This window comes from Antechinus flavipes, chromosome 3 (assembly GCF_016432865.1).
Source record: "Antechinus flavipes isolate AdamAnt ecotype Samford, QLD, Australia chromosome 3, AdamAnt_v2, whole genome shotgun sequence".
In the NCBI taxonomy this organism is placed as follows: domain Eukaryota; kingdom Metazoa; phylum Chordata; class Mammalia; order Dasyuromorphia; family Dasyuridae; genus Antechinus; species Antechinus flavipes.
In genome coordinates this window covers 618,577,441-618,638,388 of record NC_067400.1, presented here as the reverse complement: position 1 = coordinate 618,638,388, position 60,948 = coordinate 618,577,441, and the positions used below count along the sequence as shown (strand labels likewise).

Below are 60,948 nucleotides of genomic sequence, written 5' to 3'. Positions count from 1 at the left end.
CTTTGCCCCTTCAGGACTCTCCTGGGGTCTGGCCTGGGCGTCAGGAGACCCGCCTCAGATCTCGCGCCTCTCCCCTTTCCTACGAACACCTTAGTGCGCTCCATCACCAGCCATTATCTCCCTCAGTTTCCCTTCGATCTTCCCTAATGGCGAGGGCTGTTTTGGGGGGCTCTGCCATGGCTCCACCCACTTTGTGCATCCTTCCGCAGGCTGCCCACTTGCAAGCTCTCTCACCTTGGGGCCCAGGGACTCAGGAGGAGCCCCGGGGCTCGCTCTCCTTCCTGCTCCTCTGCTCAGGACACGGCGGGATCCCAACTCCTGCCCCGAGGCTTTCCTGTGGCCTGGCTCCAGCCGCCCCCGCCCAATAAGTAGCCCCGTAAAGCCAGGGGCCCCAGGCTAGCGCCAGCCAGCCCGGGCACATCCCGAGGATCCAGGAGTGCAGGTTTCTGCTGCCAGCCTGGGAGCCTCGGCCGGGGCCTAGTACAGTGTCGGCACCGGGGGACCCTCCCTCCGGGGTTCAGTCACAGAGAAGGGCTGGGGTGAATTTCACACACAGTTTATTTACAAAACGGGGAGCAGAGCAGCAGCAACGGAGAAGGCAGTGGCTGGGGCTGGGGGGGATGTGCAGCTCCCTCCCATTCAGGGCTCACAGGGAGTGGGGAAAGCATGGGGGGGGGGCGCACAGGACACCACAATTAGCTCCCTCCCTCTCTCCTCCCTTCCCAGTGAGCCTAAGGCACTCCCCCCTCCCCCAGTGGCAACGCCAACCATTAACGTGGGGAGAGAGAGACCCAGAGGCGGGTCTGGGGACCTCGGGTGGCCCCTCCTCTTCTGCCCCACTTCCTCATCTGTACAATGGACTCTCACAACCTTTGGTTCCGGGGACCCCTGGCAAGACTGGGGCGGAGCTGGACTTCCTGAGGAGCAAGGCTGGGGACCCCGCGGTCCCAACGCTCGCCTTTTCCCTGGGGGCCCAGTCCTGGCCCCTCCCTCCCCGCCCCAACTCTCTCAATTTACCGAGGGGGAAACCGAAGCCCATGGGGGACGGGACTTGTGCAAGGTCCCACAGGCGGCCAGTCCACCTGCAACGCCACTGGTTTCCCACCTCCTAGGATGAGCGTGTGGGATCTCGAAGCACCTTTCTGCGCGACCGGCGGGACCGAGTGCCCGGCGGTGGCGCGGCCGTGGGGCCCCCCAGCTCCCGGCTCATGAGCCCCCGCGGGGGGGAGGAGTGCGAGCGCGGAGGGGGCGGCAGGGGTCCCCCGCCCCACGGGGTCACCCCGAGGCTAGAGTGCAAAACAAAATGGACCGAGAAAGAGCGCGAGGCCTTTAGTCAGGAGCGGGCGGGGCCGAGGCCCGAGTGGCGCGAGGGCTGGGGCTGGCTCAGGCCCGGGCTCCGCAGCCCCGGGACCGAGCCGGCGGTGGAGCCGGGCGGGGAGTGCTTGGGCCGGGACCGCTCGGGCCAGCGAGTCTTGCTGGGCGCCGGCGCCGTCTGCATGTCGGAGCCCGGCGTGAGGATGAGGCGGATGCGCTCCACGCACAGCGCCGTGGCCTGCCGGGTCTCGCGGCACAGGGCCGCCAGGCTCAGGAAGCCGTGGGGCAGGTCCTCCACCACGCGCAGGCTCACGGGCCGCCCGAGCCCCCGGAGGCGGCGGGCGAACATCACCGAGTCATCCAGCATGGGGTCCAGGGCACAGGCCTGGCGGGGGCGGGAGAGGAGGGGTGGGAAGCGGGGGAGATAAGCATGGCGAGGGTGGGGCGAGGTAGGGCGGGGGATGGGGAGGTGGAAGGAGAGATGGGGATGCGGGGAAGGGTGAGGGCGTGGGGTGCGGTGGGAGGCACCGGAGACAAGAGCGATGCGGAAACCCCCAAAGGAGGGGAAGTGGAGAGGCCGAGGGGAACAGAGCGACGGATGGACCCAGGAAGGAGAGGCGAGGGGGAAGGCGGAGGAGGGGGGTGGGGTGGGGGTCAGACATAGGTGGAGAAAAACAGCAGGCCAGAAGAGGAAGGAGAGACCGAGGGAGGGGGGAGAGACAGAGCCGGCCGTTAGCAGAGGCTCCTGCCCCTTCCCTCTCAAACCCTCTTACTTCCCCATTAATGCTTCTCCACCCCGGACCTAAGCTTCCTTCCCGGCGTCTTTCTTCTTCCCACCTGGGCCGCTCCTCCCTGGCTCAGCCCCGCCTCTCCCAATCGCGATCTGTCCCTCCCCGTCCCCACCTCGCCTCAGCCCCGCCTCCCCCAATCGCGATCTGTCCCTCCCCGTCCCCACCCGGCTTCCCCCAATCGCGATCTGTCCCTCCTCACGTCAGCCCCACCCCGCCGCTCACCACGATGTGCACCGGGGGCAGGGTCTGCAGCATGGAGTCGTGGGCCAGCAGCGGGGACATGAAGGGATTCTTGACTATGGGGGACGTCTGCAGGGACAGGTTGGCCCTGCCTTGGCTGGAGCGCCGGGGCTGGAAGCCTTCGGGGAAGGTGGAGGCCAGGTGGTCCTGATTGTCCCGGCCCTCCTCCTCATCGTCCTCCTCCGTGCCCTCTTCGTCGGGGGACGAGGGCAGGAAGAAGCTCACCTCCGGGGGGGAGTTCAGGGTGTCGTCCGAGGAGGACAGGCCCGGGGGGGTGGGCCCCCCCACCAGGCTCAGGTCTTGGAGGGTCAAGCTTTTGGCGGATTCCTTGGAGAAGTCGGAGGTCTCCTGCAGGGCGGCCTCGGACACGCTCCGGCGCATGGTCTCTGGAAGGAAGGAGGGAGGGAGTGAGCTCCTGCTCCCCATCCTCCACCTCCTCCTGCACCGCCGGCAGACTCCCACGCAATGGCGGGCCTGATGGTGCCGCCCAAAGCTGCAGCTCAGGCCTGGGCTCAGCCACGGCCACCGCACAGGACTCCCGGCTCGGGGGCTGCCGGCCGCCGGGTTTGCTGTGTGACTTCAGCCCAGCGGCTTCCCCTCTGTTCTCTCATCTCCGACCGAGGGGTTGGCCTCTAGGCCATGGGGTCCTCTGAGTGCCGGGGTGCAGCCCCCGGGTTGGGCCAGCCCCTCCTTTTGCTTTGCTGGGTGCCGTCCTCCTCTCTCCAGCACCAGTGGCCACTGGTCCCACTGTCCTCTCCATCGGACCCCCAGGCTCGGACCCGGGACCTCTCCTTCCCCATCCCATCCACTCCTTCTCTCTCCACCACCAGTCCAAGTCCTTCCCTCCCCGTCTCTGACTTCTTGCTCATCACCTCCCACCTTCTGGGGCTGCTAGTTCCCCAACTCCTCACAGCTGGCTCTGAAGACCTGAGTTCACATTCAGGCTCTGACGACTTTCTAGTTTTAGGTTCCTGTGCATGTCATTTAGCCACAAACCTCGAAATACTAGAAACTAGAACTTTGGACACCCCCTTCCCCCAACTCCAGGGTTTCCCACTGCCATCTTGGAGGAAGGATAGGTTTGAGACCTTGAGACCTTCCTCCCCATCCTGGGCCACAGGGAATCCCAAAATCGAAGAAAGAGGCAGTGGAAAGGCTCCTCCTGGTCATCAGGCCCAGAATCCTCTGGGGTTCCCCACGTGTCATCCAGCCAGTGCATGGGAAGCTCACTCCTGCTGCCCCCTGCCCCCATTCCACTTTGGGACAGCTTTCTCTTCACACCACATCGAACGTGACTAGTTCTACCCCACTGCCCAGCCGCGAACCATTCTCATCCCACTTCCACTGGGCGGGCGGTCCTGCAAATATGGGGATTCTGCCAGAGCATTCCCCAAGCGCCCTGGGAAGTTTACGCGCTGCCCCATTTTCCAGGTGAGGAAACTGAGCCTGATGTGTATGTTTGGGAAAGGGGTCACTTTCTGGGTGACCAGAACCCAGGCTTACTTGGCCTGACACTCAAGGACTCGGGCTCCCCGGGGGAGCTTATACCCTCTCCCTTCATCGGGCCCCCTCCCCATCCTGGCCTGAGAAACATGAAGGTCAGAACTCCTAGTGCCCAGTGTCCCAGCAGGGGATGCCCACGTTCTCTCGGGAGGACGAGACAGGGCGCCCACTGTGGCCTCGCAAATCCGGAGCGGATCCCAGGGTCCTGCCCCGGGCACCGGGGACCCCGGCCCGCGAGCGCCGGTCTCACCTGTCACTGACGGGGGGCCGTCGATGCCCCGCCGGCCCCCGAGCTCCAGGAAGGTGTTGAGCCAGGAGGAGGCCCCCAGGCGCAGGTCGCGGAGCAGCAAGGCCGTGTCCCTCTTCACTAGCCCCATCACGCCCAGGGCCTGCTGCTCTTGGTCTTCCTGGACCTCGGGCTCTACGCCTGCGGTTGGTGGGGAGGAAGAAGGGTCCCTTCAGGCCTCCTCCTTCCCCTCTGGGTGGTCCCGCGCTCATCCCGCGGAGGTCGTGCCCTCCATCAGCCCACACCTGTGCGCTCCTCGGGGGTCCTGTCCACCAGCTCCCGCCCTCCGGGCCCCCAGCCTCACCGGCGTAAGCACTGAGGCACTTGGAGAGGACGCTGAGCGGCAGCAGGGGGTCCATGAGACTCATGAGGCGCGAAGGCGAGGCCGAGGCCTGCAGCATGGTGGCTGGGTAGGCAGCCATGATGCCGTCAGGCAGCCTCACACCGTAGGCCGCTGCCCGCAGGGATACAGTGAAGCAGAGGTTGCCGCCGGCGCTGTCCCCAGCCAGGCACACCCGCTCCCCCGTCGAGCCTGGGGGAGGCAAGAGGCAGCCATCACTGCCCTGCCCGGGGAGCCGAGGGGGGGGCCCGGGGCCTTCTGAGAGGAAGCTGAGAGTGGGGGTGCGTTCTGGGGGGGCAGAGAGTGGGGGGTGTTCTGGGGGACAGAGAGTGGGGGGATGGGGGAGTGTTTGGGGGGGCAGAGAGTGGGGGGCCCAAGGCATTCTGGGGGGGAGGAGAGTCCTTGGGAAAGCTGGATCCACACGGACCCTTCCCACTAACTTGTCAGTCGCCTGGTCACCCAACCTGTCCCATTTGTCCTCTCAACTCTACAGTGAGGGGCCTGGGCCGGGGGCAGCCAGTCTGAACCTGGGAGACCCTGGAAGAGGTGGCCACTGCCCAGAGGCTGAATTTTGGGGGTGTCAGAGTCAGGGCAGAAGGTGGATGAGGGTCAGAGGTGGCGCTTCTTCCCGAGGGAGTGGGCCGGGAGGTGGGGCGTCCTGGGGGACACTGGCTGGGCGGGGCCGGGCCGCTCCGGCAGCCTCCCGGGAGGGCAGGGTTGGGGCAGCTCACCCAGGAGGCGACAGTTTTTGAGAGCCCAGCAGTAGGCGTAGAAGCACTCCTCCAGGGCCCGGGGGAAGGGGGCTTCGGGGGCCAGGGAGTAGTCGATGGAGAGGATGGGGACCCCCAGCTCCTGGGCCCAGCTCTTGAGGTAGGGCTCGTGGGACTTGGAGGTCTGCGCCACGAAGCCGCCGCCGTGAATGTGAATGACCAGGGACTTGGAGCGCGGCGCGTGGTGGGTGCGGGGCCGCAGCTCCAGGTTCCGGGGGCCCTCGGCCCGGGCCAGGATGTTCAGTTCCTCGCTGTCCTTGGGGGAGGGGGGACAAAGCGAAGGTGGATCTCTCACCCCCGTTCCCACCGTCCCCGTTGAGAGCTCGGCCTCAGGCCTGCCCCTGCTTCCCCCAGGCACCGCCCCCCTCAATCCTGGAGGGAAGGGATGGGGGAAAGGGGCCCATAGTGGGGAACACAGGAAAGGGGGCTGAGGGATGAGGCGGAAGGACAAGGGCGAGCAGGAAGGAACACAGAAGCCCAGGGTTCCCTGGGAGAAGAGACCGAGGGGGCTGGCGGAGGACACGGGCACCGATGGGCCTGGAGCCGGGTGGGGGCCGGGTGGGGGCCGGGAGAGCGGCCGAGGGCCGGGGGGAGGGGGAGGCCCGCACCTGGCCCTCGCGGAGATCGTAGGAGATGAGCCGCACCAGCACCGGGCCCGGGCCCGTGTGGGCCACCGGCGGCGAGATGGTGACGTTGAGCTGGGGGTTGCTGGCCAAGGGTATCTCGAAGGGGTGCGGGGGCAAGCTGAGGGCCCGGCACACCCGCACCGTGGCAGACACCATGTTGGCCAGAGACTGCGGAGATGGGGGAGGGTGGGGGGGGAGTCAGGAGCAGAGCTGGCCCCGCGCCCCGCTCCCCCACCTCCCGGACTGTGACGGCGGCCCCGAGGTCCGGGTTCTAGGCTGCGCTCTGCCAGTCCCCGTCCCAGTCCCTCCTCGCAATGAAAAAGGAAGAAAAGTCCCTGAATGAGGGGGTGGGGAAGGGAAGGTCTGAGGTGGACGGTGAAAAGTCACCCAAGCTTTGGGGCAGGGGAGGGGTCCGAGACTGCCGAGGGAGAGCCCGAGGTTCCGCCCCATGGGGCTGCCCCGAGAGCTCTCGGCCGATGGTCTGAACAAAACCTCTGGGGACAGGGGTCGGAGGTTGAAGGATAAAGGGAGCAAAGGGGAGTTACTATTAGAACATCAGAGCTGGGAGGGGCCTTAGAACCCTGAACGTCAGGGCTGAAGGGACTTTGGAAGAGAGACCTTAGATTGTCCCGTTCCCGCCTCTCATGTTTCCATATTACACGTGGGGGAGAAATGCCCAAGGCCCCAGGGGCCCCTCCCCACTGCAGCCTGTCTCCCCTCCCCTCCCCACTGCGGCCTGTCTCCCCCTCCCCTCCCTTCCCCACTGCAGCCTGTCTCCCCCTCCCCTCCCCTCCCCATTGCGGCCTGTCTCCCCCTCCCCTCTCCCTCCCCCCAGCCCGGCTGCACTCACCGACAGGACCTCGATTTCCGTCACGTTCCAGAAGGCCTTCCAGAAGTGCACATCCAGATTCTGAGTGATCCGCTCAAACTCCGCCCCTCGCAGCTCCGGGTCGATGGCAAAGCGGCCCCCCGTGAAGAGGGAGCTGGCGGCCACCCCTGGGAAAGGCGGAGGGGGGGCTCAGGGAGGGCCCCGGGGGCCCAGCCCCTGCCCTCTGGTGCCCAGGACTTACCATGGGTGGGCACGGCTCCCTCAGTGCAGCTTAGGTTGGGGGGAGGGGAGGGGACAAGAGGGGAGAGAGTGGTGAGCAGAGGGAGACGAGGGGGCCTGGGTGGGGGCACGCGGGAGCTCTGGGGGCACTCACCGATCCCTGACTCGTTGCGTTTGTAGTGTTCCCCAAAGGAGACCAGGCCGATGGAGATGGTCTGCAGGAAAGGCCGGATGGCCGGAGTGAACTGGGGGAGGGAGACAAAGGGAGTTACGGCTGACCACGGGGGGAGGCGGGCGAGAAGGTGCTGGGGGCCGGAGGGAGCTGGGGGGCCCCAGGCCCTGAGAGCCAGACCTGCCCCCCGAGGCGCATCCATGGTGCCGGGGGCACAAACCTGCAGCTGCAGGCCCAGGGGAAACCGAGCCAGGGAGAAGGCGGCTCTGGGGACCCGGGGACCCGTGATGGGAGCCCCGGCTATGATCCAGTTTGGTCCCAGAGGGAATAGGGAGCCATGGAATTTAGGGAGAGTCAGAGCCGACATTTGACAACACTGAGGAAGATGTCTTGGGGGGCGGGGCAGCGGTGAGGGCCGCTGCAGTGGGGGAAGTGACCCTGACCCGGGGCGGGGAGGTGAGGGCCGGGATCCTCGAATTCGAATGCTGCCCTTGGCAGACCCTGGCTGCCCAAGTCCCCAGCTTTGAGCGTGCCGGCCTTGGGCCTCTGAGGCCAGCTGAGGTGGGGCTGCCCCCAGGCCCGAAGCTGGTGTGAGGGGCACAGGGGACTGCCCCAGAAGACCCCATGCTTGGGAGCAGGCAGCTTGGTTCAAGTCTCACCTTGGCCCTGACTGGCTGAGCCAGTCACTGACCCCTCTGTGCCTCAGTTTCTTCATCTGTAAAATGGGGACCATAATAGCGCCCAGCACCCAGGGTTGTGAGGATGAAATGCAATCCTAGTTGTAGAAAGCACCTAGCACACACCTGGCACTCAGTAGGCGCTTTACCAAGTCCCATGGCCAAGAACCCCCCTCACCCCCTCACCTCCCCCTGCCTTGGCATGGCCACCCCGGGGACCGGGCCCTTGTCCTGGCTGCGGCCCAGGAGGGCACCGACTTTAGCCGCCGCAGCCGGGAGGAGCCGGCCCTGCTTCGGGCCCTCTCGGGGGCCCCGCCGTGCGTGTCAGGGGCCGCTTTGTTCCCTGCTGAGGCCGGCAGGCCCGTGAGGAGCGCAGCTGTTGCTCAGGGGCCTCCCTGTGCCCTATAGGGGGGGTCGGCCTGGCAGTGGCTTCTCTGGCCAGGTGCCCCCCATACTCCAGAAAGCTCTTCCTCCGGGCCTCTGAGGACCCTCCATCCCCCCTCCCCCTCGGGCCCTGCCCAGCCCCCGGGCCCCTTCTCTAACTTCTCTTATTTCACAAATTGTTTCGACACTGGGTGCACGTTATCTCCCTCCTGGATGCAGGCCCCTTGAGGCCCCGGAACCAGAGTCTGCACACAGAACCCGCAGCACAGGGTGAGGGAGCCTCCTGCATTCAGGGCTGCCCCCTCTGAGAGGCCTGTTTCCTCATGGACGAGGGGGGCTCTGGGCCTGCAGGGGAGCCTGGTCCAGGGGACTCCCGCAGGAGGAAATTCCTTCTCCCAGAGCAGGTTGGCACCTCCCTGGGAGAGCCTCTGGGCTGGTGTGGGACAGGGCGGGACCTTAACCAGGGTCTTCGGGCACGGTGCCAGTTGCTGCTCTGGGTGGGGTTCTCTTATCTCTCCAGATGGGGCGGGGGAGGGCGAGAGAGCGCAGGAGGGACTTAGAGGCGGAGAGAAGGCCCAGAGCCGGTGGCTGCAGGCCCAGGGGCCAGTGGGGCCGGGGGCTCGTCTCTGCGCTGACCCTCCTCCCCCCGGCCTGCTGCAGGCCCAGGCGAGCCGCCCACTCTGAGGTTCTGGCCCAGTGGGAGAAAGGTCAGCGGGCCTGCCAGGGGATTCCTGGGGGGGAGGGCTGGCGCTCTGAAGAAAGCCCGGACCCCAAGGTCAGAGCCGGGTGTTTATGGGGCCGTTCTGTGCATGTGCCGAGTGCTCGGTAAACACCTGCTGATTTATGAGGATTCTCGTTAGTGGGGGGAGGATGGAGGACAAGGACGCGCCCCAGAGCCCTCGGAGCGGGCCGGCACCTCCTCCTCCGAAGGCTCCTCCCGGGACATCCCCGGAGGTCGTGGCCATGGGCACTGGCCCCAAGGGGCCGAGGGCGCCGGAGAGACTCCCGAGGGGCAGGCAGTGTGGGAAACAGCTTCAAGGTTTTGCCCTGCCTAGCCGTGTGCCCGTGGGGAGGCCGGGCCCCTCACCCGGCCTCCGCTGTGTGGATTCTCGCACTTCCCCTTCTGAGCCCCCCATTCTCTGGTCTAGGTCCCGGGGTCTCCCGCACTCTGAGAGTCTCCCATCGGCCCCACGGGGAGAAGGCTTCAGACAAGGGGTGTCCTGCCCAGCTCCCCCCTCCCCGCGGCCCCGGGCCCTCACCTGGAAGCCCAAGCACCGGCCATAGAAGCAGCCCTTGTGCAGCGTGCCGTACTCTCTGAGGAAGTCGGCGCTGAGTCCCCCGTCGCCCTCGAAGAAGAGGCCGCCCGGCCGGTTGGCGGCCAGCAGGCGCTGGGCATAGTAGGCCAGGGCGCGCAGCTGCGTCAGGGCCGCCAGGTAGGCCTCCAGCTCGGCCAGGTTGTGGCTGGCGCGGAAGAAGATGCTCTTGCGGCTGCCGGCCACGTAGCGGGCCTTGTGGAGCAGGTGGGCGAGGCAGCAGCGCGCCGTGTGCACCAGGCTGCGGTAGCCATTGGCCGGCGTCTCGGGGTCCAGGTCAAAGAGGTGGGCCACGCCCAGCAGCTGGCCCAGGGCCGGCTCCAGCCCCATGGCCTGCTCCCGGATCCCGGTGAAGGCGACCGCGAGGCGGCGAGCCGTCTCCCCGGGGCCCTGGCTGGCAAAGTAGGTGGCATTGTCCTCCGCGAGCACCACCAGCGACTGCGTCATGGCTCTCAGGTCCATGCCATGGGTCAGGCGGGAGGCTGCAGAGGGAGACAGGGATGGTGGCTGGGGGGAGCCGAGTCCTCAGGATGCCCTCCCTCAGGACCAGGGATCCACTCCAGGGCTCTGGCCCCCCTGCCAGCCCTCTCTTCTCCCTTCTGCATCTCTCGGTGCCTCGGGGCCCTGCCTGCAGCTCTCTAGAAGGCTCCTCTCTCCTCAATGCCCTCCATGCACATGGGCACCAGCCTCCCAGGCTTCTGGGGCCCAGCCTTCAGGGCTCCTTGTGCCCCCGGGCATCGGCCTCCCAGGCTTCTAGTACCCTGCCTACAGGGCTCCCCGTGCCCGCAGGCACCGGCCTCCCAGGTTCTGGGGCCCAGCTCTCCTCGAGGGCCAGGCCTGGCTGCCTCTCCCTGTGTGCCTCCAGCCTCCCCCTTCCCAGGGCTCAGGTGATCCAGTTTCTAGGTCTCCCTCCAAGGACTGGGCATCTGGTTTCTGTTTCCTCCCCTCCAGGTCCTAAGTGTCTGACTCCAGCTGCACCCCAGGCTCAGCCTCAGGCCCCAGCCCCTGTCCTTTCCTCTAGTGTACCCCAAACCATGGCCAAGCCCCCGCCTCTCCTTTCTCGGGTCCCCCACTCACCCATTTTCCTTTCCCTGATTATCCCCAACATCTCCCAGCCCAAACCCAGGCTCCAGAGCCGCTGCCTCTTACTGCCTGCCCACAGAGCTCCCTGACCTATAAAGTCCGGGGGGAGGGGACAGGCACCGCCCCACCCACTGGCCAGACCACGCCCCCGGCCACTCCCCCTCCTCCAGCAGCAGATTTTGACTTGGGCTAAGCACCTGATATCAACAAATCTCCAAGGCTCCCCTCCCAGGATCCAGTGGGAAATCCTCTGGGTGCCCACAGCCCCCTCTCCCCCCCCCCCCCCCCATCTCCAGCCTCTGGGCCTTTTCCTAGGAAGTCCCTCCCAGGCTCTCTCATCCCTCCCTTCTGTCCCAGCTAAAATCCCACCCCTCCTACAGGAAGCCCCTCCCTGTCCTACCCAAGTCTAGGGGACAGTGGCCAGCCTGGGCCATCTGGGCCTTGTTTGGCCCTTGCTTGGCCCTTGCTTCCCACATCAGACTGGGAGCTCCTCGGCAGCAGGCACTGAATTTTGCCTTTGGTGACCCTGGCCCGTGGCAGACATCCGGTGCCCCCCTTTCTTTATCTTGCCCCTGCTCTGCCTCTCAGGGGCCTGTGCCCCCCATGTCTGTCCTGCCCCAGCCTCCAGAACTCAGGCATCCTTCCCTGTCCTATAAGCCTGAGATTTCATGGTGGGGGAAGGGGGGGTTTCACTGCCGGCCGCACCCCTACCTGGTTAATGGTCTAGTTTGTTCCCCCCCTGAGAACGCTGAGAACCCCGGCTCCTGCCCTTCAGGAAGAACCAGACATCTGTCCCAGGGCCTCCATCTGCTATAGATGGATCGGGGGTTTCCAGCTAGAAACAACCTCACAGATCTCCTCCAACCCCTTCTTCACTTCGACAGAAAAGGAAAACGAGTCACCAGAGAGAGCAGAACACCAAGAAACGGATGCTTGTTGGTGACAGTGCCAGGAGCCAAGATCAGTCACGTTGGAGGGACTGGAATGATCACCCCGACTTTCCAGAGGGGCCACTGCGGTCTGAGGGGTGACTAACAGAGGGCTATTCAGGCCGAGAGCTGGGGCCTGTCCCCCACTGCCTGGCACTGGGTGACCCAGCCGGGGGGTGTCTCTCTCTCCCCCCAGCCCCAGGCTTCAAGAACAAAAGCTGATTAGCAACAGGCCCTTCAGAGCCAGAGTTGGGGGCAGGGGCAGGCAGGCACGAGGGCCCAGATCCCGTGGGGTGGCTGGCCGGGCGCAGACCTGTGTGGTGACTCCTGGGGAGTTGGGGGCTGCCAGGGACAGAGACTGGGTTAGAGGGGATGAAGAGCAGAGGCTGCCGCGGCTCAGGGTATGTGCCCACTAGATAACTGGGGCAGAGGGCACCCAGTACCAGAACAAGGGGCTGATGGGAATGGGCAGGGGCTAAGCTGGGTCAGAGGTACGGAGATTGAGATATAGACAAGGAATGGGGACAGGGGGCATAGGATGGGAGGTGGGATAAGCCAAGATCCCAGAAGGTCCAGCTTGTCCTTTGCCCCGTAAAGGACTGGATGAGGCCTAACTCAGCTTCTTCGACTTTGTCCCGAGGATAGCCTGGGCGGGTCAGGGCTGGGCCATGGTGGAGCTTCTGATCCAGTCTGTCCCAGAAGGGTTAGAGGGGGACAAGGAGTCTAAGAGGACTAAGGGGAAGGCCAGCAGCCAAAAAAGTCTCCTGGGGGATCAAATGTGCAAGAAGTCAGAAAACAAGGATTTCCTGGTAAGAACAGGGAGGGAAAGGTGAAGGAGGGTCAGTGAGCTGTGGGAGGGAGCTGGATGGCTTGGAGCCTGGGCCCTGGAGTAAGTGTGTGAGGCTGGGGAAGAGACGCAGAGCCAGTTATCCCTGTGTGGGAAGCCTGCTTCTGTATAGCCCTGAGGCACGAGTTCACAGAGAAGTCGGCCAGTAGAATAATATGGACGTGGTGCCTGTTGTGTGAGCTCCAAGAACATATGTGTAGAGGCATGTAGTCCTGGGGCTCCAGGAGAAAGCGTGTGTGGCTCCCAGGTCAGGCTGAAGCTCAGGAGAAAGTGCAGGAGCAACTGTGTCAGGGAAGGTGACTCCCATCCACCCCCTTGCTTAATAATTTGTGTGGAAAGCTAAGATATGGTCCTCAAGGCGGGGCCCCAGCTAGGGAAATGCCTCCAACAGACTCTTTAGTATCATCTCCCAGCTGGTTCCAGCAGGGCATGGTTTACTGGGGTAGAGTCATCTGCTCTTTTCTGAGCCACCCCATGTGCTGAGGTGTGGATGTGGCCCAATAAAGCTAATGCTTGTTGCCCCAAGGCAGGCTCCTTGCTTTGGAATGGAAGGGATCACGCTTTAAGAGCCCCCACTGTGCTGAGGTGGGAATGTGGCCCAACAGAGCTAATGCTTGTTGCTCCAAGGCAGGCTCCTTGCTTCGGATTGGAAGGGATCACCTTTAAAAGCCCCCACTGTGCTGAGCTGGGGATGTGGCCCAATAAAGCTAATGCTTGTTGCCCCAAGGCAGGCTCCTTGCTTCGGATTGGAAGGGATCACCTTTAAGAGCCCCCACTGTGCTGAGGTGGGAATGTGGCCCAACAGAGCTAATGTTTGTTGCTCCAAGGCAGGCTCCTTGCTTCGGATTGGAAGGGATCACCTTTAAAAGCCCCCACTGTGCTGAGGTGTGGATGTGGCCCAATAAAGCTAATGCTTGTTGCTCCAAGGCAGGCTCCTTGCTTCGGATTGGAAGGGATCACCCTTTTTAAGAGCCCCTACTGTGCTGAGGTGTGGATGTGGCCCAATAAGGTAATGCTTGTTGCCCCAAGGCAGGCTTCTTGCTTCGGATTGGAAGGGATCACCCTTTAAGAGCCACCCACTCTGCTGAGCTGGGGATGTGGCCCAATAAAGCTAATGCTTGTTGCCCCAAGGCAGGCTCCTTGCTTTGGAATGGAAGGGATCACGCTTTAAGAGCCCCCACTGTGCTGAGGTGGGAATGTGGCCCAACAGAGCTAATGCTTGTTGCTCCAAAGCAGGCTCCTTGCTTCGGATTGGAAGAGATCACCCTTTAAGAGCCCCTACTGTGCTGAGGTGTGGATGTGGCCCAATAAGGTAATGCTTGTTGCCCCAAGGCAGGCTTCTTGCTTCGGATTGGAAGGGATCACCTTTAAGAGCCACCCACTCTGCTGAGCTGGGGATGTGGCCCAATAAAGCTAATGCTTGTTGCCCCAAGGCAGGCTCCTTGCTTCGGATTGGAAGGGATCACCCTTTAAGAGCCCCTACTGTGCTGAGGTGTGGATGTGGCCCAATAAAGCTAATGCTTGTTGCCCCTAGCAGGCTCCTTGCTTCGGATTGGAAGGTATCACCTTTAAAAGCCCCCACTGTGCTGAGGTGGGAATGTGGCCCAACAGAGCTAATGTTTGTTGCTCCAAGGCAGGCTCCTTGCTTCGGATTGGAAGGGATCACCCTTTTTAAGAGCCCCTACTGTGCTGAGGTGTGGATGTGGCCCAATAAGGTAATGCTTGTTGCCCCAAGGCAGGCTTCTTGCTTCGGATTGGAAGGGATCACCCTTTTAAGAGCCACCCACTCTGCTGAGCTGGGGATGTGGCCCAATAAAGCTAATGCTTGTTGTCCCAAGGCAGGCTCCTTGCTTTGGAATGGAAGGGATCATGCTTTAAGAGCCCCCACTGTGCTGAGGTGGGAATGTGGCCCAACAGAGCTAATGCTTGTTGCTCCAAGGCAGGCTCCTTGCTTCGGATTGGAAGGGATCACCCTTTAAGAGCCCCTACTGTGCTGAGGTGTGGATGTGGCCCAATAAAGCTAATGCTTGTTGCCCCTAGCAGGCTCCTTGCTTCGGATTGGAAGGTATCACCTTTAAAAGCCCCCACTGTGCTGAGGTGGGAATGTGGCCCAACAGAGCTAATGTTTGTTGCTCCAAGGCAGGCTCCTTGCTTCGGATTGGAAGGGATCACCTTTAAAAGCCCCTACTGTGCTGAGGTGGGAATGTGGCCCAACAGAGCTAATGCTTGTTGCCCCAAGGCAGGCTCCTTGCTTCGGATTGGAAGGGATCACCCTTTAAGAGCCCCCAGTGCTGAGGTGGGAATGTGGCCCAATAAAGCTAATGCTTGTTGCCCCAAGGCAGGCTCCTTGCTTCGGATTGGAAGGGCTCACCCTTTAAGAGTGAGGTGGGGATGTGGCCCCAGAAGGGGCAGGTGCTGCTTGTTCTAAGTCACTTCCTCTCCTGTGGATCAGTGAGGGGTTTCTCCAGTTCCCAGGAAGACATGGGATTCTTGGAGAAATTACAAGGACACTCCCCTCCAGGTCCCAGGGTTTATCCATAGAGAAATTAAGCTCCACGACACCCAACCTGTCCTGGAGAGGAAGTGAGCCCTTTCCAACAATGACTGTCCTTTTGTGGAGGGAGTGGAACAGTGTCACCCCAACCTTGCTCTCCCATGCATCAAGGAGATCAGTAGAGGAGTTGCTAGGAAACCTGACTGGGATGTGCTCGGGGAATATCCTCTATAGCTCTCACTATACCCAAGGCCATTGGGCTAGGGATTGAGTAATGCCTACCAAGCTGAGCCATATTCTCCAAACTAGGATTGCTGGATTGTGGGGGCGGGATGAGGATTCATCACTCATTCCCTTCTAGGTTGGGTTTCTATTGTAGGCATCCCCTTCTTTCTCCTCCCATATCCATGAGTCACTCCAACCCAAGCTTCCTCAGGTATCTGTAGGACACCCCCCAAATGTAAAGCCAGGACAAGCAGTTCCCCCTGGAGTGGATGGTCAATTAGCTCTCCTTTCCCTAGGGACATCCTAATAACATCTCGGAAAAAAATTTATTTTCAGAGAGATCAGTTAAACAAGTGAATTAGACATTGGAAAGAGACTGGATTTGGAGGCAAATCCCAGCTTCATACATGATCTTAGGCAAGTCACAACTTCTATGTTCCTCAACTTCCCTTTCTGTAAAATGAGGTTAGATTAGATGGTCTCTGGTGATCTTTCCAATTCTGTATCTATGGTCTTATGGGCCTGGATTCAAATACTGTCTCAGACGTTGGGTACAGGGGTGATTTAGTACAGTGCCTTGGTTTCCTTCTCGGTAAAACGGAGGTTCATAATCCTGACAGCCCTGGAGCAGTCGGGGCTCAAGGCCATTTTCTAGAGCCCCCAGACTTTAAGGACCATGCTCCCCCACCTCTCCCCCCCAGGTCTGCTCCGAGGCGTTCTCCTCCCCCCAGGCCAGGCTACGGGGGAACATCCTACCAGACACACAGTTGTCGATCTCCCCTCCATTCTTCCACTCTACATGGCACATTCCATTCCCACCTCCCACTTCTTAGCCCCTCCCCAGGAGTCATCCCACTCCCTAACACCCCGCCGAATCCCATTCCAACTCCCCCCCTCCACGGCCGATCCCTCTCACATCCGTAGGGGACATTCAACTCCACCGTTCCCCCCAAATCGCACTCTGTATGGTACATTCCACCCCATATAATCCCCCTCTCACATGGTACATCCCACGGGGGGAGGGGTCGCGTGTGTCGGGACATGGGGCCACCCTGCTCTTTCCCACCAGTGACAGAGGACCCTTCAGCGGGTTGGACGCGCTAGATTACGGGCCTGCTCTCCCCCGCACTCGAACCCGGAGCCAGCGCTGTTCCCTCTCACCTTTGGCTCGGCCTCGCCGCCATCGCCGGCGGCTCCGGCTGCCCGCTCCCTGCTTGGTCCCGGAGACCCTGTCTCCCCCCGCCGGCTCCATCGAACTCGGCCGTTCCCCGCCGCCGGACCAATCCCCTCACCGCGCCACAGCCCGGCCCTTGCCGCTCCGACCAATCGGCTCCGAGTCTGGCGAGTGGGGCCCCGCCCACAAGGGCTTTTAAAGGGTCGCGGGGGCGGAAGCCGAGGGGATGGCCTTGCCGCGACCCCCTCCTCCCTTTTCCCGCCCTCTGCGCCCTCTCCTGACCCGGGAGTAGGGGCGGGGCTCGGGCCGAGGTGCCCCTACTCTCCTCCTCACTCCCATCCTTTCCCGTCAGCCGCTCCTTCCTCGAGCCGGAGGGAGGCTGAAGGACTCAGGGTACTGCGCAGGCGCGCTTCCCTAGAACCTGGCGGAAGGCGGAGGCGGGACAACCTCCGTCTTCCAGGAGAGCCAGAGGTGGGGCTGGTATCATTCTCTTGTTACCCGCTTCAGCCCGCCTGTGGGGTGCGCATGCGTGCCTCTTGCCTAGTGCCTTCGAGGGATCGGATATCGCGCCTGCGCCTGGGTGGCACGTGATCTCGCTTTCAAAAGGGCCCGGAAAAGGCGGGAAGAGAGAGGCGAGCGCGAGGCTCCTTAGTCTAACTTGGGGCTGGGGTTCAGACTGGGCCGTGCCCGTTAGCGTGGGCATGGCTTGGGGGCCGTGAGCGGGCCGTTTCCATTCTCCCCTCCCCCCGTAGACCGCTTGGCTTGAAGTCTGAGGTGGGGGAGGAGGCTGAGGATCCGCAGGGTATGAGCACGGGTCAGGTCCCATGTGGCCCGCCCCGCAGCACCCCCATTCTGGGGGGCTTCGTGCTCCAGGTGGGGTTCGAGTCCTGAGCCCACAAGAGCCAAACCCCTCCAGCACCCCCATTCTGGGGGGCTTCGTGCTCCAGGTGGGGTTCGAGTCCTGAGCCCACGCATCTGGGGGGGATTATGTGGGTGTCAGCAGGAGAGCGGGGCTTTTCCCCATCAGTTTTGGGCTCCCACACCAGCACTGCCTTGGACTGGATCCAGGATCTGCAAGGGGGGGTGCCCCCACGTACCAGAAGGGGAATCTAGGCCTAGGAACAGGGTTCCGCTGAGGCTCCCCCCCTTCCTCACCCCAAGGACGGGGCTGCATCTGAAGGATCCAGGCCAGGGCCTATCCACGTCCCCAACGATTGTCCCCAAAGCCTCATTAGTCTGGGATGTCGCCTTTCTTTCCCACACGGGTCACAGCAGAGTTGGAGGTGAAAGGCTTCAGAGTGGTGTGTCTGGGCCAACCCCCGGCCCAGGGAACCGCGTGGCAGAAGTGGGAAGGGAGCCGGAGTCCCCGGGCCTCTGGGGTGGGGGGCTGCCCTCCTTTCTCCACTCCCCCGTTCCTGCCAAGTAAGGGGCTGTTACTCACCCCCATCCCTGTGAACACTCTGATGGATATGCAGCTTCCCATCGTGGCCCAAGATGCCCTCTGCCGCTGACATCACCTTATGGGGAAGGTAGTGGTGGCTGGAAGGGAACTCCTCCTTGGTTCTGCTCCCCAGGCCTTCGCTTTCTTTCTCTGTTACAAGCGGCTGCCCTGGGGAAGGCTGGGGCATGGCGCCCTTCTCCGAGCCGGCTTCTGGCTGGGCCCTGGGGTGTTGCTGCTGTGAGGGGGCTTCGTCCTGGGAGATACATCTCTGCCATAAGGGATAGAGCTGCGCTGGGATCACAGGCCCTTGCTCAGAGGTCGAGTCCTGTTTCGACTTAGGTGCCGGGTGCCCGGTGGGCTTCGGTTCGGGTCTCGGCGGCGCCGGAGGCTCGCTCTTGAAGGCAGCTTCGGGCTGGGGGACGGGTACTTCTTCAGCCATGGCCCTGAGTTGGGATGTGGGTCCTTTCTCAGAGACTGAGCCCTGATGAAATCCCGGCTCGGAGGCCGAGTCCTGCAGGTATTTAAGTTCTAGATGCATCATTGATCTGTATTGGAAGGTGTGAATGTGGGGTGGCGTGAGGCACGTGCCTCTGTCCAAGGCAGATTCTGGCAGGGATGGAGATTCCGGCTGGAACGAGGGCTTTTGTTCCGAGGCAGATCCCAGCGGAGCGAGGGGGGGCTGCTCAGAGGCGCGTTGTCCCAGCTTTGATAAAGGGGGCTGCTCAGGAACATGTGGTCCTGGCAATGCTGGAGTAGCCTCTTCAGGGGCATGTTGTCCCAGCTTTGATAAAGGGGGCTGCTCAGAAGCACATGGTCCCAGCTTTGATAAAGGGGGCTGCTCAAGAACGTGTGGTTCCAGCTGTGCTACAGGGGTCTGCTCGGGAGCAGGGGGTTCTAGCTGTGCTACAGGGGTCTGCTCAGGAGCAGGGGGTTCTAGCTGTGCTGCAGGGGTCTGCTCAGGAGCAGGGGGTTCCAATTGTGCTGCAGGGGTCTGTTCAGGAGCAGGGGGTTCCAATTGTGCTGCAGGGGTCTGCTCAGGAGCAGGGGGTTCCAATTGTGCTGCAGGGATCTGTTCAGGAGCATGGGGTTCCAATTGTGCTGCAGGGATCTGCTCAGGAGCAGAGGGTTCCAGTTGTGCTATAGGGATCTGCTCAGGAGCAGGGGATTCCAGTTGTGCTGCAGGGATCTGCTCAGGAGCAGGGGGTTCCAATTGTGCTGCAGGGATCTGCTCAGGAGCATGTGGTTCCAACTGTGCTACAGGGATCTGTTCAGGAGTCTGCTCAGGAGCATGGGCTCCCAGCTGTTCTATAGGGGTCTGCTCAGGAGCAGGAGGTCCCAGCTGTTCTATAGGGGTCTGCTCAGGAGCATGGGGTCCCAGCTCTGCTACAGGGATCTGTTCAGGAGTCTGCTCAGGAGCGTGTGATCCCACCTGTGCTGTGGGGATCTGCTCAGGAGCATGGGGTTCCAGCTGTGCTGTGGGGATCTGCTCAGGAGCATGGGGTTCTAGCTGTGCTACAGGGATCTGCTCAGGAGCATGGGGTTCCAGCTGGGTCATGGAGATCTGCTCAGGAGCATGGGGTTCCAGCTGGGTCATAGAGATCTGCTCAGGAGCGTGGGGTCCCAGATGTGCTGTGGGGATCTGCTCAGTGGCAGATCCCACCTGTGCTATTGGTGTCTGCTCAGTTGCTGAGCTCTGCTGGTCAACGGGTTCATTCTCAGTGGCAGGTTCCTGCTCCAGTGAGGTTTCCTGCTGAGATTCAGGGTCCTGCGCAGAAGCAGGTCCCTGCTGCGGTCTAGGTCCTTGTTCAGGGGCGGGTCCCTGCTGTGGTCCGGGGCCCTCCTCCCCTGATGTTGCGGGAGACCTCGTCGGCCCAGCTTCCATCCCTCTGACCCCCGGGTCCCCCCCTCACAGCTCTCTCACTGGCTCTTCATGTCCGTTTGTCGCCTTGATTTCCATGCTTTTTTTCATCCTGGCATCTCCGATCCCCCGCGGGAGCCTGGCTGGTGTGTGTGTTGAACACTTGGCCCCTTCTGCTGTGCCCAGTGATGCCGCCTCTGTCCTTTCCCCTGGGGTGAGGAGAGGAGGGGCCGGGGCCCCTGGCTCTCCCCCGGGCAGGGAGGGGCTGGGCCTCTTGTGTCATAGACAGGCCCCGCCCCCTCACCCATTCAGGGGACGCTGTCCCCTCCCTCAAGGGGGTCATCCCCACTTGGTCCCCTGCTTTTTAGGATCTACCAGACGGGCTCCTGGGCCTGGGAGCTGAGCCTTTCTTTTGGGGAGGGGCAGCGCGGTGTTTGAGGAGAGGGGCACAGTCCCAGAGAGAGGACGACCTTCGGACAGCCCCCCTGCCCAGGGTGCCCGCTTCTGCCTTGCCTCGGGAGCTCCCACTTTCTCCTGCCGCCCCGCTCCCTCTCTGGTTGCTGATGCTTCCCGAAGCCCTCGGACCGCAGGGTTGAGAGCTGGCCGGGCACCTGCCCATCGAACAACGCGGAAGCCGAGGCTGCGCGGGGACAAAGCCGTCTTGCCGGCCTCACACAGGTAAGTGGCTGAAATGGGGGATGACGATCTCTCATTTTCTATGGCTGAAATGGGGGATGACGATCTCTCATTTTCTAAGTGTCTGACCCACTAGTGGGGACCCTCCCCTTCTTCGCCTCTTCTCCAGCCTCCGGGCAGCTTCGGCCCTTCCCGAGGCTTCTGATGGGAGCGCTGGCTGGGAAGGGTGACGGGGCTGCTTCCATCTGCTGCCCGAGTCCCCGCAGGCTTCCCTCGCCCACCCTGCCTGGCTTTCCCATTGGCACGAGGACAGCTCTGCTCCCCAGATGTCGCCTCGGTTGGGGTCATCTTCAGTGTCTCTGGCCTCCCACAGCCATCACGGGCCAGGACTGACCGTGGATGATGTCCCCTCTGCCAGCCCTTTGGCATTGGGGCCTGCCTCTCTGTGTCCTTAGCCACGGCCTGATCCCAGGGTCTTCCTGCTTCCGGCCTTCCCCTGCCCTTCGCTGCCGTGCCCCGTGGAAAGGGCTTTGGGGTCCTGAAGGTGCCACACAAAACGGGCACTTTATTTAGGACATTTGCAGCGAGCCTGCGATTTTACTGGTGCCAGAACATCCTGGGGAATAAGCTCCCTACAAATTCAGATCAGCTCCCGCCGGGCCCTGGGAAGAGAGGAGATGCTTGCTTCCAGGGCACCCCGTCAGGGCCTGGCAGGAGAGCCGGGAGCCCCAGCTCTGTGGCAGATGCTTCCCCCCGCACTGGCTCGTGCCCTCTCTTGCCCCCTATCCCCGATGCCAGAGAATCAGTGACTTCTCGTTTAGTCCCCTGCAGTGCTCTCCCAAGGGCTCCATCCTTCAGAAAACCCAGGCTGTCCCTCCCTGTTTCTGGGCTCCAGCTGCTTCTGGCTAGCCGGCCCTCAGGCCCCCCAGCTCTGATGTCTTGAGGAGGGCTGGGGCAGGGGTCTTAGGACTAAGTGGGGGCTTCAAGGGCCTCAGGGTCTGAATCCAACCAACCACTTCAACTGGCAAAGTGTTTCCATCTTTATTGAAGAGCCCCGGAGGCTGCTGGGATGCCCAAGGTCAGAGTCCGAGGCAGGTGTCCCAGGAGACCGGGGACTGTCCGGACTGATGCTTCCTCTCGGACCTGGGAAAGAGCAGGCGAGAGCCAGAGGAGAGGTTAGGTACTTTCTCCTGCAGGGAGCCGGCCGAATCAAAGCACCCTTGGGAGGACGGGGCTTACCTGGGGAGGGGACCCGGCTCCTACAGGGGCAGGAGGATGTTCTGCAGCTGGCATCGCTTCAGAAACTGGAGGCAGCTTTGTCTCCAGTGCTTCTGGTGCCCTAGGCCCAGAAAGGCAAGAGGTACGAGGTTAGCCCTGTGCCCAAGGCCGGTCTGAGGCTTGGAGGGATGGGGCAGGGCTGTTTGCCAGGCAGGCTGGCTCCTGTCAGAGATCCCCCGGGTCAGAGAAGAAAACTGGCCTCCCAAGGGAAGTGAGCCGTCCCAGGGCACAGGCCGAGGGGTTGCAGAACTTGAACTCAGGGCCTCTCGCAGCAAGCCCACGTGCCCCCTTCTGGCTCCGGCCTCTCCTGGCCTCTGGCTTCTTTTCTTCATGGGCCAGGGAGGCTCTTTCCCTCATGTTCCTTTCAGCTCTCACGTTCTTATTTCAGCTCTCCCAAAGACCCATGATCTTTGGGCATGGATATCCCCTCCACTGAGGCAGAGAGCCCCTCCTTCACTACCTTACTAGGTGGTTTAAACTGCTCGCTCTAGCATTTAAGGCCCACTGCGATCTCCCTGAAGCCTCCCTCCCCGCTCCATCATCCCCCTCCCTCCCCGCTCCATCATCCTCCTGCCCTTCCTGGGCATCTGGTGCCTCAGGGACAGAGCACTGGGTCCAGAGTCAGCAAGAGCCTCAGACACTACTGGGTGAGTCCGGACCCGGTCAGCCTCTGTCTGCCTCAGTTTCCTTTGCCAGAAACCAGCATTGACAGTAACAGCACCCCCTACTGGGGCAGTTGTGTGAGACGACGTTTGTTTTAAAAGAGAAAGCACTGGGGGCATTGCCGGCCGCTCTTCCCTCCGGCTCAGACTGGCTGAGTCTCCATCTTGTTCTTTCCCGCCTTGCCCGGGGCACCCTCCTCCTGCGGCCATCCTTCTGCCCACTTCGCGAAGGCCTTGTCGCCAGCCCTGGGGTCTCAGCTCGGCCCTACCTGGGACATTCCCCTGTGGCATCTTTATTTGTGTCCCTGCCATCCGGAGCCACCTCAGCCGGGGGGGGGGGGCCGGGTTTGGGGCATCATTCTTTGCTTAAGGCATTACATACAGCAGGCACTTAATAAATGAATCTCAGGGACCAGCAGCTCATCGCCTGCACAGGCTGGCCTTCTGTCTATGACCTCTGCACCAAGTGCCAGCAGTCACGAGCCTCGCGGGCCTGGACCCGGGCCTTCCAGCTGGGAATGGATGGCCTTGTCCCGCCTCTGTGCCAGGCCCCCCGAGAGTCCAGGGTCACCCGACGGGAGGAAGGGGCTTCGGCCGAGGTCCAGTGTGCGGGCACTCCCTCAGGGCCGCCCAGCGGCCTCCACAGCTCCATTGGGGGGAGCTGGGGAGGGACCCCAGGAGCAGTGTCTGGCACCGGGTCAGGGCGCCGGCCTCCACTGGGGCCTCAGGGCCTTTGTGAGGAGGAAAGCTTAAAGCCGTCCATCCGGAAATGAGTTTGGGCAGATCGCAGCCGAGGTTGGCCAGGTCCTTCGGCTGGTTTGACCCGGAATCCCTCACGCTTTTCTGCCCCTTGGGGTGGGGGAACGCTTCTCCGCCCTGTGGCGGAGGTTGGGGGATTACTCTCCTGACTTTAAAAGGAGGAAGCAACTGCCCAGGATGGTCACACGTCCTGGCAGGGCCACAGCTGGGACTCGGTCAGAGCCCGTGGTCCCTGCCGCCCGGTGGAGCCCCTCTGTCGCCAGCATCATGCCCTCCAAAAAGAGAGCTTCCTTCCCAAAGGCTTCGGGTGATGACAGAGGAGGAAACTGAGGCTCAGACCAGTCAGAGAGATCGGGTCTTCTGGAGCCAGGAGTGTGTGACAGTGCCGGACATTCAGGGTGTCCCGCCCCCCACAGAGTGAGGATGCAAAGTTGGCGTCTGTCACCCCTGCCGCCGCCCTTCTGGGACACGGGCTGGATGGGGCCTGGGTGATATTGAGAGGAGGAAGCGTTTGGGGTCAAAGGCCCCACCACAGTCCGGCCATTGACTTGGCTGTGATCTGTGATGACCCCTTTGCTGGGACGAAGGAGAGACTCCATAGGAGTCTGGGGGCTCTGGAGCTCTGAGCTCTGTGTCAGTGACTAAGCAGAGATGCTCCCTCTTGGGCTCAGATTGACTCCTTCCCTCCCTCCCAAAGGCCCTGTTTTACTTAGATCAGCGCCTCCTCCGGCACTTACCTGGTTTTTTCCATTTGTGCTTGGGGCGGTCACATGGGCAGTGGCTTGCAGGTGACTTGGCTACCTGTAGCTTCCTTCTTTCATGAATTTTCTGGAAGACATCTGAAATACCCCCATTCCCCAGGCCGGGCCCCTCAGACTCAGCGTAAGGGGAGCTGGTGAAAAGATCCTGAGACTTAGGGCTGGAAGGAGCCCCAGGAACCATCCAAACCACTGCCCATTTTACAGATGAGGAAACTGAGGCCTGCAGAGAGGCCCAAGTTTACTATGGGCACAAGGTGAACATGCCCATTGATGTGGGATCGAGGAGTACAACTGGAAGGGACTTTGGCGATTGTCCGCCACAAGACAGCAGGGGATCTTCTTCACTGGCTGCCGCACCCCCCCCCCCCCCCAACTGCCTGGAATACTCTCCTAACAGCTCTTTGAATCCCCCTTAATTCCAGGGCCTTCTCTCCATTGACTATTTGGGTTTGCCCCCATGGAGCGGGTTTGTGTGAGGTGTTTACATGGTGCCTCCCCCACTGGGCTGGGAGCTTTTGGAGAGCCCCTGGGCTTAGCACACAGAAGGCGCTTAATAAATGCTTGCCGATTTGAATAACCGAGCAGAATTCAGCGGAGGCATCAGCTTCACCATTTTGTGGTGAAGGAGCCAAGAAGGGGCCAGGGCTGGCACCTTGGAGCTCTGTGCTCTTACAGCGTTCCCACACGGCTTCCAAGGATCCATTGAAAGGAGGGGCATTTCGCCTGCTGGAGAGACGGCTGGGGGGATTTCTGTGCCATTTCCGGTGGCTTAATGGGTCACCAGAAGAAGACCCGGTTTTCACCATTAGGTTCTTTAAAATTCTTAAATGGACTTTGCCGAGACCTTGTGCTTCCTCTCAGTCACCAGTCCGGTGAAAGTTCAGCAAATAGGCCCTAAGCACGTTGAACTAGCCGCTGAGGAGGATACTAAATACAAAATGGCGCCTCAGAGAACTTGCACTCTGATAGGGGACGGAGACGCAGCTACGGCGGGCTGTGGTGGGCAGGAGCACAAGGTGAACTTCTCAGAAATGGAGGTGAGACCCCGCTGTGGGGGAGGCGGCACCTGGGGTGGCCTTGGAGGAAAGGGAAGATGTTGGTGGCCGGGGATGCTGGGGGATGCTTTCCAGACCTCCTGGAGGGGCGGGCCACCTGAAGCCTGGAAGGCTGAGTTTGAGTTGGCACCAAGGCCAGGTCTGGTTGGACCTCAGTACGGGGGAGAGCGGGGAGTGAAATGATGCCGGAAAGGAGCAAAGTACTTGGCAAAGGAGCTTCTTCCCCTGTGGCCATGGGAGACCTTGAAGGCTTTTGCGCAGGGGAGTAATGGGGACAAGTGAATTAGGATGATGTGGGGAGCTGGGCAGTCTGGGAGCCGCGGTCAGAGGTCAGGTATGTGACTGTTCCAAGGGCCTGAGGGGCTGCCCAGATAGCCCCCCGCACCTTGATGCATCTGCCCCGCTACGGGGTGGGCCGCCCCGCTCCCTTCCCACTGCCTGCCTTGGAGCCAATAATCAAACTGACATCACGACTTCTGGCAATGCCATGTCAGTGGCCTGTCCCACTGGTCCCTTTCCTGGCCACCATTCTTCAACGAGGGGGATATCTTCCTGTGGCGGGGAGGGGAAGGGAAGAAACTTGTATACAGCCCCTACGTGGACCAGGCACTGTGCTAAGCCCTTCAGAAATAGGATCTCATTTGTTCCTTGAGACAACCTGAGAGGTGGGTGTTGTTATTTTCATTTAGCCATTTTACAGATGAGTAAGCTGAGTCAGACAGAGGTAAATGATTTGCCTGGATCACACAGCTAGGGTAAGGATCTGAGGCTGGCCTTGAACTCGGGACGGCCAGGCTCTTTGGACTGTGATCCTGAGCTGCTGTTTCAGGGCCTGCTCTTTGGAGATGCTTGTGACTAACTGCTTTAGTCTGTCTCCCTGGAGTTTCTGACTTTTTGACCAGCCTTCACACAGCTCCCCTGTGTCCTTATTCATGGTCTCCCCTAACCCCTGCTCAGAAGCCGGGCGGGGTTCCCCAGTCCCTGCAGGAGACAGCGGAGATACCTCAGCTAAGCACTTGAGACCACGACCTGCCTTTCTGGCCTTTGCGCTTGTGCCCCCAGTGCTGAACCACATACCTGGTGTTGACTGTGTTTTCCCCTTCCTTCCTTCCTTCCTTCCTTCCTTCCTTCCTTCCTTCCTTCCTTCCTTCCTTCCTTCCTTCCTTCCTTCCTTCCTTCCTTCCTTCCTTCCTTCCTTCACGATGGGCTGTAACTTGGGCTCTTTGAACCCCCAGGACACGACCGGGAGAAGCTATGGAGAGGAGCTTCCTCCCTCTCCCCTCAAGCTGAGCATCTGCCTGACAAGCTTGGCTCTCCCAGAGTGGAAGGGCGGATAGACCTTAGCTGGGATCTCATCGCCCAAAGTCTTCTGGGTGATCAATGCTGTTGGGGAGGATGTTAAGGGGATCCCGATGCAGATATATTGGGGCCCTATGTTCGCCCGAGATCCTTTCCAGCTGAGATTCCACGATTCTTTGTACTGGCAGAACCACATGGAAGGAGGACGTTGGCAGCCAGGAGAAGTCCCTACATCCCTCTGGGCACCCGTTCTCCCAGCCTCACTTGGTGATTCCTTCTCACTCTAGTAGCTAGAATTTAGAACTGGAAGGATTAGTATTTAGAATGAGAACTTTGGGTTCTGTGATGCTGTAGGTATTGCCCGAGTGGGCCTCCAGCACTGCCTGCGATTCCACTCCTGGGGAAACGGGAAGGGTGAGCCTCCGACCCACCTGCATTAGTGGGAGGAAGGAGGAAGGGGTGTCAATGGGGTAGCATCTCTCCTCCTCCCAGGACCCAGATAACGGAAGGGCCAGGATGGTGCTGGAGATCTAGAGGGAGTTACTGACCTTCGCACCGGCATGGCTGCCTTCTGCCCCGGGGATGCCTCCATGCAGGCAGCTTGTGGTGCCTCTGGCCTCCAGCAGCCTCTGGGGGAAGGAAGCGAGTCACTTTTCAGGGCATTTGATAGAACCATAGAAAGTATATACTTGTTTTGGCTGTGGAGTGTTCAAATGTGGCCCCATTTAGTTGTGTGATAAGGGCAAGCTAATCCACTTTATTAAACCAACAGGCTCCCCATCCATAAAATGGAAATAGTACGTGTACCCCCATATCATAGGCCAAGTGTGAGGCTCAAAGAGGATAATATATAATAGACATTTTGTGGTGCTACAACTCTCTCTCTCTCTCTCTCTCTTCTCTCCTTCCCTCCTTTCTCTCTCTCTGTCTCTGCTTTTTCTCTTTCTTTGTCTGTCTCTTCTTTCTCTTTCTCCTCTCTCTGTCTCTCTTCTTTCTCTCTTTCTGTCTCTTCTCTCTGTCTCTCTCTTGTCTCTCTGTCTTTCTCTCTTTCTCTCTCTGTCTGTCTCTTCTCTCTCTCCTTTCTCTCTGTCTGTCTCTGTCTCTGTCTCTGTTTCTCTCTCTCTCTCTCTCTCTCTCTCTCTCTCTCTCTGTCTCTCTCCCCCTTATATAACTTGGTGGGTAACCAGCCCAATGAGCCTTGCTTGAAACTGATCCTGGAGATGGAAGCTGATATTGGGCCAAACCTCTCAGCAGAGCAGCAGAAAGAAAGGTCAGAAACGAAGAAAATCTGCCTTTCTGGCTAGTGGTGCAGACTCTTCAACCTGTCAGTCAAAGCCCTAGGGCCTCCTGTTCCCTGGATCCAGGCACTGGCACAGTGGGTTGACCACTGCTTGGGGGCGGAGTAGCAGGGCTGCTCTGTCAGATGGGCCTCTGAGCTCCCTTCCCAGCTCTCTCAGCTGTGAGTCAGTCCTTTTTCTAGCACCTTTCAGACAGATAGACTAACTTCCTTGATGATTTCAGCCAACTCTGTTCCATTTTCTGAAGCCTGCTTTTCCCAGTCAGATGAGGAAGGGAGACTTAATATCGTAGGGCTCAAGTTTATCCCATATAATCTCACCGAGTCTGCTTTGGCAAGACGATCCTTTTATAGCTTACTAATTGCTTCCTGATCCCATTCACTGGAGTGGGTCTTGTAACCCAGTTTCCATCCTGCTTTAAATTGTTCACGAGGGGCCTTCACTTCCCTCAGCCTCTTGGAAGTTCGTCTTATACTTCACTTAAAAAAGGAGGGATCATCAAATGTGAGAAGCTTGGCTACTCTTAACCAAGACAATAATCCAGGATGATACCAAAGGACCCATGGTGAAAAAGGCTCTCCATCTCTTCAGCAAAAATACGTACTGAAACATTTTAAGACTTTAATTTGTCTTTTATTTTTGTCTATTTTCATTTGCAATATGGCTAATATGGAAATGTTTTGCCTGATTTACATGTATCATTACTATCATAGTGCTTGTCTTCTCAAGGGCTAGAAAGGGAGGGAGGGAACTAATGTGGGACTTGAAATTTGAAAAATCATTGTTAAAATTTTTAAAAATTAAGTTGGGGAAAATTTAATTAGATAAAAATACATTAGAATAAAAAAATAAGAAAATTAAGGCCATTCTGTTCCTGCCTTCCAGAAACCAAGAGCTTTCCTTCTCACGTTTCTCAGGCGCCTTCTACCTCTACCTCCTCCTTCACCCTTGTCTCACCCACGACTTTGTTCTAGTCAAGGCAGGCCCTTCTCCCTGCCCAATAGAGGCCGCTCCATTCTGTCTTCAGCAGCAGGTCATCCCTTCTAGGCTCCTCATTCTCACTGATCTTCAATCTCTCCGTCTGTTGGCTCCTTCTCTGTCGCCCACAGTTGGCCCATGTCTCCCTCATCTTCAGAAAAACCCTTCCTTGATCTGTTTATCTCCCCATACTATCACCCTTTCTCGCCTCCCTTTTGTGGCTAAACATCTCGGAAAGGTTGTCTATGATCTGTGCTTCCGCTTCCTTTCTTCACTTCTTAACTCTGTAGTCTCACTTCTCAATTTCATCATTCTACTGAAAGTGCTTTCTCAGGGCAGCTAGGGGATACAGTGGATAGAGCAGAGGCTCTTGAGTCAGAAAGCCCTGAATTTAAATCCAGCTTCAAACACTTGATTCTAACTGTGCAAGTCACTTAATTCTATTTTCTCAGCCCCAAATGCTCTCTCTAAAGTCATCACCTGAGAAATCTCTTTAAATGTGAACTTCATCTTGCCTGGTCTCTGAAGCCTTTGACATTTGTCATTCATTTTTTTTTTTGGGGGGGGAGCTATTCTCTTTCTCTAGATTTTCATGACACTGCTTCCAAATACTCGTTTGATGTTTATGTATTTTTTGAAATAAAAAAATCAATAGTACTGATGAATATATTGAAAAAGGCTGAAAACATGTGCAATGTATAATGGTCCCATTGACATTTTAAACTCAACAGATCTAAAATCGAAGTCATCTGCCTCCTCTTCCCGACTTCCTGCTTCCCGACTTCCTGCTTCCCAACTTCCCGCTTCCTGATTTCCCACTTCCCGATTTCCCACTTCCCTACTTCCCTCTTCCCGACTTCCCTATTAATATCAAAGGCACCATTATCTTCCCAATCCTTCAGGCTGGCAACCCAAGCCTCTTTCTCACGCCAACTCTAACCATTGTCCTGTCCTGTCATTTCCATCTCAAATATGCCTTCTTCTCTGCTCTGATAGTATCGTACATTTGCACAGACCTCATTATCTTACACCTGAATTATTGCAAAGTCTGCTGGTCCCTCTCCTTGCTTCATCTTTCTCTGTTCCATTCAGCTGCCAAAGAGACTTTCCAAAACTGTCCCCCCCACTCATTAATTTCCAGTCACTTCCAGATCCTCTGCTGTCCAAAGCCTTTCACCACCTAGCTCCCTTCTACCTTTCCACTCTCCCTAAAAACTTTATGCTTTCTATATGTTCTAGGATCCAGTAACATTGGTCTTCTGGCTGTTCCTCATGGCCCCAGGTTCTAGACTCTCTGACAATTTCTGTGTGACATTGGATAAGAAATCTTGACTCTTTAATGTGAGAGCCGGGAGGAAACCTGGAATATAGAACATGGTGTGTCTGAACTGGGAGACACCTTAGAACACCATGTCCAAACTGGAAGGGAGCAGAGAATGTGAGATGTCAGAGTCGGGAGGGACTTTAGACATTATTTACTGTAACCCCTTTATAGGTGAGAAAGCTGGTTGGTATGGATGGATCAAAAATGTCTTTTCCAAAATTTGTAGGTGGTCACTGGCAGAACCTGAGGGAAGGCCTCAGAGCCTCTGGTCTGGGGTGTTTTCCCACTTTAGAACTCAAATTGCCTCTGCCTTCTAACCCCTGAGCAGACTTCCCCCTGCCCCACAGCCACTTCCTCAGCAAACTTCCTCAGGACTTTTTAGAGCAGAAAGCCAAATTCAAATAGAAATGACCCCCTGCACATGCATGTTAACTTAGAAAACCACAAATTAACATTACATTTCTTATATTACATTGTCTTTTTGTTTATTTTGGCAAAACATTTCCCAAGGATATTTTAATCTGATTGTACCCAGGCTTCAATTTTGGCTCTTCTGAGTGGAAGAGTTTCCGAGGTTCCTTCAAACTCTGCCTTTCTGTGATTTAGTTAATAAAAGTTTTTAAAATCTGATTTGTTGATCACAATTCATTCTGAATATTGTACTTGAGAATCAGGAGACCCTGATTGTGCTACAAGTTGTGCGACCATTAACAGGTTATCGTACATATCATGTGAGGAGCTTGAACTAAAACCATTTTCCACTTCGTACTATAGGGCACACATATTTTTCTGAATAGAGAAGATCTGCTTGAAAGGACACTGGACTTAGACTCAAATAAGAAGCCACTGAGGCACTGTGGCCAAGTGGAGGGGCCAGCCAAAGTCTTGCAGACTCTCTAAAACTGGGTTACTGCACTTCTCGACCTTAGGCAGATCCCCTTAGGAGTGGAAAAGAGGGTGTCTCCTTGCCTGCTCACCCCACAAAGAGGACATAGTCAAGGGATGGGATGACCTCTTTCTTAATCAAAATAGAGACCTTCATGGGTTTTAGGTAAAGAAACAGGCTCAGAAGAGAGATAGCAAATGAGCTGTGTAAGGTAACAATATTAGAATATAAAAATCTAGACTTTTAGAACTAAAAGGGACATTAGCAATCGCATCTATGTCCTCCTACCTTTCCTCTATGTGCATTCTGCAGGAGAGGAAAATGAGTTAGAACAAATTTTGCACAAGGGAACAGTCCTAGTTAGTGGCTTAGGCATCAGGACTGGGGGGCCTCCCCTGCCTCGTGCTAAATACATTCCTCTTTTCACTTTATCACGTCTTTCTTCATAAAACATGGTGGCAGGACCTCTTCAGCTTTAGAGAACACCTTGTCTCGTACCTTAGTTTTCTAATGAAATAACAGGCCCAGAGAAAGTGGAATGGAAATGACCAATTTCAAGAGTAGACTTGAAGTGAAAACCAAGACTGGTTGAATCCCAGTTCTGTCCCCGAGCCAAGCCCAAACCAGGAAAAGCTGGTAGCTGGTAGTGTGCTCTGTGAGGCTGGAGCCCTTGAGAGGAGCTTGGTCTAGACAGTTAACCTTATGGAGGATTGGGCTCCCTGGTTTCTAGAAAACAAATACAGCAGATCCTGTAACCCACTGTCGAGAAATTTAGAGCCCCCCACCTCAATCTTGATATAGTGCCTCCTGTTTCTAATTGTGGGGGACCCAGAAACTTCTTTCTCCCTCAGTGGAAAACTGGATTCATTTACCTGGATCGGAGCTGAAGGAGGTAATGGACAGTAGCAGCAGTAAGAACAGCAGCAGGAGGGAGAGGACTGGGGATCTCATGTTGGTGCGGGTCCCACTGTCTTGGCTCTTGCTGTGGGAATCGGGTCCCAGTTGGCTAGGAAGGCTGGCGGTGATGTGGGTTAACGGGTGTGGTGGCCCGCTCTTTAATCCTAGGCAGGTCCTCCCATTGGAGGAGAAGGCAGCTTGGAAGGTGGTTTGAAGCTGTTATTCAGGTTACAGGTGAGAGCGTGTGCTTTACAGGAATCTAAGAGTCAAAAGTAATTAAACAAAAGAAAGAAAAACAACTCTGAGAGTTCAGATTAGTGAGTGATAGTTTGGCAACAGCCCCAGGTCCCTCAGAGAGACCGCTCTCCACCTCTTGTGGACTGAACTTGCGCCTTCCAGTCTCCATTTCATTCTTGTGGTGGCAGACTTTCTCTAACTGGACCGCCAACAAAGGGACGGGTGGAGAGGAGACTTGGCAGAGGGGGAAGACACAGCACCTCTTCCCTGCCTGTGCCCCCTTCAAATGGAAGTAATCCTCGGCGAGAGCCAGAGGGATGATGGCCTAATGTGTTTTGCTGTCCTGTTGGTACTTCAGACCTGCCATGTCTAAATGGGGCACATCTTCGCGCCTCAACTCACTTCCCCAAACCTCCTTATTCTGGCAGTGGTTTCTACTGTCATCTGAGTGGCTCAAACTTCTAAGTCATTAAAGGGAAATGGGACCTTGAACTTGGAAGCTAGAAAATCTGGTTTCAAATCCTACCCCAGATACTAGCCAACTGTATGACTGGGCCGAGGTGATCATTTAACCTCTCTAGGCCTCAGTTTCCCCATCTGTAAGAATAAAAGGTTGAACTTGATGGTCTTCATGGACTCATTAAGCTACATCTATGATCTATGGTCCTAAACATTCGCTCTCCTCACCCACACAAATTCTGTCAGTTGCCAAATCTTGCCATCCTTACCTTTGTTTCTTAAATCCCTCTCTTATTTCTATTTACATGCTCATTGCCCTGAGTTTCTTATCATCTCTCGCCTGGACTGTTACGCTATTCCAGCTGCCCGCTTCAAGTTTCTTCCTTCAAAAACTCTTCCACAGAGGTGTCACAATCACCTCCTTCAGGCACAGTCCATTTGTGCCAGATGCCATGTCATTGCCCTACTCAAGAACCTTCAGTGGTTCCCCATTACCTCTGGGATAAAATATGAAATCTGTGACCTATCATGTGAGGCCCTTTGTAGGCCTGCTCCAACCTACCCCTTAGGCCTTATTTGTCATGAAACTCTTCCTTTTCATAGACTTAATGCTACAGCCCAATTGGCTTACCAAATTTAGTCTTCAGCCTGGCCATTCGATCTCTGTTTCCTTGTGTTGGCTGCTGGCAACGTCCTTCCTCTGCATCTCTGCTTCTCAAAGTTTTGAAAATCTTCCATCAGAGTTCAAGCCATCTCTTTTAGTTGTTAGAGTTAATTTTTTTTTTTTTTTACTTATTAAATTTACTTTAGTAAAGTAAAGTAAATTAAATTTACTTATTTCTGTGTAAGGGCTTGGTCAGAGGTTATCAGTGGAGGGTGAGGTGTTTGGCCTGAGCTGCTGTGGCTCAATTGGAAACAAATTGGTTGGTTGGATTGTGGAGATCACCCCTTTGTGTGGATATAAAAATAGAATCACATGAAGAGCTAACCTTTTCCCCTTTCCCTCTTTTATGAAAAAACATTGTGGAGCAGCAGATCTCTAGTCTGCAGTCCAGGAATGAGGATGGCTGGGAACCTGTTCCCGTGCCCAGTCTCTGATCCCCACCCTGGTAGCCGATAATGGTTGACTTAGAACTGTGGCAAATGGCAGTGTCTGCCACCTTCCCTCCCTCAGCCCCAGAGGGGAGCTTTCTGGATAGGGGTTGGGCTGGAGAGGTTTTCTAGAGAATTTTTAATCCCTGAGTAGTACTAGCTTCCTGGTATTGTCCAAGAGCATCCAGGAAGGGGGAGTTCCCAGGAAGGATCAGTTTATTTGGATCACATACACACCCTTCTCCACCCACAATAGGTCAATGAGGGTCATTTCTCTGCTCAAAAAGTTTCTGGGGCTCTCTGATTTCTGTTTGGCATTTAAAGCCATTCATGCTGTGCCTCCAGCCTGTCTCATGGACTACTTTATTCTCACATACTGTGTGCAGGGGTTCTTTATCTTTTTGGGTTCTGGACCCTTTTGGCAATCAGTCTGGTGAAATCTATGGACACCACCCTCTCAGAACCTTGTCTTTAAATGCGTAGATTTCCAAGGAAATGAACAATCATGGAAAATATAAAACATGTTTTTAGATCCAGTTGAGATTGCTTGCAGTTTGCAATTTGGAACTATGCTTAAAAAGTTGTCACACTGTGCATACCCTTTGATCCAGCAGTGTTACTTCTGGGCTTATATCCCAAAAAGATACTAAAGAAGGGAAAGGGACCCGTATGTGCCCAAATGTTTGTGGCAGCCCTGTTTGTAGCGGCTAGAGGCTGGAAAATGAATGGCTGGGTAAATTGTGGTATATGAACGTTATGGAATATTATTGTTCTGTAAGGAATGGCCAGCAGGATGAATACAGAGAGGACTGGCGAGACTTACATGAACTGATGCTGAGTGAAATGAGCAGAACCAAGAGATCATTGTACACTCCAACAACAATACTGTAGGAGGACATATTGTGATGGAAGTGGATATTTTCAACAAAGAGAACATCTAATTCAGTTCCAATTGATCAACAATGAATAGAAGCAGCTACACCCAAAGAAAGAACACTGGGAAATGAGTGTGAACTGTTTGCATTTTTTATTTTTCTTCCCGGGTTACTTTTACCTTCTGAATCCAATTCCTCCTGTGCAACAAGAGAACTGTTTGGCTTTGCAAACATATATTGTGTCTAGGATATACTATAACATATTTAACATGTATAAGACTGCTTGTCATCTAGGAGAAGGTGGGGAGGGCAAAAGTCGGAACAGAAGTGAGTGCAAGGGATAATGTTGTAAAAAATTACCCATACATATGTTCTGTTAATAAAAAGCTATAATTTAAAAAAAGAGAGAGAGATTGCTTGCTCTGCATTGTCTCCAAAAGTGCCCGCTTGAGGTTCTTTCCATGTGATTATATCAGACTCTTCACAGGCTGTCCCATGCACTTCACAGATGCCTCTAAGAATCTCAGCTCCCGTTAATACCACACCCATCAAAAGACCTTTGCTGGTAGTTAGTGCTGCCTCCTAGCCCTCCAGCTGTGTATTTCCTATTGAAGTGGAGCCTCCTAGTCCTCCAACAGTGTATTTCTTATTGTAGTGCCGCCTCCTAGTCCTCCAGCTGTGTAGTTCCTATTGAAATGCAGCCTCCTAAACCTCCAGCTGTGTATTTCCTGTTGCCCATTGTGCTTTCACTGTGAGTGTACCCCCTAGGAGAATGTGAGGTCCTTGTGTGGGGGACTGGATCACTTTTGCATCTGTGCCTCAGGTCCTTGGCAAGTACAAAGCATTTAATGAATGCTCATTAATTGAGGAGCTATAAGAGACTCAGCTGCCATGTGTGAGCATCTGGCTTTTGCTTTTGCCGTGAATCATTTGGACAATGCAGGCCTCATGGGAAGGGAGTTGCCTCTTTAGGAATTCAGTAGTAGTCTAAGGCTTGGGTTTCTGGGAGTAAAGTGAGGTTCACAAACGTCTGAGGAGTTTGCCTCTTCAGCATCCTTTCTGAGAAAAGTTTGAACAATAATGTGGGTTGCCGTGAGTCTGGGGGCTTGTGTGGATCTGGGATAGAAATAGGATTCATTGGAGAAGAATTGATTTGATTGTCTGTAAGCCTTTGCAGTCTTTTAAAGTTCTTCTGCCTAAATCAAGGATTATCTTATTATCTGCCCAAAATTTAGGACTCTCTTAGTTACATCTGTGGAAACTTAAAGTACATATCACCTCTCTGGGGTTCCTTATTCCATCTCTCACTTCCACTAGCAAATCAGGTCCCCAAAGGCAGCTGGCTGTAGATTCTAGGTATACTTATCTCATTTCCCAATCTCCCTGTTAAGTCAGGTTCCCAGAACAAAGTTATCCCCTGAGGAGTTGGGATATCTTCCTTTAAAAAAAAACAAAAAACTTTTTATTGACAGAACCCATGCCAGGGTAATTGTTTACAGCATTATCCCTTGCACTCCCTTCTGTTCTGATTTTTCCCCTCCCTCCCTCTACCCCCTCCCCCAGATGGCAAGCAGTCCTTTATATGCTAAATAGGTTACAGTATATCCTAGATACAATGTATGTGTGCAGAACCGAACAGTTCTCTTGTTGCACAGGGAGAATTGGATTCAGAAGGTATAAATAACCCGAGAAGAAAAACAGTGGGATATCTTCCTAAGGCCTTCGGCTCATCCCCCATTCTGATACATTTTCTCTCAAAATAATTGCCAGTGGTTAGCAATGAGTTTTTTAGCTTTTACAATTTGATTTTACAAAAGGAAACACATTCCTACGTTACATGTCAACTCGAGGATCCTTTATTCTAACTCCACTCTTGCTGGCAAGTTGAGTTTCCCGGAACAAGGAGCAATCTCATAGGGATACTAGGGCTTCTTAGAGATGCAGCTCTATTGCCCACACTCTCTTAGTTCAGGTGCAATTTGGGAATGAAATGAGGCACTCATAAGTCATTGAACATTTACAAAGGGAAGTTTACTTTACCCTAACATGGCAAACCCAAATGCAGTAAGGACACACTGGCACAGGTTCTTTGGCTGGGCGCCCCCTCCTCACCCCTCACTTGTGTTCTTACGGAAGTGTGTCTAGTCAATAGGTCATGGAGACTCACAGGGTCTTAGCGGTATCAAACTCAGATGGAATTGGGGGTCACTAAAATATACATAAAGATCCCTGTGGGCTGCATAATGACTTAAAAAACCACATATCTGTTTTATTACATTTTTATTTTTAAAATATTTCCCAATTACATTTTTAATTTTACCTTTACCCACTCACTGATCCATTGAGAAGGCAAGAAATGTGATATCCATTATACATATGAAGTCATGTCAAACATATTTCCACATTAGCCATGTTGCAGGATGGGAGAGTGGGGAGGAGGGGAAACAAAAAAAATAAAGGAAATGAAAAAAATTTGTTCCAAACTGCATTTGGAGCTTATTTTTCTCTCTGGAGGTGGAGAGCATTTCTCATACTGAAATCTTTGGAATCATCTTGAATCACTGTATCCACCCTAATAGCCAAGTTTTTCCCAGTTGGTCATAGTTTCAATATTGTTGTTACTGTGTATAATGTTCTCCTGGTTCTGCTCACTTCCCTCTAAATTGAATGTTAAAAGCAAATGTAATCCTAGTTACATTTTACTTTGGTTCAGGCTGACACCTCCATGGTGAGGGGCTGGGTATTTTTCAAGCCCTTAGATCAGGGGTCCTCAAACTACAGCTGCAGTCCAGATGCAACAGCTGAAGATGTTTATCCCCCTCCCCCAGGGCTATGAAGTTTCTTTATTTAAAGGCCCACAAAACAAAATTTTTGTTTTTACTATAGTCCGGCCCTCCAACAGTCTGAGGGACAGTGAACTGACCCCTGTTTAAAAAGTTTGAGGACCCCTGCCTTAGATGATCTGGAGGCTGTGTTAGAGAAGTGGAGGCCATCCAATCCCAGGGGCAGCTTTTATTTTATTTTATTTTTTGTTTTGTTTTGGGTAAAGTCTCTATATATTGGGGTGGGATTGGGAGGGAGAAGGGCAGAGGAAAGGTACTGTATGAAGGAGGTGCTGGGCCTATCACACCCAAGGACTTGGAGATCTAATCATTGATTAGAGGTATCTCAAAAGAATTTACAGACTTGAACCCATCTTTAAGTCAAGGGGCAAAGTTTATTGTAATTGTTACTCCAATTGAAGCAGGCTAAGTTCCAAAAGGATTTAGCAAAGAATGAGGAGAAAGAAGATAAATTTATAGGATAAAGTTAGAGTTACTTATACGTTTGAGCAGTAGTCTGTTCACTATTGTCTCAGGAACTTGATTATCACTGACTAGCAAATTATCTGACAGTCAGCAATGTTTGTCTATCTATCCTAAGACCAGAAAATTTTAGAATCATTGACAGATTATTAGAACAATAGCACTGTAAGGTCAGGGGACCTTAGGATCACTGCTATAATTCCCTTAGAAGTTGTATCCCCTTCATTCCCCTCTTAAACAGTTTGAACCCAAATTCATTTGGGATAAAGGGATGGAGGTCACATTTTCCGGAGCTGCTTCAGGCTGAGAGGGGGCGCAGAGCTGGTCCTACCTACTCCAGATTGAGGGAGACACATGCGTTGAAGCAGCATCCAGAGGGTGCTGGGTGTCATAGTCAGTTAGCTAATGGTTATTCAAGTCGAAAAATTAGTTAGAAGTTCATATTTTGGAGTCTGGAGGAAACAAATCTCAAAAGTAGGTTAAACTGCAGGGCCAAATATGAGCAAAAAAAAATAAAAATGGAGTTGTTTATGGAGATTACTAGGGACAGTCACCAGGATCACCACCCACTGAAAGACTTGGGGGGTTAGACGAGGCTCTCATGAATGTCTCTCATCCAGATAGCTTTTCCTAGGGGTAAATACCAAAGAACATTTTGCCCAAATCCCTGCTTTTGTTTCCTAAAAGGTGTAGGGGCAATGGCTGGAATAGTGGCCTTATACACAGTGAAAGGAGTGCTCAGGTGGCTAGGGTGTAAGCACCATAATTTTATTTTATTTTATTTTAAATAACTTTTTATTGATAGAACCCATGCCAGGGTAATTTTTTACAGCATTATCCCTTGCACTCACTTCTGTTCCGATTTTTCCCCTCCCTCCCTCCACCCCTTCCCCCAGATGGCAAGCAGTCGTTTACATGTTGAATAGGTTACAGTATATCCTAGATACAATATATGTGTGCAGAACCGAACACTTTTCTCGTTGCACAGGGAGAATTGGATTCAGAAGGTATAAATAACCCAGGAAGAAAAACAAAAATGCAAGCAGTTTATATTCATTTCCCAGTGTTCTTTCTTTGGGTGTAGCTGCTTCTGTCCATCCTTGATCAATTGAAACTGAATTAGCTCTCTTTATCAAAGAGATCCACTTCCATCAGAATACATCCTCAAACAGTATCATTGTTGAGGTATATAATGATCTCCTGGTTCTGCTCATTTCACTTAGCATCAGTTCATGTAAGTCTCACCAGTCCTCTCTGTATTCATCCTGCTGGTCATTCCTTACAGAACAATAATATTTCATAACGTTCATATACCACAATTTACTCAACCATTCTCCAATTGATGGGCATCCATTCATTTTCCAGCTTCTAGCCACTACAAACAGGGCTGTCACAAACATTTTGGCACATACAGGTTCCTTTCCCTTCTTTAGTATCTCTTTGGGGTAGAAGCCCAGTAGAAACACAAGCACCACAATTTTAAAAAGGCATTCAGCATTGAGTGGAGAGGATGACATGCAGAGTGAAACAATAATTCATTTGAAGAGATTATAATCTCTTTTAGCAAAAACCTCTGAGCCTTTTCAGTCTTACAAGGGAAGGCTTTTACCCAATTAGTAAGGGTTTTTCTTTTCTTTTTAATTTTATTTAATAATAACTTTATATTGACAGAATCCATGCCAGGGTAATTTTTTTTTTACAACATTACCCCTTGCACTCGTTTCTGTTCCGATTTTTCCCTTCTCTCCCTCCACCCCCTCCCCTAGATGGCAAGCAGTCCTATGTATGTTAGATATGTTGCAGTATATCCTAGATACAATATATGTTTGCAGAACCGAACAGTTCTCTTGTTGCGTAGGGAGAATTGGATTCAGAAGGTAAAAATAACCCGGGAAGAAAAACAAAGATGCAGATAGTTCACATTCGTTTCCCAGTGTTCTTTCTTTGGGTGTAGCTGCTTCTGTCCATCATTTGTCAGTTGAAACTCAGTTAGATCTCTTTGTCAAAGAAGTCCACTTCCATCAGAATACATCCTCATGCAATATCGTTGTCGAAGTGTATAATGATCTCCTGGTTCTGCTCATTTCACTCAGCATCAGTTCATGTAAGTCTTGCCAGTTCTCTCTGTATTCATCCTGCTGGTCATTCCTTACAGAACAATAATATTCCATAACGTTCATATACCACAATTTACTCAACCATTCTCCAATTGATAGGCATCCATTCATTTTCCAGCTTCTAGCCACTACAAACAGGGCTGCCACAAAGATTTTGGCACATACAAGTCCCTTTCCCTTCTTTAGTATCTCTTTGGGGTAGAAGCCCAGTAGAAACACAAGCACCATAATTTTAAAAAGGCATTCAGCATTGAGTGGAGAGGATGACATGCAGAGTGAAACAATAATTCATTTGAAGAGATAATAATCTCTTTTAGCAAAAACCTCTGAGCCTTTTCAGTCTTACAAAGGAAGGCTTTTACCCAATTAGTAAGGATTTTTAACAAAAACTAAAAGCAGTTTGAAGCCTTGCAAGGTAGCATGTGTAAAATCTGTCTGCCAGTCCTCCCCTAAATATGGAACCCTCCTCCAGATGGGCTTCAGGATAGCGGAAGTTTAAAAGCCTTTTCAGAATTTACTTGGGCACAAACTGGGCAGGCTTGACAGACCAGTTTAATTGTTTTTCCCAGCTTGTGACCAGTGAAAATAGGTTTCACAAGGGATTAGAGAACATCCCCCCAGTAGTTTGGCATAAGAACAAAGAAAAGTTTCCACTGACTGGCCTCTGGGAGTAGAAGTTGTTTGAAATCACCTAGAAGGAGAAAGGATGTACCCCCTTTCTTTAGCAAGGGCTTGTTCCTGAGATCTATACGAGATAATGTAGAAGTTGGGGAGTTGAAAAATTAAAGATGCTATGGTCAGGGGCAAATAGGCAGCAGTATGGACAGTTTCCCTTGGCCTGCAGTGAATCTCCCCTTTGGTGCCCTTTACAAAACAAAACATACAAGAAGCTCTCTAGGTAGAATTTCCCCTGCATACATAGTGGGGGATTTTTTTTTAACTGTCAAAAGCTCCCCCCCCTTTACATATAGTCCCATGAGCATTAAAAACACAAAAGGCATATTTGGAGTCAGTATAGATGTTCGCTCTTATTCCCTTCCCCAATTCTAAAGGTCTGGTGAGGGCAAAAATGTTCTGAACTTGGTGGGGGAGTTAGAACCTCCAATGGTTGGCTTAGAATGACCTTAGAGGTTTCCTCAATTAGAAGGGCAATGGCAAACCACTGCTCTAAGGCAGGAGGGTCACCCCAAAGACATCAAATTTCTTTGAGAGCCATGCCCAGGAAAATACACAGTTATTTCTTGGAGTCAGATTTAGAGTGTGAAAAGATTGCTTCCTCTCTGCTGTGAACAAGTGGGAGGTAGGGGTTAATTCATGACTCAAATACTTAACAGACTGATCAGCAATGTGGGGCCTTTAGACAAAGAAACTATCCCACCAGGAGTCGAGAAAGTTAAGAGGTTTTGTGGCTGCAGCCAGAAAAGCCTCTCAGGTTGGGTTGCAGATCAAGATATCATTTATATATTGGATAGTCAGTGCTTGTCCAAATATGTGTGAGAAGCCCTGAGGTAGAACTGTGCATGTTAATTGATGGAAGTTACATTCCCTTCAAAGGCAAAAAGAAATTGTGAGTCTTTTTATAATGATATACCAAAAAAAAAAAATCTTTAAGATCTAAAGTAGAAAACCATTGTGTACCCTAGGATACTTCTATAGATCACTTTCTCTGATTATAGAAATTTGCTATAAGAGAAAAAAAAGCAAGGACATGATTATATTAGCATTGATAACCAACCATGCAGTAACAATTCCACCTCAAAGGCAGACTTAGGAACAAGCAGGTGAGAAAGAAAGAAACAGAACTGGGGAACTGAGTCAGAAGGAGCCCACCTTAAACAGAAGCTAAGGCTGTCCTCCCAGCTCTTGCCCAGATAAGATGTTCACTTATGACAATTCAAGAAAGCATCCCTCTGAGTAACTTATGGCATTCATTTCAACTGGTGAGTTACTGACTTAATGATCCATCAGGCCATCATACCTAAATTTAAAACTCAAAAGAATATCAATTACAGTCCCAAGAGATTTTATATTTAATGGCAAATTCTACTAATTACAGCTTAGGAACAGATACATTATTTTTTAACGTTTACCAGGACTTACTCACATAGGAGATTTTGTTTAACATGTTTTATTTGTTTAAATTCATCACGGCGCAAAGGATCAACCATTAAACAAGTTTATAGATTATTAGTAAACACATTTCTTATTTAGGAACTATATATGCTAAACAGGGTCATTTCTCATAGTTGATAACTTGCTTACCCTGATAGTTTCAAGAAAACTGGCAAACTTACAAATTAAGCGGAGTTGAAAGAGACTCCAGGAAAGGAGCTGATCTTGCTGTTGCCCACCCCAAGTATTCTTAGTATTTTCATGGGCTGTGCTGTTTACCACCTATCCCTACTCTGGGAAGGGGAAAAAAGGTGCTGTACACCATCATACTTGAAGGTGAACTGATAAGGTTTTCCCTTCATCCCCTCTTGTTCCATGACAATAATTCCAAATAACTAACAATTTTAGAATTTTCCTAATAGCCAAATAGTCTTAGTTGTAATTTCCTCTTAATTTTCTAGCAAAGGTAAAAATACCTAATTCCCTGAATTACATTTACACAACATTAAAAAAGGGGTTTAGCAAGGCTACAAAAACTTTCCACCTTTGTTAGAATCCTTAGGAAGTGATAAGTCAATTGCCTAATTTACCATGGTACTTAGCAAATCCTCTAACTCACTAATGTATTTAAATACTCATTGGAGTTCACAAGTATGGGAGACTCACAAAGTTAACTTTGTAACTTTGTGAATTCACACCTCCCTTAATCCCTCCCTCAGAGGAGGAGTCAACCTTTGGGAGATCATATATAAAGAAGCTCTTAGAGCTTCAGGCGAATTAGTTCAGTTGAAAAGAGTGAGAGGGAAGCACTCTGGGAGGAAACCCACTATTGGAGGTGGAGTCAGATTCATTCCAACTTTCACCTTGGTGCTGGCTGGAGATTGAAGGACAAACCTTTGGATTTGGAGACATTCCGAGCGAGTTCTTAGAACCAAGGAGAGAGATAGAAAAAAAACATTTGGATTTTATCAGCTGGCTGTATTTGCAGTGATTATTACTCTGAACTGAAACTAAGGCTGCTTCCAGAAAACCTCCCCAAGAAACCTGCTCACAGAGAGAACCATTTTTATAAAAAAGAAGAACACCACACACCTTCTTTTAGTTTAGTTTATTTTGTCCCCACGCTGTTGCAGCTCTGGAAGTTCTCAGGGAGGATTTCTTTAGGGAGAAAAGAAGACAATTCTTAAAATTGAGTTGGAGAAATTTAAAAATTGACTTAACTTTACTTCATGAGATTCTAATTCTAATTAAGTGTTCCGAACAAAGTGGATTTCTATTTGGTTACTTTCCAATTCATACAAACCATTTCTCTTTTGTACATTGATTTTCTTTGTTGTTTACATCTAAAAAAAAACCCATATAAAGTTATCAATAGGAAGCAATCATATCCAATAAGGCAGTTAACATTCATATAATATTTGTTGTATGCTAAGCACCTTTGCAATCATGCGATCTTCCCAATAGCAATCATTATTTCTCTTTACAAATCAGAAAACTGGGCAACATAAAATAATGTGGTATAAATTGCATAGCTAATACATATCTACAACTGAAACAGAGAATAGTGGGCTTACCAAATGCAGAGTCTGACTGGTTTTCCTTTTGATAGTAGTTTCAGGGGCCAGTGATGAGGGGAGGCTGATCGTAGGGCCTGACCCCCACTCTATTCCTACTCTCCCAAGTTGAGTTGGGGAGGTGTTTGGGCAAGATTGGGATCACCACGGCTATTGCTGCTTCCCCTATTTCTATAGATGAGGCAGAATTTGAATTTCCTTAGAGTTCTTTAGCATCCTCCTTTCTTAATCTGATGAGAGGGGTTAAGAGAAGGATATGGGCTATTTTTATGTTGTTAGCAATTCCCACCACTAAGGTACACACAGAACTCCAGGGAGTAGAGCGTACTGAATGATTAGGATTGTGGAGACAATCCCTTAATAGCTTCTGGGGTGATTTCCCAATGGAGCAGGAGGGGACTCTACACAAGATAGGAGTCGAGGAAGAATTAGCAAAAAGTTGCTCTTTACCTATTTTTTTTTTCTCTTTCCCTCCCTTCTTTCAGAATGGGGTAAATCCTGGAATTATCAATGTCTTAGGAATTTTTTTTTTTTTTTTGGCAATCTTAAAATGATTAATTTCCAAACTCCTTAATCATTGCTCCCAAAACTTTGAGAATCTGCTAAGATGTTATTTTTAGCAGTTCTATAATTTTAATTAGCTAACTTTATTTATTTTCAAACTGTCGGGACCCTGCAGTTTGGCCAGAACTGAGGTCCACAGGAAAAAGTCAGGTTTTTTCCCCTTTTAAGATGGGAGTCAAGGATGTTAAGAAATCTTTGTCAGCATTCTAACTGCAGCATAGAAGTTTTTTCTTACTGGCTGCATTTTAAATCTTTTCAGGTAACAGAGAACAGACATGACACAGACATTATTCATTCATTTATTTATTTACAAAGCATATGCATGGGTAATTTTTCCAACATTGACCTTTGCAAAACCTTTCGCTCCAAATTTTTCCCTCCTTCCCTCACCCCCTTCCCTAGCTGACAGGTAGTCCGATATATGTTAAATATGTTGAAATATGTATTAAATCCAATATATACGTATACATATTTATACAGTTATCTTGCTGCACAAGAAAAGTCAGATCAAGAAGGAAGGAAAAGAAAAACTGGGAAAGAAAATAAAATGCAAGCAAATAACAGAGAGCGTGACAATCCTATGTTGTGTTCTACACTATGTTCCCATGGTTCTTTCTCTGGGACACACGACATTCTGCACAAAGGTACAGGCACAAAAATAACATGAAAGAGGATTGTCCTATCTTTGCCAAAAGCCATACTATAGCACTTTGTCTTCTCTGTCATCCCAAAGAAGGTAGAAAAATGGCAAAATTTCCCTAGGAATTTTGCCAAAAATTGCAAGAATTTCCAAGTCTCCCTAGTCAAGGAAAATTGTCTGAGTGTGGAACTCAAGATGACCCAGAAAAGCCTTTTCTCAGTTGCTTGGGATATCTCAGTTATAGGATTGAGGGAGAAAAGAATGGGGGGCTTGTCTTGACAAGGAGTAGATGAAGCCAACGGAGGCCAGACCCTCCTGGTATGGAGCACCAAATGTTGAGATTCAAAAGGAGACCCCAAAAGGTTGGGGTCACAGACCCATATCACAAGGTTATTTCAAAAGAATTTGCAGGCTTGAACCCATTTTCAAGTGATGGGCAAAGGTGGATAAAGAAGATAAATTTATATTATGGCGTAAAGGTAGGTTGGATGGGTGATCGATTCACTGTTGTCTCAGGAACTTGGTTATCACTGACCAGCAAATTATATATGACAGTCAGCAATGTTTGTAGGATTATCCTAAGGCTCCAAGACTAGGATCATTGACAGATAATTAGATAATCAGGGTGACAGAGGTACCCTGAAGTTTTCTCTCACTCTCTCTCAGACTTTGGGGGGGAAAGCTTGGAAAATCCCCTTGAGAAGCTGAGAGGCCTCAGGGAATCAAGATAAAGTGGTTTCATTCTGTTATCTGGGTAGAACTAGTTGAGTCCAGGATCATGCCTACTTAGCCTGAGCTGGAGATCCAGATTTCTATCCAATCCTATTGAGTTGGAGATTAGTCTAGGGACACTCATTCAAAGGGAAAATTTCTTTTCAATTCCAAAAATCTCTGTCTGATTCCAACTCAAACTGCCCCCAGCCTCCAGTCAAAGTTTCAATGATAAAAAGAGGCAACCTGGGCCTCATTCCTTGCAGAGGACCTAATCATGCCAAGGAACCTCTCTCTCTCCTTGGCATAGCTGCGACCCTCTGCCCGCTGAAAAGACATTCTCCTTCAGTGTTACTCTCTCTTTATCTCTCTCACCTATTTCCCTAACAGGACCCTACCCCTCTTTACTTCTCTGTCGGGATTTCTCTGCTGGATCTTTACTTTTCTATAGTAGACTGCCACTGAGAAAGTCAGCCTGTAAAAGCTGACTTCTCAGTTCTAATAATAAACTTCTTTTGCCAGTTTAACTTTTTGGGTTCGTAAATTCATTTACAAAGGACCTGCGCTTACCAGAATGGGGTTCCTACAACTCCCTGCCCTGTGCCAAACCTCATCAAGGAGACTTTAGGATTACTGCTATATTTCCCTTAGAAGCAGTATCCCCTTCAGTTTGATAGGTGAAGAGACTGAAGTTGGGAAAGGTAAGAATGCTCCAAGAACTGGATTATTGGTAAGTTCAGTCACTGTCCAGCTCTAGATGACCCCCTACACTATGGCTTGCTAAAACCTTCTATCCATTGTCTCTCCAAGTCTAGAGGAAAGAAGGTTATTTCCTTCTTCCCACAGGACCTGAAAAGAATGATAGAAATATTATCTAGCTTTGCCCCTGGGGCCAAGGGAGAGGTTTCTGGAGAATGTAACTGTAAGAGGGAAGAGCTATTGATAGTAGCCTTTGTTTGTAGAACTAGTCAGGACATGCAAGCTTTCCAGTGTGAGTCTGGTGCTGTGAGGGAAGTGGCAGAAGGTGCCCATATGGTAATATTTTATAATCATGTCATCTTAAAAGAGTTAAATATAAACTATTCCTCAGCTATTCCCCAGCCTTGCTCTGGCCTCCAAGATTGGGTAAGAAAGGGAGGGGCTACCCTCAGGGAATGAGAAGAATTGAACCAAAAGGTCTGGCTTCTTTTGTGAAGCTTCCAAAACTGATCTTTCTTGGAATTAAGTCTGGGCAAAGGGGGGAAAAAGAAAAGTGACTTGTTTTTTACAGATTAAATGAAAGGAATGAGTCACACACTTAAAAACTTTCCCTGCCCTTCTAGTTTCTAAATATTTCCTTCCTTATAGAAACTTTTCAGGGAATCAACAAATATTTATTGAGTTCCTACGAAGTGCAAAGCACTGCCAGAATACTGTGTGGGAGGAGAAAGGGGAGAGATGTAGCAGGGAGATGTTCAGATACATTAAGAAAAACTCTAGGCTGGGGTTAAAAAGTCCTGCCTCTAATTTACAGCTTTTTTTCTTCAGCCTCAGTTTCCTCATCTGTGTGAAAGAAATCACACTAAAAATTAATGTTAATAATGTACTCTATGAATAGGCTCAGGTCTTTCATAATTTTATTTACTATGTAGCTAAGGCATTTCATGTTTGGAGAGGGATATCTAAGCTGTATAGTTTCTGCCTTCTAACACGAATGTCCTCAAGACAATTCGAGATAACATTTATAGGAATATTGAACAAGATCATGAAATGTTGAAATACAGTTTGGGATTAACATTCTCAGATGATCACCATACAGTTCTTTCCTGCCACACTGCCCCTTAAGAGTCTTTTTTGGGGTTCAACAGCTTAACCTCGAATTTCCAGAAACAGAAATAACAGAGAATAACATTCTCATAGAGAAAAGTTGTTGAGCCAGTGGCTGTCCCAGTGGGCAATGGAGTCAGTGTCTCTAGTGGGGGTGGGAAGGCAGTGATCCCATCTGGACAAGAGATAGATTTGATTATCAGCCTTACTCAGTTTCAAATGAGAGAGGTCTCCGTTTTTGTTTTTCTTACTTTCCTAAAGGCAAATGTCTGAGAAGTTTTAGGCTGATAAAAGAGTATTTCTTCATCTTTTTAGAAAAACTAAAAGTTTTTTAATATGCTTCTACATGTATAAAATGAGAAGATTGAATTAAATAGCCTCTGAGAATCTTTCTAGGCTGACCAGTCTGTGATCTAAAGAACTGCAGATTTTTAGACAGTTTTGGCCAGCAAGGAGCCTGATAATTGGCAATAGGGGGAGTAGGGGTGCAAAGGTAGGGGTTTCCAGTGATGTATATATATATAGGGCATGCTGGTAAGTGTTTAAGAACTGATTCATTGAATAAAAGATATGCAGTGTGCATTTTTAGTTTAACCCTACAGTATTACCATTTTCTCCATCACCTTCTTTTTTTTTTTTTTTAATTTTATTTTATTTAGTAATAACTTTGTATTGACAGAATCCATGCCAGGATAATTTTTACACGACATTATCCCTTGCAATCACTTATGTTTCATTTTTTCCCCTCCCTCCCTCCTCTCCACCCCCCCCCCCCCGAGATGGCAAGCAGTCCTATATATGTTAAATATGTTGCAGTATATCCTAGATACAATACATATTTGCAGAACCGAACAGTTCTCCCGCTGCACAGGGAGAATTGGATTCAGAAGGTAAAAATAACTCGGGAAGAAAATCAAAAATGCAAATAGTTCACATTCATTTCCCAGTATTCCTTCTTTGGGTGTAGCTGTTTCTGTCCATCATTTCTCCAATGAAACTCAGTTAAGTCTCTTTGTCAGAGAAATCCACTTCCATCAGAATACATCCTCATACAATATCGTTGTCGAAGTGTATAATGATCTCCTGGTTCTGCTCATCTCACTTAGCATCAGTCCATGTAGGTCTCTCCAAGCCTCTCTGTATTCATCCTGCTGGTCATTCCTTACAGAGCAATAATATTCCATAACATTCATATACCACAATTTCCATCACCTTCTTAAGTCTAGACAAACAACAAAACAATAAATCAAATCCTGATTTATAACTCACACTAATTTATCAATCAATGCTCAGACTGGAAAATTAACAGCCAGTTCTCCTGAACCAGGATCTCTCCAGTAAATTACTGTATATACACTTTAAAAACCCAAAGTGAATAATAGAAGACAGTATTTGTTAAATATAAAGATAATTAGGTGATGCTGCAGTAGATAGAATGCTGGATCTAGAATCTGACCTCAAGATACTTACTACTGGGTGACTCTGGGCAAGTCACTTAAACCTGTTTGCTTTGTTTCCTTATCTGTAAAATGACCTGGAGAAGGAAATGCAAACCACTGCAGTATCTCTGCCAAGAAAATCCCATATGGGATCACATAGAGTCAGATATGTCTGAATAACAACATATGGTAAATGCCAGTTGAATATTTTCTACAGAATTTTTCACCAGTGTCCTAATAGTGTAAATTATTATCATTCCCCCCATTTTACAGATGAGGAAATGGAGATTCAGAAATCTAAGTGTTGGTTCCTCATTAGAATATTGGTTCCTTGAGAGCAGAGATCATTTCATTCTTGTATTTGTAAATGTTTAACATCATCTTGCTAGTAGATGTTTTTAAAATGCTTGCTCTGATATGTTGATTAGGCAGAGATAAGTGTCGGAGCTAGAATGTGGACTCTGGTCTCCCGAATCCAAGTCCAGCACCCTTTCCATTATACTACAAGCTATGGGGTGTCAGGGCAGGAATTGATTGCTATGAACAGACTGAGCAGGGAATGGAGTCTGAGGGAGGTGGGGCTTGTTCTGGGCTTTGAAGGATAGGTATGATTCAGAGAAGATTATTTAGGAAATCTGGGGGAATTTCCAGGATTGAAGGAGAAATCAGCCTTGCTTGGAAAATCCTAGTAAGTAGAATCCAGTGTCACCCGAAGCAGATGGTTCTGTTATAATATGTGTTTTGAATTTGTTCCAACACGACTGATACCTTTTGAGAATAACTAGATTCTGCAAGAGTTTTTTCTTGAGAAACATTGAGAATGCAGAAAAAGACTGCTTCACAAGAATGATAATAATAAAAGTAATAAGTAACCTTTCCATGTCTACATGGAAATTTCAGATCTTTGTCTGGTTTTATTTATTGGATATCTTTTGGTGCAGGAGGAGATATGAATGAAAAAAGGGCTGCTCTGCACCCCCTTCAACCCCTCCCCCACTTCACCTTATAGCAATCCCAAACCTGGCCAAGCCAAACAAGTCTAATCTCTTTTCCACCTGCTAACCTACAAATATGTGAAGATATATAACTTCAGATACCTAAAATGGAACCTTGTCACTTTTTAAAAACCTCTGTTGTGGTGTTTAATCATTTTTCAGTTGAATCTGATTCTTTGTGACTCCTTTTTTTTTGGGAGGTTTTCTTTACAAAGATACTGGAATCGTTTGCTATCTCCTTCTCCAGCTCATTTTACAAATGAGGAAACTTAGGCAAACAGTACTAAAGTGAGTCACCCATGGTCACAGCTGGGAAGTGTCTAAGGCTGGATTTGAACTTAAGGAGATGAGTTTTTCTGACTCCAGGCCTGGTGCTCTATTCACTGCAGTGCCCCCTAGCTGTCTCTGTGACCTTGGGCAAATCCTCTGGACATATTTGATCATCTATAAAAGGAAGTGTCGGCCTAGGCAGTTCTTGAGATCCTTTTAGCTCTGTCATTTTACTTATCTGTGCTTTGGATAGAAAACTCTCAGCTTCTTTCCTTAACCCCAGGATTCCCAATGACCAGAAACCTAAGAACACCTCCTTCCCTGGTGTCATTGCCAGAAACCTCTGGAATGATCCTTTCATGCTTCAAGTCCCCTCCCCTTTAGTCCATTCTGTACTTGGGTACCATAAACACCTTCCACACAGGTATCAGATATTGTAATATTCCTAAGGCACGAGTCTGACTATATCACTCCCTTGCTCCTGAGTCTTCAGTGACTTCCAATTCAAATCAAGTCAACCAGCATTTAGAGCAGCTAGGTTCTCTAGCTTTCTAGGATCTATTATTCAAAATGTCTACTTACTCAATAATGAAAAAATGTCATATGACATCATTGCTTTCTTGCTTTTTTCATGTTCCCCAAATTCTTCATTTAATTCCTCCTTTTAAACAATAGTTTTTATTTTCAAAATACATGCAAAGTTTTCAGCATTTCCCCTTGCAAAACCTTATATTCCATTTTTTTCCCTCCCTTCCCCTCATCCTCTCCCCTAAATGACAAATAATCCAATCAATGTTAAACGTGAAATTCTGCTATACATGTTTCCACAATTATGCTGCACAAGAAAAGTCAAATCAAAACGAGAAAGAATAAGAAAGAAAACAAAATGCAAACAAACAACAAAAAGAGCAAAATTACTATCTTGTGATCCACATATAGTCCCCACACTCCTCTCTCTGGGTACAGATGACTCTCTTCATCACAAGACTATTGGAATTGGCCTGAATCATCTCACTGTTGAAAACAACCATGTCCATCAGAATTGATCATGGTATAATCTTGCTGTTTCTGTGTACAATGATCTGGTTCTACTCACTTCACTTAGCTTCAGTTCAGGTAAGTCTTTCAAGACCTCTCTGAAATCATCCTGCTGATTATTTATTATAAAATAATAATATTCCATAACCTTCATCTACCATAACTTATTCAGCCATTCCCCAACTGATGGCCATCCATTCAGTTTTCAGTTTTTTGCCAATAGAAGAAAAAGGGCTGCCACAAACATTTTTGTACATATGAATTCCTTTCCCTCCTTTATGATCTCTTTGGGATATAAGCTCAATAGAGACACTGCTGGATCAAAGGGTATGCACAGTTTGATAGCCCTTTGGGCATAGTTCTAAATTGCTCTCCAGATTGATTGGATCATTTCCTAATTCCACCAACAATGTATCAGTGTATCAGTTTTCCCACATCCTCTCCAGCATTCATCATTATCTTTTCCTGTCTTCTTAGCCAATCTGAGAGGTGTGTAGTGGTACCTCAGAGTTGTTTTTATTTTCATTTCTCTGATCAATAATGATTTGGACTATCTTTTCATATGACTAGAAATTGTTTGTTTCATCATCTGAAAATTGTCTGTTCATATCCTTTGATGTTTTATCAATTGGAGAATGGCTTGAATTATAAGTTTCTTACAAATTTGAGTCAATCTTTATATATTTTAGAAATGAGATCTTTATCAAAACCCTTGAATGTAAATTTTTTTTCTCTCAGTTTATTGCTTCCCTTCTGATTTGTCTTCATTGGTTTTGTTTGTACAAAACCTTTTTAACTTAATATAATAAAAATTATCCATTTTGCATTCCATAATGTACTCCAGTTCTTTTTTGGCCACAAATTTCTTCCTTCTCCACAGATCTGAGAGGTAGACTATCCTTTGTTCTTCTAATTTGCTTATAATAAATAAATATCACTATATGTAAGTCATGAACCCATTTTGTTTTTTTATTGAAGTTTTTTTTATTTTCAAAACACATGCAAGAATAATTTTTCAACATTGACTCTTGAAAAACTTTGTGTTCCCATTTTTTCCTCCTTCTCCCCATCCCTCTCCTAGATGGCATATAATCTAATATATGTTAAATCCAATATAGTCATACATATTTATACAATTATCTTGCTGCACAAGAAAAATCAAATCAAGAAGTGAAAAAATGAGAAAGAAAATAAAATTCAAATAAACAAAAGAGTGAAAATGTTATGTTGTGATGCACCCTCAGTTCCCACAGTCCTCTCTCTGGGTGTAGATGGCACTCTCCATCATAAATCTATTGGAACTGGCCTGAATCACCTCATTGTTGAAAAGAGGCACATCCATCAGAATTGATCATTGCATAATCTTGTTATTGCCATATATTATGATCTCCTGGTTTTGCTCATTTCATTCAGCATCAGTTCCTATAAGTCTCTCCAGCCTCTCTGAAATCATCCTATTGGCTGTTTCTCACAGAACAATAATATTCCGCAACATTCATATTCTATAACTTATTTAGCCATTCTCCAACTGATGGGCATCCACTCAGTTTCCAGTTTCCTGCCACTACATAAAGGGCTGCCACAAACATTTTTGCACATGTGGGTCTGTGGTGACTGTCTTTAAGAATTCAAAGCATATGAGCCCTTTGATTTCAGAGGTGAGATAATGAGTCAGGAGACTCATAGAGTGTGAAAAGAGCTCCAGTTTATTATGCCATACAGCCTTGTTGACATATATTTTTGCAAGCGTGATCAGTGTGTAGACAGTAGGCTCTCCCCAGTAACCGTTCAGAGGAGTAGCTCGTGGGGTTTGTGTATGCATGGTGTCTGCCAATGGGAAGAGAGCAATTCAGCAACTCACCCAGGCAAGAGGTCCTGTTCAGGCATCCCTAATGTAGCCACTGGCTGGGACCCTCCAGCTCACTTGTTCCCATGATCACAAATCAATGCTCCTTGCTCAACAAGGGCGTTTCTGCAAGGTGGCAGAAAACTTATTGTGCACCAAAGGTCAAGATGGCCTTGGTACTTCCTCTCGGCAGAGTCTCATACCCTAGCAATTCCCCTTTTTATCTTTTAGATAAAAAGTCCTTTCTTGAGCTGCAACCTCTGAAAGGATGGTGAAAAAAGATCTACAGAAGCATCCTAATATTATAGGGCAACAACAAAGCAGTAACAACATAACAACACACAGCAATCCATGATCCTAATTTTAACCACCATGAAGACGTATTATCAAATCAACATATGATTTTTTTCAGAAGTTTTATCTGGATTCATATTTTTATGAGAAGCTTTCTCTATGTCAGATGCTAGTTTATATAAACTTTCTATCTCACCTTCAATTGTGTTATTGAGAAATAAACTATTCAAATGCTTGTTGATACTGTCCCAATCTTAATCTTGACCTGTATGATTATACAACAAACCTTTGTATCTGTAATCACACTGTAATTGAGCCTGGAGTTTCAGTAATTCTACTTCTGCTCCTATTTCCAATGATACTTTAAATCTTTTATCACCTGATACAGTTGTTCATCTTAGCCTGTCGGGCAAAACCCACTGAAATATCCTGACTAGTTCCTCTACGTATCTAGCTTGTACTATACTGTTTTGTACATTAGATATGGACATTGCAAGAGAGACTGAAGAAGCTTTAAGTGAAGCCAACATAATGATACCTAATATGACACAGGTGATACATCTCTTTTTTCTAATGGGACTAAGGTCTGTTTCCTTCTTTTCAATTATGGTATGGAACATATGATCAGACTTAGTAAGATACCATTTCTCATTTTTGACAGGAAGCTTTGATATAGGAGCTCTAGTGATCACAAACACAGTCTAGTCTGATTTTCAATTTCAGTATCCAAGTAGACACTAACTGTACAATTCCAACAAGTAACATTGTAAAATCTAATGTTTCTTTGATAACAGTGACAGAGTCTCCCATGAATGCATATTTCCCTCCCAGACAGGCTTTAGTGTAGAATTGTATTCAATTCTCGTGCCATTTGTTCAAGAACCAGGACCCAAGATGTTTTTCCATGTGCCAAACTGCCAACCCAATTTTTGAGTGACCAGAATGTGTCCCACGGGGGCTTGTGCTTTCTAAGGGACCAGTCTGATGACCCCTTTATGTAGACACACTGCTGTAACCCTCCCACAGGGACGAGCGTGTTGCTATGATAGGACGTCCCCTATATGCCCAGCATGTGTGTCACATGATACTCTATTCTCCCATAAAACAATCCTAATCCAAGCTGGTTCCATAGCTCACTTTTTGGCCTCTGTTGCCAGTCCTGATTGTGTATAACACAAACCCACATATATAGAAAATATCTTGCTAGTGGTCTTGGGGGGCACATCTTCTCTTTTCTTCCTGTTGGACAGTCACCTCTTCTTCCGTCTCTTCCTCTGAAGAGACAACTTTGAGATGTCTGGTGGGGATCCACTGCTGAAGGTTTTCTCCTGTGGAGATACAAGCATATTCTGGCCCCCACATTAGAACCCTGTAGAATCCCTCCCATCCTTCAGGACTCGTTTTTATTACCATGATCTCATTCTTAGGTGGCCTTCTTAATGAAGATGGGGTGTTATCTTTGAGTGATTCTCTGTCTATGTTCACCAAAGAATATTTCATAGCTGGACTTAAGTCATTTGAATCACATTTTAAGTAATTTGTTGTGTACACTGCTTTATCTATATCTTTCTGAGTGACCCTACTCCATCTTTCTCTTTTTGTTTTTTGATAAATATCTTGAGGGTCTGATTAGTTCTTCCTTTCTTTCCTTTGAGATCTCTTTGGGATAGAAGCCCTGTAGAAACATTGCATCAAAGGGTAGGCACAGTTTGATAACTCTTTGGGTATAGTTCCAAATTGCTCTCCAGAATGATTGCATCCGATGATCCCATTTTGACCTTATCTTGGTATATAGTGTTAAGTATGAGTCAGTGCCTAGTTTCCTCCATACTAATTTCCAATTTTCCCAGCAATTTTTGTCAAATAATGAATTCCTATCCCAGAAGCTGAGGAATCACCTTATTAGTGAAAAGAGCTGTGTCCATCAAAATAAATCATCATATAATCTTGTTGTTGCTGTGTTCAATGACCTCCTGCTTCTAGTCACTTCACAACATCAATTATCTAAGTTTTTCCAGGCCTTTCTGAAATTATTTTGGTGATTGTTTTTTACAGAGCAATAATATTCCATAACATTAATATAATGTATTCATCCATTCCCCCAACTGATGGGTGGTCACTCAGTTTCCAGTTCCTTGCCATTATAAAAAGAGCTATTACATTTTTGCAATGTGGGTCCTTTCCCCTTTTTATGATCTCTTTGGGATGGGATCCTTTGAAGAAGGAGGAGGAATTTTAATTGTGACTTAAAGGTAAGCCGGGGTATCCAGGAGACAGATAAGAAGAGAGAATTTCAGGCATAAGGACAGCCAGATTTTACTGGCTTGTCCTGGAATGACCAAGAAGCCAATGTTATTGTATCTCAGGGTTCATTGAGAGAAGGAAAATGTGAGAAGGCTGGAAAGGTAGGGGGAGGCAAGATGATGCCGGTCTTTAAAAGCCAAATGGAGGCTCTTGTAATTAATCCTAGAGATGATAGAGAGCTACTGGAATTTATCGAGTAGGTGGATGGAAGGTTAGACTTATGCTTTGGGAAAATCACTTTGATAGCTGAGTAGAGGATGGATTGGAGTGGGGGAAGACTTGGGACAGGGTGCTTTCTGCTCCCAGCAGCTATTGCAGTTATCTAGGGGTGAGGTGATGAAGGTCTGGACCAGGGTGGGAGCAATGTCAGAGGAGAGAAGGGGGCATCCATGAGAGGTGTTACAAAGGGAGAATAATTGCTAGGACTTGACAACTGAAGGGTTTTGGAAGGGGAGAGGACTAAGTGATGATACTTAGATTGGGAACTTGGGTGCCTGGGAGAGTGGGTAGTGCCTTTGGCAGTAAAAAGGAAATTAGGATGAAGAGAGGGTTTGAAGGCGGGGAGGGGAAATAAAAGGGGGAAGATAATGAGTTAAGTTATGGACATGTGGAAGGTCAGATATCTATGGGACATAAAGTTCAGGTGTTTAGTAAGTAGATGAAAATGTGAGACTGGAAGTCAGCAGAGATGTTAAGGGCTTGAGAAATCTGAGAATGGTCTGCACAAAGATAATTAAATCTATGGGAGCCAGTTAGATCACTAAGCAAAAGCTAGAAGGAGATGAAAAGAAGCTTTACAACAAAATCTTGGGGGACAATTGTGATTTGTTATGATCTTGAAGAATATCAAGCAAAAAAAAAAAAGTGAGAAGGAGGGGTCAGGTAGGAGAAGCAGGAGGAAGAGAAAGGAGAAGAGGATGCTGGATAGCATCAGAGGCTGCCCAGAGCTCAAAAAGGGTGAGAGTTTGAGAAAAGACCATTGGACTTGGCAATTAAGGGAGGACTTGGCAATTAAGGGAGAGAGTTGAGGCTGAATGACAAAGTCAGAAAGCAGGCTGCAGAGAGTTTAAAGAGAGTGAGGAAAGGAAGAGGAAGCATTTCTCAGGAGCTTAGTCTCAAAAGGGAATAAATGCAAATTCTTCTGTTTATCATTTAAAGCCCCTCACAGCCTAGCTCCAGCCTACCATTCCCCTCCATATCCTCTCAGTTTGAGCAAAATTAACTTCTCTGTTCACTTGGTCTCCCACCTGTCTGCCTCCGCAGGATCTGCCTCATAGTTTTTTTTTTTTTTTTTTTTTTTCTTGCTGAGGCAATTAGGGTTAAGTAACTTGCCCAGGGTCACACAGTTAGCAAGTATTAAATGTCTGAGACGAGATTTGAATTCAGATCCTCCTGACTTCAGGGCTGGTGCTCTATCCACTGCGCCACCTAGCTGCCCACACACGATCTGCCTCCCATGGGTGGGACGATCTCATTCTCATTGACTCTCAGCATCTTCCGCCTCCTTCAAGGTTCAGCCCACATGCCACCTCAATTAGTCAGTCATAATAGCATAGAGTTAGAACTAGGAAGAGACCTTTGATATCATCTTTTGTGTTTCGTGGATGAGCAAACTGAGGTCCAGAGATAAGGAATCCTATTCCTAAGGTCAGTTCAGTTGTAAATGACAGAGCCAGAATGAGCATTTAATTATTTAGTTAGGTTTTTTTGGGAGTTTACAAAACTACATTTGTTTTTCCTACAAAATTGGGCGGCTGTATTGCAGCAATAAAACTGGATGGTGTCTGCAAGATCAGGCAAGCAAAAATCACCACATGGTTATTTATATGCTACACGGCAGGGTTAAGAAATCAGCTACTTTGTAGCACCATCACAGACACAATCACAAACAACTCTACTTGTGTCTTGAAATTGGAAAGTGTTTCCCCTAACAGCCTGAAAAGTTACAAGGGATCACAATCTGAAACAAAGTCTCAGGTTATTTCAAAAGCCCTGGAGGAAAACAGTAACATTTGGAATTATTACTTATAAAGTGATTTGAGCAGGCGAATGGGGGCGCATAGGGCCCAAGACCTGTGGAAATCATAAAGGGCCTTATTGAGGCAGGTGACAGCTGAGCTAAGCCCTTAAGTGAATTGTGATTTTCAGGAGATAAGTCAAATGTTTGGCTGGCTTTCTGGAGGTCCTTCGGACGGGCCTTGATTTTAGCAGGATGGACAAGATGAGAATGGTCAGGAATAAAGTCTAGTCTTTATTCTGGCCCAGTCTCGATCTGTACTGGAGGAATGCAGGAAGCAGGAAGCAGGAGAGCCACCAGGAGGATGATCAAAAAATGGAATGTCCCATTTCCACTTCTTCTCAGCCCTTAAATATTCTATTACAATGACATCATTACAGCATACTGAATATGTGTGAACTAGAGAACTATTACATCATCATACTAAGTACTAGAGAACCATTATCTCATCAATTCCATGAATTTACACCTTGTTGTAAGTATCCTTGTTTCAAGTATACTTTTCCAAAGTTCTGGCTCTCTACAGATAAGGGTGAAATAGGAGCATTCTAGGCATAGAGGATAGTCAGTGCAAAAATATGAAACTGGGAGATGGAATTTCATGTACAGGAAATGTCAAATAGACTGGTTGGACTGGAGTAATATGGTATCAGTCTGATGCTTAAAGCCTTGTCAATAAATTTTCAGTCTTTGGTATAAATGTATTCTTAACAGCCCTTATTAGGTGCTCTCCATCCTTTCCCAAACACCTGTTTTGCCCATATTTTAAATCAAAATCTAAAACTCCCCGTGGGTCAGGTTTTATTCTAGAAAACTACAAATTAATGTTACCTATGTCATATTATAATTTTACTTTGTTAAGTGTTTCCCAATTAGATTTTAATCTGGTTCTATTCCTGAGAGTTTGACATCCTGTGAGTCTAGGATTCCAAAATCCTATCTTCAGATACCATCATCTCGACTAGCTATTAATTTTTCATCTACCTTTCTGTTTTGAATCTCTTGTCTTTGATGGGCAACAGTGATTGTCACCTCCCTTGTGCCCTTAAGGTCTTGCTCATGATTTCATTATCTTTTGTAATGTTTTCTGAATTCCTTCCGGCAGTATCATATTTTTTGTCCAAGTGTGCTACCAGGAATAGGTATTAGTCATCAGATTTGACAAGTCTTAGAAGCTCGAATGCTTTAGGGCCTCCTCCTTGTTATTGTAAGGTTGACAAATAGCTGCTTCAGTATCCTTAGGCTGAGTCACCAACCGTCTCCACATAGCTCTCCTTCCTCCATGGCTGATTTCATACCTGAAAGTATCTTTAGGAATTCTTAATTCTTGGGAAGACAAAGAGCTGCTGATGCCCAGAGGGCCCAGCTCCTTCCTCTTTATTGCTGTGACTTGCCTTTAAGGGCTTAATAGTACTTCTTCCATCTTCCTTTCACATTTTTCTACCACCTAGCCTTCAACTGCAGAGGACCTGGCATAGGATTTCAATTGAGGAGAGATCCTAGAAATGATTGTTATCTTACAGATACTTCTTCCTCTATAAGACAGCAATGGTTTCTAAACTGAGACCAGGGAGCACTTATCCAAGATTACAAAGGTAATAACAGAGTCAGAATTTAAAGTCAGGAACCCTGATGGTTAAAGTGTCTTTGATGTGGCACTATGAGGTTCTGATTCAGCCACTTATCAATCAGTTCATTAAAAGTATTTATTTATCATCCTTTTCTAAAAAAAAAAAACAAAAAAAAAACAGTTGGTATTAGATGGTTTAATGGACCTGGGGTATTTGGTTCTTGGCCTTCCTTAAAATGGAGAAAACACAATTGGTGGGAACTTGAGGCAATGGCAGGGAAAAGATGCTTCTAGATCTTCAGGGGTGATGTAGAAAGCACGGGCCGGAAGGAGTGGGCCAGAGTCAACTTTATTACAATTACAAAATAGGATTCTAGTAGGGAAGATGTTTTGTATTTTTTAAAGGACCAGAAGAATTTTTGTTCTGTCCTTTTCCAGTCATGTCTGACCCCATTTGAGATTTTCTTAGTAGAGGTAACTGAAGTGGTTTGCTCTTTCCTTCTCCGATTCATTTTACAGATGAAAAACTGAGGTAAATAGGGTTAAGTGACTTGCCCAGGTCATTTTGCTAGGAAGGGTCTGAGGTCAGAATTGAACTCAGGAAGAGGAGTCTTCCAGATTATGTGTCTATAACGAATGCTTCTAGTACAATGATATTTCCATTACACCAGGAACTCTTTTTTTTTTTTTAAATTGAGATTATTTTTATTTATTTCATTAGATATTTCCCAATTACATATAAACTTTAAAAAACAAATCATTTTAAAGAATTTTGAATTTTAAATTCTCTTTTTCTCTCTGATACCTCTCTTCCTCCCTTAAGAAGGTAAGCAAAGGTGGCTATTTGTCCTTTGTTCCTGAAGAAGATCGTGACATTAAGAAAGTGATGCCATGGCATGCAAGTAAGTTGGACTGAAGTGAAGGAGGGCTGCACAAGGTCACCTGTCTCACTCTCCCTTCCAGAACCATCTGGGTCCAGTGGTCAGATATAGATCTAGAACAACTGGAAAACAATTTGATTTAAATTATACTTGGGGGGGGGTCATGTCATACTTATTTCTGCATTAGTCATGTTACAAAAGAAAACATAAACAAACTAAAACAATAAAAATAAATATAATAAAAAACAAGCATGTTTTGCTCTATATGCAGAGTTCACCATTTCTCTTTCTGGAGGTAGATAGCATTTTTTTTTTTTTATCATGGATCTTTTGGAATTGTCTTGATACATTGTCTTAATCAGAGTAGCTAGTCTTTCACTGTTGATCATCATTGTTACAATATTGCTTTATTATATACAATGTTCTTTTGGTTCTGCTCATTTCACTTTGTATGAGGTCATATAATTGTTCTCAGGTTTTTTCTGAGAGCATCCTGTTCATCATTTCTTAAACCACAATCATATGCTACATTTTGTTTTCCAGTCGATGGGCAGCCCTTAATTTCCAGTTCTATGCCATCACAAAAACCTGCTACAAATATTTTTGTACACATAGGTCCTTTTCCTTTTCTTTCAATTTTTTTGGGTACAGACTTAGTAGTGACATTACTAAATCAGAAGGTATGCACAGTTTTATAATCCTTTGGATATAATTCCAAATTGGTCTCCAGAATGGTTGGACTGACTCACAACTATACCAACAGTGCATTAGTGTCCCCATTTGTTCCTATCCTCTCCAACATTTATCATTTTCCTTTTCTGCCATCTTAGCTAATTTGATGTGTGAGGAACCAGGAGTTCTTAACCTTTTTAATGTTCTAGACCCTTTTGGTAGTCAGTCTGGTGAATTCTAGGAACTGCTCACAGTATTGCTTTTAAATACACAAAACAAGACACAGTATTACAAAAGAAACCATTATAAACATATGTATAAAATATAAAAAAAGAAAAATATATAAAAAAGATAATATATAAAAAAGATAATATATATAAAAAAGATATATATATATATATAATATATATATATATATATATATATATGTATATATATATATATATATATATATATATATAAGTTTTTCCCCTACCCAAATTAGCAGATGCCCTGCAATCTCTTGCCCACCCTGCCCCAAGGTTTCAGCTGCTCTCTGTGTTGTAAAGCCAGCTTCTGTAATGCAGATCTTCCATCTTTGGAAATTCCTCTCTGGAGGGTGTGGGTGTGGCTTTGAACTTGACCTTCTAGTTAGTGGTGATCTGCGTCTCCACAAAGTAGACTCCTATGCCATGTTTTGCCACAAGGGGGCAGATTTACCTCACTAGTATTTTGTGTTGCTGCCATCAATACCAGAGCCAGAGGCTTTGTTGAGTTAGGAGAGGCTTGCAGCTGAGCATGAT

General features: G+C 49.6%; 2 protein-coding genes across 4 annotated transcripts; both read right to left on the bottom strand.

Moving 5' to 3' along the window:
- Positions 1 to 540: 540 nt before the first annotated feature.
- On the bottom strand, positions 541 to 19,736 carry LIPE (lipase E, hormone sensitive type). 3 transcript variants are annotated; one of them, XM_051989480.1, is made up of 10 exons: positions 17,658 to 19,736; positions 9,411 to 9,946; positions 6,941 to 7,163; positions 6,721 to 6,866; positions 5,853 to 6,038; positions 5,206 to 5,500; positions 4,439 to 4,666; positions 4,099 to 4,275; positions 2,328 to 2,731; positions 541 to 1,699 (listed from the first exon to the last, which is right to left on the bottom strand). In XM_051989480.1, the coding sequence occupies exons 1-10, from the start codon at positions 19,537 to 19,539 to the stop codon at positions 1,334 to 1,336; spliced, it is 4,443 nt and encodes a 1,480-aa protein (XP_051845440.1). In that variant the 5' UTR covers positions 19,540 to 19,736; the 3' UTR covers positions 541 to 1,333. The 3 variants fall into 3 exon arrangements, with proteins under 3 accessions (XP_051845440.1, XP_051845441.1, XP_051845442.1); XM_051989481.1 differs by having other exon boundaries at positions 7,073 to 7,163; positions 17,658 to 19,735; XM_051989482.1 differs by lacking the exon at positions 17,658 to 19,736 and adding an exon at positions 16,204 to 16,562 and having other exon boundaries at positions 7,073 to 7,163.
- Positions 19,737 to 21,167: 1,431 nt separating this feature from the next.
- On the bottom strand, positions 21,168 to 31,580 carry CXCL17 (C-X-C motif chemokine ligand 17). The gene is made up of 5 exons (XM_051989483.1): positions 31,324 to 31,580; positions 26,514 to 26,594; positions 23,588 to 23,689; positions 21,391 to 21,490; positions 21,168 to 21,294 (listed from the first exon to the last, which is right to left on the bottom strand). Exons 1-4 carry the CDS (start codon positions 31,400 to 31,402, stop codon positions 21,411 to 21,413), a joined length of 342 nt encoding a protein of 113 aa, XP_051845443.1. The 5' UTR covers positions 31,403 to 31,580; the 3' UTR covers positions 21,168 to 21,294; positions 21,391 to 21,410.
- Between the last annotated feature and the right edge of the window lie 29,368 nt (positions 31,581 to 60,948).

What these genes read in the sequence shown, in the direction of transcription:
- CXCL17 (XM_051989483.1), bottom strand. Translation starts at nt 31,402, where the DNA reads ATGAGATCCCCAGTCCTCTCCCTCCTGCTGCTGTTCTTACTGCTGCTA. An exon ending in GCAGCCATGCCGGTGCGAAG is followed by an intron (nt 23,690 to 26,513) that starts GTCAGTAACTCC and finishes GGGGTATTTCAG; the next exon opens with ATGTCTTCCAGAAAATTCAT. An exon ending in GCACAAATGGAAAAAACCAG is followed by an intron (nt 21,491 to 23,587) that starts GTAAGTGCCGGA and finishes TTCTGGGCCTAG; the next exon opens with GGCACCAGAAGCACTGGAGA.
- LIPE (XM_051989480.1), bottom strand. Translation starts at nt 19,539, where the DNA reads ATGGAAGCTGGGCCGACGAGGTCTCCCGCAACATCAGGGGAGGAGGGC. An exon ending in CGGAAATCGAGGTCCTGTCG is followed by an intron (nt 6,039 to 6,720) that starts GTGAGTGCAGCC and finishes CCATCTCCGCAG; the next exon opens with TCTCTGGCCAACATGGTGTC. An exon ending in TGCCCCCGGTGCACATCGTG is followed by an intron (nt 1,700 to 2,327) that starts GTGAGCGGCGGG and finishes CGCCCCCGCCAG; the next exon opens with GCCTGTGCCCTGGACCCCAT.